Source organism: Balaenoptera physalus (assembly GCF_965194825.1).
Source record: "Balaenoptera physalus genome assembly, chromosome: 12".
Taxonomy (NCBI): domain Eukaryota; kingdom Metazoa; phylum Chordata; class Mammalia; order Artiodactyla; family Balaenopteridae; genus Balaenoptera; species Balaenoptera physalus.
In genome coordinates this window covers 20,531,851-20,592,798 of record NC_138897.1, presented here as the reverse complement: position 1 = coordinate 20,592,798, position 60,948 = coordinate 20,531,851, and the positions used below count along the sequence as shown (strand labels likewise).

General features: G+C 36.8%; 3 protein-coding genes and 1 long non-coding RNA gene across 8 annotated transcripts in view; 3 read left to right on the top strand and 1 right to left on the bottom strand.

The window, feature by feature from the left end:
* Nucleotides 1–2,063: 2,063 nt before the first annotated feature.
* Nucleotides 2,064–19,284, bottom strand: STARD6 (StAR related lipid transfer domain containing 6). 3 transcript variants are annotated; one of them, XM_082416671.1, is made up of 4 exons: nt 18,635–19,284; nt 11,623–11,749; nt 8,972–9,063; nt 2,064–5,247 (listed from the first exon to the last, which is right to left on the bottom strand). In XM_082416671.1, exons 1-4 carry the CDS (start codon nt 18,664–18,666, stop codon nt 5,046–5,048), a joined length of 453 nt encoding a protein of 150 aa, XP_082272797.1. In that variant the 5' UTR covers nt 18,667–19,284; the 3' UTR covers nt 2,064–5,045. The 3 variants fall into 3 exon arrangements, with proteins under 3 accessions (XP_082272797.1, XP_082272798.1, XP_082272799.1); XM_082416672.1 differs by having other exon boundaries at nt 11,641–11,749; XM_082416673.1 differs by lacking the exon at nt 2,064–5,247 and adding an exon at nt 8,168–8,686 and having other exon boundaries at nt 11,641–11,749.
* On the top strand, nt 8,059–18,626 carry LOC309639446. Its single transcript, XR_014251652.1, has 3 exons — nt 8,059–8,171; nt 11,223–11,434; nt 15,823–18,626. It is a non-coding gene; the product is annotated as an uncharacterized lncRNA (long non-coding RNA).
* A 211-nt stretch (nt 19,285–19,495) lies between the features above and the next one.
* On the top strand, nt 19,496–43,103 carry LOC309639405 (lung adenoma susceptibility protein 2). Of its 3 annotated transcripts, none has more exons than XM_082416613.1 (9): nt 19,496–19,715; nt 20,292–20,388; nt 22,071–22,399; nt 23,117–23,899; nt 24,232–24,382; nt 27,633–27,735; nt 34,072–34,203; nt 35,898–35,968; nt 41,214–43,103. In XM_082416613.1, exons 3-9 carry the CDS (start codon nt 22,117–22,119, stop codon nt 41,284–41,286), a joined length of 1,596 nt encoding a protein of 531 aa, XP_082272739.1. In that variant the 5' UTR covers nt 19,496–19,715; nt 20,292–20,388; nt 22,071–22,116; the 3' UTR covers nt 41,287–43,103. The 3 variants fall into 3 exon arrangements, with proteins under 3 accessions (XP_082272739.1, XP_082272740.1, XP_082272741.1); XM_082416614.1 differs by lacking the exon at nt 41,214–43,103 and adding an exon at nt 36,670–41,201 and having other exon boundaries at nt 19,503–19,715; XM_082416615.1 differs by lacking the exons at nt 35,898–35,968; nt 41,214–43,103 and adding an exon at nt 30,137–30,171 and having other exon boundaries at nt 19,503–19,715; nt 34,072–34,205.
* Nucleotides 43,104–54,556: 11,453 nt separating this feature from the next.
* Nucleotides 54,557–60,948, top strand: part of LOC309640323 (uncharacterized protein) — a 19,555-nt gene continuing 13,163 nt past the window's right edge. The window contains 1 exon segment of the mRNA XM_082418781.1: nt 54,557–58,748. Coding sequence (XP_082274907.1) covers nt 58,659–58,748 — 90 coding nt within the window. The 5' untranslated portion in view covers nt 54,557–58,658.

Here is a 60,948-nt window from a genome sequence, read left to right as displayed (position 1 = left end):
CCAGTGGGATATCAGAATTGTTATGAACCAGTGACTCTATGCTTCCCATTCTTCCTCCTTTCCAATGGGACTATTCACTGTGGTTATCCTGTTCCTTTTTTATTATTGTATATTGGCTGCATGTGTGTTGAGGCAGAGGGCTAGGAAACTTGTCTTTTTATTTCATAGGTCTTTGGACCAAGAGAAGCTGCATCTGGACCTGATATATATCACAAAGTTCTAGACTTGAAGTCTGATACTGTAATTGTATGAGACCTCTGGGGGTCTTGGGAATGAGTGAGTGTATCATGCATGTGGAAGGAATGTGATTATGACCAGAGGGTGAACTGTCATAGATCAGCTGCATTAATGGTCTCACTTCTTCACCTCTTGTATTCATACTCCTTTACCATGGGACTTTACAGTTTCACTAAAAAGGCAGATTCTATTTCTTTGCTTATATAGGATTCCGAGTTTGGCGGAGTGACTTGCTTTGCCAATGGGATGTTAGACTTGAAAAAGCACTTAGAGTTTTTCCACCTCCAGGCGAGGCTGCTGGAGGATGGAGACTCACGAAGCAGAACTAAGTCACTCCAGTTGTTCCAGCCCAGGCCATCCTTTCTCGGATGACCCACAGCCGTTTGCCAGACGTAGGATAAATAAAGTTAATTGTATGCCTCTGAGGTTTTATGGTTGTCTATTAAACATCATTACTGTGGCAACTGATAGTTATACAATAATTTACAATACTATACATAAGTCATCTTAATTTATGAAAAAGATAAAGTATGTGAGGAAAGTGGTAGTGAAAAAAAGTGGTAGTGAAAAACAACTTATTTTGTTCAACTAATTAAATCCCAAAACAACCTTCAACTGGAGGATAAAATTTAAAGCAACTTATTAAAATGATTACTGTAGACTGCCATTTTGCTAAAGGAATTTTAAGGTTTGCCAAAGCTATGAATCCTAAATTGAAGTTCATTTTGAAACTCATAGAACTGAAGAAACTTTTCCCAGATTTTATGTCCAAAGGAGTTAGTAATATCATTATGTGTGCCACTTGAACCTGTGTACTGAAGGGGTACAATATAGTGACTGTAGGTATAGTCTAGAAGCTGACAATACTGAGAAATTATTTTTCCCTGCACACTAATGTCAAACTTGAAATTGTAGACTTCTAAAAATTTTAAACAAAATTATAATACATATCTTTTGATAAAACTTCAGATTTATCCTTATGTCCCAGTTCATTCTATGATGGTGATAATAGGAGCTGGCCTTGATTTGGACAAATACTGATTTTAATACTCACCTATTATTTGACCAAAATGTATATTTAATTCAATGTACTTCTATTTTTACATAGTTTAAAATTATAAATTTATTCTATTGTTGTTAGATATCTTAAAACATGAAAGACATTTAGGATGAAGCTCATTTTCATTGACAGTGGATGCAATTTTATATTTCAAATAGTCTTGATAATTTTTCTAACTTCTTATGAGATCTAACTACATATATTAACTTTGTAATGTTGCGAAGATCTCAATGAAATGTCAGCTCTGCTATATTCTCGTTTTTGCTTTCATTATTTGCATTTTCAATCCTTAGTTTCTTTATAGAAATCTTTTAAATTCACTTCTCCATTTCCCAAGGATTTTTTTTTCATTAAAACTATATCAATTTAACTGTAACCCTAGAAAACCCAATTTGTCAAAATATACTGAAAGCCAACAATCACTTTCAAAACTTCCACATTGTGGAACTTATTCTTACTCCTCAGAATGTCTTTTATAATATGTCTCAGGACCCTTTCATAACTGGTGAGGTGTGACACTGGAGGCAAGGTACACAGCATATATTAGTAATTGATTTTTTGAAAAAAATGAACATAAGTAGAGGTTGTAATATTTTATTTCTGCACCCCAGTAGAACTTCCCTTTTGCTTTTTCTACTACAGATGCTAGAATACCTTCAGATGCCAGGCCTGGCCGTGTGTTCCACTCTTGGCTAATGAGATGTGAACATCTTGGATTGAACGTGGAGGTTTCCAAAAAGGCTACGTACCAGGATGAAATCAGCTAAAATGTCTTTTAGCTTTTACCCTTCTTTGTCCTGCTTGGAACCCTGGGACAGTGCCACTGGGACAGAAAGACAGAAGCTACAATCGAAGCAGAATTGAGTGATGTAAAGAGCCTCCCCGGTCCCAATTATTATTAGCTCTGTACTGCGCACTCCCAGACTTCCTGTGTGAGAGCAATAAACCTCTCAACATTTATGTTCTCTGAAAGTCCTCTTTTTTTGCAGCCAAATATTTTCTTAACTGATATAGTCATGTTGCACTGTTCTGGTTCATTAATGTTATATGTCCAACATCACAGTTAGATAAGATCCAAGATTTGAAGGTGCATAGGGAATAAACATTTCATTTGATTAAATATAAACTTTTGTTTTGGTAATTCCAGTAATGTCTGAATATCTGGAATTATTAGGAGAGTTGCATGATTAGAAAGATTATTTAAAATATTTAAAGAAAAATCTAAGTTTAGAATTAAATTATTTTTATTTTTCATATTACTTGGATGACAGTATTACCTTCAAACTTTTGCGTTATATGGGATTTTCGTTATTACAGATGACACCTTCCATAATACTTCTTCATAGGTTCTTTCCTAGAGCATACATTTTTAATTTTGATGAAGATTAATTTGCTATTTTTCCTTATATGTATCATACTTTTGGTATCCAGTGTAAGAATTCTGCCCAGCTGTAGGTTCTGAAGATTTTCCTCCTAGAAGTTTTGTCGTTTAATGTTTTACATTTAAGCCCATGTTCCATGTTGTTAATTTTTGTACAAAGTGCAGGATTAGGCCTTTAGATGTCAGTTACTCCAACACCATTTGCTGAAAGGCTGTCCTTCCTCCACTGAATTGCTTTTGTATCATTGTCAACCATCAAATGTGATTTAATATACTCCTGAGAACAGTATATGACATTTGACATTTTCACCTCTTTTTACCCATTCTGATGTTCTTCTTTCCTTTCCAAAGGACTCTGGATCCTATTGAACCTTCCATCTCAGCAGGCAGTCTCCTAGTTGAGGTGTAATGCGAGGACTGGTGGGTATGTACATTCAGCTCCCCACTAGGCCCTGCTCTCACCACCCTGGTGAAAGTAGAGCACTGACCGACCCTCACTGCAGATGTGAGGGGGCAGCTCAGCTCCCCTTCCTGGCAAAAAATGGGCACTGATTTGCATAGATTTGTTGCCTCCAAGCGCAAATATAAGCTCAGCTCCCCATTGGGCCCCAGTGACACCAGGGAGGGGAAGGGGAAGTGGAGTGCTGACTGACCCCATGTCCCACACCTTGTTTCACCTTGTTGATGCAAGCTAGGAGCAGAGGCCCAGATTCCCACTGAGCCCTGCCAGTGAGGGTATATTAGTTTCCTATAGCTATCCTAACAAATTATCACAAATTCGGTGGCTTAAAGGAACAGAAATTTATTCTCACAGTTCTGGAGGCCAGAAGTCTGAAATTAAAGTGTCGGCAGGGCCACACTTCCTCGGAAGGCTCTAGGGGAGAATCTTTCTTTGCCTCTTTCAGCTTCTGGCCGCTCTAGTGTTGCTTGGCTTAGGGCTGCACAACCCCAATCTCTGCCTCTGTCTTCACATGGCCTCCTCCTCTCCACATGTCTCTCCTTTGTGCATCTCTTATGAGGACACTTGTGACTGGACTTAGAGCCTGATAATCCAGGATGATCTCATCCTGAGGTCCTTAACTATTACGTCTGCCAAGATCCTTTTTCCAAATAAGGTCACATTCAAGGTTCCAGGGATTTGACAAGGATGTACCTTTTGGGGGTCACCATTCAACACACTATAGAGGGGAAAACACTGATGCCGAGTGGGGATGGAGGCTCACATCGTGCTGGGCCTTGGGGACACCAAGGATCAGGGAAGCTGACTGGTGACTAGCTCTTCCCTGACCTAGCTGGTTAAATCTTGCTGCTGCCAGGTGCGGGTGGAAGCTCACTTTGCCACTGAATCCCACTACCACCACCCCAGCAGGGATATCAAAGCACCACACCTGCCTCTGCCGGACGGAAGGTGGAAGATGAGCTCCCTGCTCAACCTTGCCGACACCGCAGGCTGGGGGTGTCCAAGCACCACCGCCTGCTTCTGCGGCGCAGAGATGAGGTGGGGTGGCAGATTCGCTCTGCTTTGCCCACACGGCGGGGTAGGCGCAGTTTTTAGGTTGGTGTTTGGCTGGTGTTCTGCTGGGCCCCCCTTTGGTTTGTGAGCAGTCTTATGGCGAGGAGGAGCAGAGAAGCAGGCTTTTTCCTAAAGCCTCCCCCCTCTTTTTTCCTCTTTCCTGTCAGCAGTCCCAGGTTGGAGGCTTCTGCAGTGCCCCGTCTGGAATATACGGATGGCAATAAGGAAACCCAGAGAACTCACTGCTAAGACATTCCTCAAGTCCCCAGGTCCTTGGCCAGTTTGCCTTCTTCTTGCCACCTATGCTGGAGTCTTCCTACGCTTGTCTGTTGTGGTAAGTGCAGGTCTTCTAGTTTTACGAGGAAGGACTTGGGAGGAACGGGCTACTACATTCTGGCCAGACCAAAAATTGATTCATGATTCAGCTGCAGATTCCAGATAGCAGTTGTCAAACATTTTAGTGGAATTCTTTTCAATTTTTAAGTTCATGTTTCCTACAGTTATCAATTTAAGCAGTAAGTGAAAGAAAAACAATTTAAAATATATTTTAATCTTTAATTAATGCTGACCTCTGACTGTATATGCGTTCTTATTGATGTTTTCTTGCAGAGCATTTTCCAGGGGAAAAAAGCAAAAGATAAAAGTGCATTAAGAACACTTGTTGTTTAACATTATTCTTATATGAGATTAAAAACTATATTTAATGCTTCTCTTGTGCAACTATGAGCTCTTATTTTCACAAAGTACCTTCAGTAGTTTGTTCAAGAATACAGTTTAGAATAGTGTAACAGTATTTATGCATATTGACTTAGAAGTAAAAGGCAGTTAACTGCCACACATGATTTTAAATGGCCTCATTTCTTCTTTAGGAACGATGAATGCCCATTATGATGACATCCACGTCCTGATGGAATCTTGTGTGTTTTTACTCCATCTTTTACATTGAGGAGGAAGCTTATTAAATTGGAAGGCATTGTTGCTTCAATTATCGATGGGGCCAATTTTCCTCTCATTTCTGTCTGGACAAACATCACTAGTTTGGAATATGCTGGGTTCCTGTAAACAAAGGAAGAGTTAAAAAATATAAAGAATTTTTAAGTTTATCTATTGAGTTTACAAGTTTATAAGGAGCAGGATTCTCATCTTATTCACCAATGACTGCCCATATAGTGCTTATGACAGCGTAAACAGTTACTGAAGGAAGGAAGGAAAAAATATGTAGAGTGATTTGCACACTCATAAATAACTATTTTACATAAAAATATTAAGTAGTCAGACTATATCTTAAAGTCTTCAGTTTTAGTTATCATTTCCTTTTTGTCATTTTATTGACTTTTTAAAATTATAAAAGTAATATATGCTTATATTTTCATAATTCCCCCTCACTCTGTTCACCAGAGATAATCACTATTTATAACTGTGACTGTACCTTTTCAGATTATTGTCTATGGATATACAAAGATAGCATGTATGTACATATATGTATATGTACCCCACATATACGCACATGTACATTCTTGTTTTTACAAAAATGAGACATATTTATTTTTCTGGAACTAGTTTCATTTTCCTCTTAGTATGATATCATGCACCTCTTTCTGTGTCAGTCTATACAGGTCAGCTTAATTGTTTTTCATGACTGCACATGGTATTTCATAGTCTATTAACCAGTCCTCTATTGACTGTCATGGGGTTGTTTCTCACTTTTTGCCACTGTAAATAAAGCTGCAATAAAGCATCTTGTAATGTATCCATCTGCACTTCTATAAATACTTACATTGAGTTTCTAGGTCAAAGTTTTTGTGCATTTAACATTTTGAAATGTTATCTCCAAATTGCCTTCCAAGAAGACTGTAGTATTTTACATTCTAACCCAGTGATCTTCAAACTAGAGTATATGAAGACTTGCCAAGGGGTATGAGAGACTGAATAACATTTAAGGGAATAAATTTTCAAATCTCTAACTTCCATGTAACTTTTCCTTAAACTGATCTGAGAATACGTTTCTGATGGAGATGTTGGCTTTTCTCTTGCCACCAGCCTGTTCACACCACCCTTCTATTATTGCTTTACAGAACCAAGGGATGCCTGTCATTCCCCCCTGAATAATACTGAATGGTACCAAGGTGCTTTACTCTGGCATATAAAAATCTTTGAGATGCTAAAGGGAAAATTCAATCTATTGGAAGTGAGTTGAGAAAGTGAATGACAGATGACTGGGTAATAAAACCTTACCAAGTCATGTCAATTCTTTGCTTTCAATAAAATGAAGGATCTAATTGAGTTGTCACTTGATAGGTCGTTAAAAACAATTTTTGATTATAGGTCACTATGTAATTCACAGTACATAACTCAGAAGAATTTCAAGGGATTGAATGACAGTGCTAGGGTTACACTCTCTCCATTTTAACTCACTCATTTATGTGAACAAAGTTTCTTATGCTTATTTTATAAAAATGCAAAGTAGAAGTAGACTTGGTATTAAATGTTGTCTCATTCTATTAGATGGGATATCTAGATCAGCGCTTTTGTCCCATGTTTTTTACAGTTAAATGAGTGTAACTGATAGAAGCATGGACTCTGAAGCCAGTCTGCATAGTTTGAAGCTGAGCTTTGCTATTACCTATGTGTAACCTTGAGAAAGTTAGTTAATCTCTCTGGGCTTCCATTTTCTTTTCTGCAAAATGGGGACAGTAATACAACCGACTTCGTGAGGTAATTGTGAGGATCAAATGATTGACTTATTTGGTATATGTAAATTGTTTGTAACAGTGTCTGGCACATAGTAAGTGCTAAGTTTTGCTAATAATATGTGTTTCCAATAACAATTTGCTTTTATATTGAACAATTATGTAATATATTTTTATTTTTATCAATGTGTAATAATAACAATTTAAACCAGTACACATATATATATTTTAACATTTAGATACTTGGGGTCATAGAAAATAAAACATATTTTAAAAATTAGGTACTTATTTTTGCTGAGGTATGATAGAAAATAGATAGATAGTGATTAATAAAAGAACCCAAAGCATAAGATGTATTCTATTAGGATAAAATTATGCAAGGGAAAAAGAGTAAAAATATGGGATCAAGGAGAAAAGAAATGACATAAACTTTCTGACTGTTAAAGGTTATATGTATTTTGAAATTGATAATGTAATGGTGGGTTTCAAGTTGTTATGGTATTTAGATTCCATTGGATGCACTTAGAAGGATGATATAACCATTTTTTTAAAATGTCAGGATTTAGAGTATGCTGGAAATTGCACCCTCTTAATATAATGCTATGAAAGATTTTAATATCAACTTAAAAATGTGCAAGGCAGTATACAGTTTTACAAAATTCTCTTGGGGGGTTTGAAGACCTCTGCTCCAACAAACCGTGAGTGTCTATATTCTTACACCCTCTCTATGCAGGGTTTAGACTATTTTTACATTGTCTCAAATGGCTGGACTCACTAGCAGTTTGTATGGTCTTAAATCTCTATTTGAGTTTACTAGGGCTTTACACACTTAACAAAGCCTTTCCAACATTTACTGTAGAGTACCTTTACTACAGATAATATGTTTTATAAGTTTACTACAGGACTTGGGCTGCATGGAAAGAGAAGGTACAAAATTACTTTTTTGTCAGTACCCTTCTCCAGCAGGATACTAGGCAGAGTTTCCACCCTAGGTGGGATATCTAAATCAGAGCTTTTGTCCTATGCTTTTTGCGGTGGAAAGGGAATGGTGACAAGGAGCAAGAAGGGGACTTTGCCTGTGAAGCACACTTTAGGTTGTGTAGCTTCCCAACCAGAGTCCCCACCAGCAGCTGATGTACCTAGCTGATCTGGAGTAATAATCCTTCCCTGTTTTGTTCTTTCTTGCTGTGGAGAATAAAGTCCTGGCCATGGATACAAAACTGATGGATGGGCAGAAAGGCCATACCGTCATCAACATCATCATCTGCATCAATGATCCTGTCCATTAATGTAAATATTTGTGAATATCTTTTAGTTCTCTAATTCAGTAGAGAAAATATTAAGGAGTACGGGGCTAAATATAATTTTATTTTGACTTCCTTCACATAAATATTTTTCTCATATTGAGTGGTTTATATCTGACCACTTTAAAGTTTTACACCTGGTTTTATGTGTCAATATCTTTTACTTAATATAAAATCATTTAACAAAAATTAAAACGTAACGAATTTGTAGAATGATATACATTGAATTAATACATATGCATTTAAAGCCTATGTGTATTGGATGTTACCATCTTATCCCTAGGCTGGCCACCTGTGGGCAGTGACTCATCTCTAATTTCTCCCTTTCTGAATTTACCTATTGGATGGCTCATTCTGCAGGTATCTGTTCTCAGTAGGTAGTCCATTGGAAAGAATTTATTCAAGGTGAAGCATTCATTGCTGATAAACGTAACTGCATTATGATTCTAGAGAATTTATTTTTAATTTGCAAAAATTCCTTAATAATTCACAGAAGTGACTCTAATGGAGAAACATAAAACATCAGGTTAAGGTTAGTAGGAGGGGGTGAGGATGTCTGTATATATGTGACTAGTGCCAGAAACCTCAAATCATACTTTATAGGGAATTATCCATTCTGATTATGCTTAAGACAAAAATACTTAAAAAATTATTTTCAAAATTGTATTTAGGGGCAATTTTTTTCCCAAGAGAATATACCGGAACATATTTCTGGTGAGTTAGTTAACAAATTACAAATTGAACTAAAAAACTGTTAAAAAATAAATATATGGCAATAACACTTACTCTTGCAGAGGTGAACATATATAGCCACAAGCATGGTTACAACCACGGATATAATTTGAAGATGAAGGATATGCTGGAAAATCCACTAGTAGCTAAGTGATTAAAAAAAAATTAAAATGAAACTTATTCCACAAAGATGAAAAATTCTGTTTCCAGTAGCATATTTTAAAAAATGTATGGCATAGCACTTGATTTAACTTAGTTATTATCAGCAGTGACATTAGTTTTATACGTATGTATGTATGTTTGCACATTTGAATGTATACACAGGCCAAAAATGAAAAAATATCAGTATGATCACTACTGTCCTCTCAAACTTTTTCATGTAGTACTTTGAAAGACGCTGTTATCTTTCACATACAGGAAAAACTGTTAAAAGTATTGTTCAATTACTGTCTGAGATTTGAAGCAGAAATCACAAAGAAAGAGACTATTCTATTAGGATAGTGGGTTTATAGACGTTTTGGTTTATAAATTTTTAAAATAAAATATTTGATGTGACACCCCCAGATAACAGCCCTCAGAGTCACAAGCAAACGTAAGTTCCTGATATGACTTCCCCAACAGCGCTTCTGATCAACTGTCTCTCCCACTTCCCAGGGCCTTCCCCTTGTGAGCCCCTTAGGTAAGATGCCCCCTGTGGAGCTTACCAAAACCCTGCTCTTCTTGGTTCCAATTGATCAATCTGGCCTTAGCCCAGGAACCCCAAAGCACTCCACCCACAGACACTAACAAAGGCATGTGCCTCAGGTCCTGCCTCTCTCTGTCTGCAACCTGCCTTGACCTCGCCACGTGGGGCCCTTGAGGTATGCTGTACACTTCCTCCAGGACCTGTGAGTAATAAACTTCTCTATTTCAATTTCTCTTATGGTCATTTGTTGAACCTGGCTCACTATTGGCACCCTGTGCTCCACTAACAAATGTTAATTTAACAAAGTCTTAACAGTCCTTCCTGGGCTGTGATTAAGGATTAACAAAGTGCTGTTGATCTCATTTGTCTAGTGCTGGTGTCATGTGTTTGACCACCACCATAACCCTAGAGCAGGAATCCCTCCCTCACCAATGGGGTGAATGAGTCAATTAAAATGCACCCCTGGAAGTGAATGCTACAAACATTCACTGGAAGGCAGACTAATTCTTCTCACAGTATCATGTGATTCAGAGTTACTGTGGTATACTGGAAAAGGCATCACATTTGGAATCAGGAAATCAGGTATAAGTCCTGGTTATACCATACATTGGCTGTGGTGACCTTGGGCAAATCACAAAATTCCTCTGAATCTGTTTTCAAGTTTTTTGATGCCAAATCTAGTATACTTTCTATTATTACAGCTGACTTGCAGCAACAGCAGAAATATCTGAAATGCTAATGAAACTGTATAATTAGTATCATACAATCATGAATGAAACAGTCCAATGTTCGGATTTTCATTTGTGATGGGCCATGTTCAAATCCCAAGAAGGTCATGGACAGGTGTTCTTTGTGGATAAGAACTTCAAGGCCTCTCTACAAGATGAAACTGCTTTACCTTTCTGGACTTTTCTACAATCTCACCCCCATCCCAGATTTCAAAATCAGTTTAATAAAAGGAGGTAAAGTTAACCTACAGAGTTCTAAATAAATGATAAGGTGATGGCAGATATGTGGGCCATTTGTTTTGATGAGTGAAATGCAGCTTGGAGACTCTAAGAACCAAAGACTCAGTGATGTGGAATTTTACAAATGCAACTGGTTAAGTTTGCATTACTCCAACATTCACATTTACCAGCTCCTTCTAATAAAGTTATTATTAGCCAAACAGTAGGACTCAATTTTTAAAAGCCGCTTATGAGGTATAATTTACATACTGTGAAGTCTAGCAGTCTTAATAAGTGTCAGACCTGTACTTTGCTGTACCAGAGTTCAGAATCGCTCACCCCACTCCTGTCTTCTTCCTGTTTCTCCATCTTTCTACCAGCTAACAGTCTTTCTCATTTCATTCATTTTTTTCTCCTCCTGAGCTTTCACTCTACCCTCATCTCACCCTGATCTTCTCTCCCCTTTTAAGCCCTATTTGCCTCTTGCATTCTGTCTGTCTTTCTCTCACCTCTATGATTTGGAATTTCTATTCCATTACCTATATTTTTCTTTTCTGTTTTTATTCTCCCTCTTCATTTCTGAGATAATGTATTTGAAAGTGTTTCTAAAACCACAATATAATGTTATTTCACACTTACTCTTTAAAAAAGTCACATGCTGTTTGTTCTTAAGTCCTTACAGTGTCTACAATGTTCCTGTTATCTAGTGTATTATGACTAAGATAAATCTACTGACTTCCCGTCAACAAGGCATGCTTAATCTTTTTATTCCACCTAATGAAGGAAGTGAATCCATGAGTTCAGTCCCCTCAATAACCGAAGGCACACATCTGCAGGAGAGCTGACCAAGTTCAGAATGTGGTATTCATTTAAAACAGAATAAAGGTAACTGGAATTGAAGTCTTGACTAATAAAGAAGGAAGTTTTAAGCTTTTTATAAAAATTTCAACTTGATTTGAATCTATAAAATACAAAGTGTCCACATAATACAGATTTAATAAACTCAAATCACTAACATAGAAAACTAAAAGTGTATTCATACAGTGAAAGTCCAATAGTAAACAGTAAATTACCGAATCAATTTTTTGTACCATGTTGTACACTTTAAATGATTTGTCCCATGTGACTCTGTTTTCAGGTTTCTGGAGGAAATCAGATAGTTTAGATGTTGATTCTGGAATTATTCCTTCAACACGATATCTATAGTTAACGAAATAAAGAAAATTCAAAATTTAATAAGTTTAGTCTAAGTTGAAAATATAATGCTATCACAGTATAAAGTACACTAATTTAGCAAATAATGTAAAGAAAACTTGAAGGTAATATCAGCAATTTAAAATACTAATATTCAATTGGAAGTAGCCAGGTTTATATAAATATGCATTGTAATAATTAATATAAATTATTTAAAAATTCATTTTTCTACACATTTTGTTTATAATGTTTCTATAGTTGTCTTTTTAAAAATTTATTTATTTATTTATTTATTTTTGGCTGTGTTGGGTCTTCGTTTCTGTGCGAGGGCTTTCTCTAGTTGCGGCAAGCGGGGGCCACTCTTCATCGCGGTGCGCAGGCCTCTCACTATCGTGGCCTCTCTTGTTGCGGAGCACAGGCTCCAGACGCGCAGGCTCAGGAGTTGTGGCTCATGGGCCTAGTTGCTCCGCGGCATGTGGGATCTTCCCAGATCAGGGCCCAAACCCGTGTCCCCTGCCTTAGCAGGCAGATTCTCAACCACTGCGCCACCAGGGAAGCCCTATAGCTGTCTTTTTAAAGGGGCTACTTTCATTTAGAATTTTTCTAAACTCTTTCTCATAAACATTTACCTACTGTATTTATCATAAGCCCACTGTAACTGATGAGAAGTTTGTGTGGTTGTGCAATATCTTGTGGCCTTAATTCTTAACTGAAGGATGTAATGTGGTCTAAAGCAGAGGTCAGCAAACTTTTCAGTAAAGGGCCAGATGGTAAATAATTTAGGCTTTGCAAGCTTCATGTTCTATGTTGCAGCTATTCAACTTTGCTAGTGTATCAGTGAAGCAGCCATAGACAATATATAATGGGCATGCTTGTGTTACAATTAAACTCCATTTATAGACACTGACTTCTGAATTTCATTTATTTTTCACATGTCAAGATTTGGAGAAGTAACTAACCTTTATGTTAATCCATCAATAGAATTGGGTTGGGCTATCACAATCAATGAAGTTAGGACAATGTGAGAAAACTGGATTAAAACCCACTATTTAGCAGTAGGTTGTTAAATGAAAATGAAATCTGAATAATATTGGCCATACTTTCTCTCTCTGTTAATCATACTTTCTAAACTAAGGAGATAGGTTTAAGTAAAATCAAAATTTTAAACCTCTAAAAAGTTAAAATTTTTGGAGGAAGTGAGGTAAAAACTAAATGCTATTATTACAGAAAATAGTTGTTATATTTATGAAGAGTTCTTCCTCTGAACCTTGTTTTTATGATTTGGTAAACAAGTAAGTCATTAGACTATTTTTTTGTATGTTAGTCTCTCTTTAAAAGCTCAGCTGGTCCCTAGTTTTCTCTGTGAGATATCCTAAAATTTTCTTAGTATGTAAGGTTTCCTTCCTTCAGATCTACAAAGTTTTTAAGAGCTTATTATTAAGCTCTATAGAAGACAGTGACAAAACAACCTGAATAATTATCAGGTCCTTTGAAAAAGAAGGCAGATATAAAACAGTTAAAATTTAAGCACAAAACTATTGTTAAGGGGTTTGTATATACCTCCCTAGATTGCTTTTTTTTATTAATCTGTTCTCTCTCTAATTATATTGTAAATTTTGAGGATAAAGAATTTTTAACCTTTTTGTATTTCTAACTAACATCGAATTAGGTGTCTTTTATTAAGCACTTACTATATATTTACTGATAATGACTACCCTTAATCTTTTAATAGCACTCTTTTATTGACTGAGTGATCAAACATTTACTATTTATTATGTTGACCCTTGAACAACGTGAAAGGTAGCGGTACTGAGCCTCATGCAGTCAAAAATCCGTGTATAACTTTAGAGTCGGATCTATGTATCTGTGGTTCCTCCATATCCACAGTTCCACATCCAAAGATTCGATCAACTGCAGACCCTGCGGTACTATAATATGTATTTATCAAGAAAAAATCCACGAAGTTAAAACCCGTGTTGTTTAAGGGTTAACTATATATATACTTCAGCCTAGCAGAGAGTCAGACATATAATCAAACAATTATTAGATGGTTTGATAAGTGTTGAAGAGATAGAAAGCAAAAAAAAAAAAAAAAATCAAGGTAAGAAGGGGAATAATGTGCTGAAGCTCTTTTTGGAAGGTTTGCCCAAACCCTTTTATAGTTATTCATGATAAAATTAGGGATGGAGAATATTGAAATGGAGGACATTTAGGCATCAGCTGCTTTGTTTCTTCTATTTTGGAGAGGAAGTTAACTTTAAGTAACAGTACATACATTACATATAATTTACAAAAGCATTTTGCTTTTTTCATTCAAAACTTTGTTTTAAAATTTTATGCATATGGTTAGCTATACTTCTTGTATAATATTATAAATGCTTAATATAGAAGTTCTCTATATTTTTAATTAAAATCCTTTATTAATTATGTATATTGCAAATATTATATCTCTGGCTACAGCCTACCTTTTCACTTATTTCTTTTGGTACAGAAGTGTTTCACTTTACCATAGTCAAACTGACCAATATTTTCCATTGTGGTTTGTGCTTTTTTATGTCTTCTACAAGATATCCTTCCCTATTTCAAGATCATTAAGCTACTTTCATACATTTTTATTCTAAAATTTTATAGTTTGTATTCACATTTAGGACTTTAATCTACCTGGAGTGGATATTTGTGTATATGGATGGTGGATAGTGTGAGGTCAGCATCTAATTTTACTTTTTACATATAAATAATCACTTATGTTAGCACAATTGATTATAAACAGTTCATCCTTTTCCATTTTTTGTAATGCCTTATCTGTTACATATCAAGTTTCCACACATGTGTAGGGCCTGAGCATACCCATATATTATTGCAGAGCCTCCCTGACATTTGAAAGAAGCTCCCTAGAAAAGACAGGAACTTATTAAAAACTCTCTTGGTTGAAGTTGGCTTGTAATAATTCTAATAATACTTTACACCTGTGTCTGCATAGTTCTTTACGCTGAGATACTTAATATTTGATTTTGCTGATGTTTCATAGTTGCTAGTACACACAGGCAATAAAATTAAAATGTTAGGAGAGTAGCATATAGAGTCAGCCCACCTGTTTTCAAATTCTAGCTCTAGTTCTTACCAGTTATCTGACCTTAGGCAGGTTACTTATTTGAAGTCTTGGGTTTCTCATATGTAGAGATAGTAATATTTACCTCATAGGGCTGTCATGAGGACTGAATAAATTAATATATTTACAGAATAGTACATGGCATGTATTAACTGTTCAATACATGTTAGCCATTATTATTTCACATATATTGATTCTTTTATGATAGTCATCCCACTCTGCCTTGTATTATAGGTATTTATGTACTTTTCTCTCTTACAAAGACTAAAAATCCTTGAGGAGCAAATTTGCTGGATAAAATAATGAAAAATTAACTTTAAGAGGTTTTTTTCTTGAGATGTCAAGATTATAAGCTTTACAAGTATATGCATTTTGTTTTGATCACCACTATACTACCAGCACCTAGAAAGTAATTAATGAATAACTGAATATAATGAACAACATCATTTTAAATAAGTGTAGATACCCTGCTGAAAAGTCATAGCTGGAAATCATGCCTTTATAAATTAAGTGTCTTGGGGAACGTCCTGTTTTGACCTCATAGTCTTCCTCACTCCATTCATTCATTCATTCATTTATTGTAGGGAAAAGTCTTAAAATACTGTGACTTTCTTTTAAGATTGTCTAATTATTAAATATTGTATTCACATTTAAGCCTGTAATTCATCTGGAATTTAGATTGGTATAGCTATGAGGTAGAGATCTAATTTCAAATGTTTACATCTTTCTGTTTATCATTCATTAGATAAATACTTAATTGAGCACTTACTATGTGCCAGGTATTGAGGCTACAGGGGTGCTGCAAGACAAAATGTTTCTTACCCTCAAGCTGCTTTGTGATAATAATAATTAGAGCTTCCATTTACTAAACACCTAATATGTGCCAGACACTGTGCTAAGAGCTTTGTGTAAAGTATTTTACCTAAACCTCACAACCCTTATCTATATAATTATTATTCTCATTTTACAGATGAGAATACAGAGACTTGGAGACATTAAGAAATGTGTTCGACCCTCCTACACTGTTGGTGAGAATGTAAATTGATGCAACCACTATGGAAAACAGCATGAACGTTCCTTGAAAAACTAAAAATAGAGTTACCATATGATCCAGCAATCCCACTCCTGGGCATATATCTGGAGAAAACCATAGTTCGAAAAGATACATGCACCCCAATGTTCATAGCAGCACTATTTACAATAGCCAAGACATGGAAGCAGCCTAAGTGTCCATTAACAGGTGAATGGATAAAGAAGATGCGGTATATATATTTATATATATACAATGGAATATTACTCGGCCATAAAAAAGAATGAACTAATGCCATTTGCAGCAACATGGATGGACCTAGAGACTTTCATACTAAGTGAAGTCAGACAGAGAAAGACAAATATGATATGACATCACCTATATGTGGAATCTAAAAAATAATACAAATGAACTTATTTACAAAACAGAAACAGACTCAACAGACATAGAAAACAAACTTATGGTTACCAAAGGGGAAAGGGGGGGGGGTGGTAGGGATAAATTAGGAGTTTGGGATTAGCAGATATAAACTACTATATATAAAATAGATAAACAAAAAGGTTTATAGCACAGGGATCTATATTCAATATTGTTTAATAAACTATAATGGAAGAGAAAAAAAATGTGTTTGAGTTCATAATAATGCATGATTGAAACTCTGACTGCTTCCCAATCCCATACTCTTTTCACTATATTATACTAATACATTGGGGGGTAGTTTACATATGTGTTTCTATGACTTGGATATGAAAATTGTTATGGGAGGAAAGAAGAGTCCCTACTATACATATAAGTTTATCAGCATTTGAGGATTTGTGATTTTTCATATCTTCTGTTTAGGATAGGGGTTGGCAAACTATGTCCCATAGGTCAAATCTAGCCTACTTCCTGCTTTTGTAAATAGCTTTACTGAGACACAGCCATACTTATTCATTCATGTATTGTCTATGTCTACTTATGTATTATGCTCTTGTGCTATCATGGCAGAGCTAAGTAGTTAGAACAGAGACCACAGGAGCTGCAAAGCCTAAAATATTTACTCTCTGCTTCTCCACTGAAAAAGTTTGCCAACTCCTGGTTTAGACTGTCTACTCAATGGCTAATTGTTCATTTTCCAGTCATTTGTAAAGGTGAGAAAAGTTTGTTATTGGTATTATATGGACTGCAAGGCAGAAATTATTTATTTTGCTGCCTATAAGATTATGAAATATAATTAAAGTTGTGTCTTGGGTAGAGGGTAGGTTACTAGTTAAAAAGTACCTTACCTTGGCCTTCCCTGGTGGTGCAGTGGTTAAGAATCCGCCTGCCAATGCAGGGGACACGGGTTCGAGCCCTGGTCTGGGAAGATCCCACATGCCGTGGAGCAACTAAGCTCGTGTGCCACAACTTCTGAGCCTGTGCTCTAGAGCCCGTGAGCCACAACTACTGAGCCTGCCTGCCACAACTACTGAAGCCTGCGCGCCTAGAGCCCGTGCTCCGCAACAAGAGAAGCCACCAAAATGAGAAGCCCGCGCACCGCAACAAAGAGTAGCCCCCGCTCGCCGCAACTAGAGAAAGCCCGTGGGCAGCAACGAAGACCCAACGCAGCCAAAAATAAACGAACCAAATTTTAAAAAATGAATAAAATATATCTTTAAAAAAAAAAAGTACCTTATCTTAATTCACTAGTTAGAGGTGTACTGGAGTTAATGGCTTTTAAAAAATATGTAAATATCATGCCTCTTTGAAAACATAAAACATCTCTATGTCTTGAATACTTGAATCTATCACTCAATGAGCAAGCAATTCAGTATCTACTGTGTTCAAGACTCTTCAGAGATATCAATTTTGTCATATTTGAATCTAAGAACTATATTTTTATATCTATTGATCATTAAAATGAATGGTTCTTTGTATATTTTACTAAGATCTATAATAAAGCTTCATGCTCATTATGAATAAAGTGACCAAGTCAAATTAAAAATATTTTAATTATTCTCTCGTCTCTCACAGTTTCTGACAAGCAAGCTTTAGATGGTATGTGGGATAATGGATACATGAAATTATGTTTCTTACAGATCATCATTTCATGAAGCAATGAACACCTTTTAGTAAATGTGCATTTGTTTCAACATGCTAATTTGAACATGCGTCTCTAAATCATTTTATAGCCTTTTATGGCTTCTGTGAATGAGTACTGCTGAACAGTAAACTAGGAGGATAAGGGAGGAAAAAACAGTGGAAAGTGCCTGTTTTTGCATATTAGAAATTATAAACCTGGGGAAGCACCTGTAAGATGATAGGTTTTTTAGTGATCTTATTTTTGGCATTTCCTATGTGATAATTAGAGTTGGGAGTGGGACTTCCAGAGTAAGGATACTTAGGTGGAATGTGGATAAAAATGTCTAAGTTTTTAAGGTCACGCCATTAACAATCCTTGGCTGGTCCCTGACCTGGGCTTGTCCCAGCATATATAACACGGTTCTTTATTTCCTACCAGCAACATACTTGATACTGAAAAATCAAGAAATTGCAGATTTTTGGAACATACCACTAGCATGTAAACTTCCTGCAGGGACTTTGTCTTACTCATTTTCAAATCACTAGCACTACTTACTGCCACAATAAACATGTGTTTAATTGAACCACTCAACTAAATTTTGTAGCTTCTGGACTTTTTCATTTGCTAAGAAAAAAAGGGAAGGTTAAGCTTAGTGGGCTAGAGAGGGTGAAGAGAAGAAAAGAGCAAACAGCAAGACTACAGTTGTATTACCTGGTGATGTAACATCGGATGAGCTGGAACATATTCAGATGCAGTAATGGTCAAGGATATCTTCACCCATAGAGTCAGCGGAAAATAAACACAAACCAACACTGATATGGCATCTTTTTCTGATACACCACTCGGTTGAAACTGGATTCTTCGCACCTCATATCCCGTCCCAGCCTTGTAGACAGGTTCACACATGTTGTTAAGTGGGTCTTTACATCTGTTTGCATAATCTCCTCTTTCTGGGCTGCCTGACTGGGTCCCCAATCCGTGCTGGGTCACTGCCATTCTTCCCTGGGAATCAAGGTCCCCAAGGAGTTTGTTAAGTCCCATCCCTGGCCAAACTCCCTCCTCCAATCCCGCGTCTGCTTTGAGGGTGAGGGGCCGGCTGGAAACGCAGGAAGGCCGGGCTCAGGGATGGGAAGGGGAAGGCGCTGAAGAGGAGGGAAAAAAGTGGTCGGGGGATCTGCCACCCCGGACGAGTCGGTGTCTTATCCGGGGAGGGGGTGCTCTGAAAGCGGGGAGGCCGAGCGTGTTGGAAGGACTGTGGCCGCAGGGCTGGCTCTCAGCGACCGAAACGGCAGCCGCCAGGGCCCCAGGTCCCCATCCCCACCCCGTCCCATCTCGAAGCCCCAGGAAACTGGCCGAAGGAAGCTCAGCCTGGCATATGCGCAGACCGGCCGCGCAGAGCCGTGACCGAGGTGGGGAGGGCACGCGGGGTAGCGACGCGGAGGTAGTCGAGAGCCTCCCCGCCCAAGAAAGACCAGGAGGGAGAAACTACACTTCCCAGCAGGGAGAGCGACCTAACGCCCCGCCCCGCCCCCTGCCCCTCGCCCTGCTAGCCCCAGCGCCCGAGCGCCACGCATGCGCACCGCAAGCCAGCGCCATGTTGGGTCAGTTTGAAAGGGAGCGCGGGCGGCGCGCTCGGCTGTGACGGCGGAGGAACGTGCGAGCTAGCGGAGCCTGAGGCTGGGCGGCGTCCGGGTCGGGGTGCTTTGTCGCGTCTCCCGTCGGGTGGCAGGCCAGGGCTTTGGGTGGAGAGTTGAGGACGTGTGCACTTTTCTCTCTTTTCGGGCCTTTGTCGGTGAGTTCGGCCGGAAAAGGGCGTGTATTTTTGAAAGGCGTCCCATACTTTGACAGCCCGAGGGGAGGGGAGGGCTGTCTCCCGAGGGAGGGGGCGGGATGAGAGTCCCGGTGGAAAGCGGGCAACTTTAGGGGGGAGGGTCGCGGAACTGGACGGAGAGGACCTGACCTGGACCTCGAGGCGCTGTCGGCGATAGAAGCGGGCGGGGAGGCAGGGTCTTGGGCTTTAGGGGCCGTCACCTTGGCAAAACTGTCCGCTCGCTCTTGTTGTCTGATGAATGGTTTGTGAGAAGCCTGTGTCTGGGACTGCGGTGGGGTGGGTGGGTGCTGGAATCCCCGAGGGAGGTGTTTCCTAGTTAAGGGCGGAAGCTTTGAAGCCGAAGATGCTCCGCTGCGGGGGCGCCAGCGATCTTCTCTTTCCAGGGTCATTAATTCTTGTCTTTTTGCTGCAGAACAAACACATGTTTATTTTCATAACATAAATCACAGAGCTGTTATCTCTAAGAGTTGCTCTTCGTTTCCTGTGAGCTATTCTCATTGGCAATTTAACGCTCTACGTTCTGTTTTTGAATGAAAGGTAGTAGAAATCTCTGGCCACTCGTGATAACGTTCTATTCGTCGGAATGATGGATTTCCTTTTGGAGATACACCCGGAAGTGTTAACGGAAGAAATGGTAAGATGCAGGGAATTTGCTTCCAAATAATTCTGTGGCGGAAGTGAGGAGAAGTGGGTGGATAGAGTTTCGTTGTGTTGGTAGTTGAAGCAGGATGATGGGTGCATAGGAGTTGATTCAACTTTTCTTTCTTCTTTGGTGTACTTTTGGAAACTTTGCACAATAAAAATTCGGTTGTGGATTTTCTTTTTGCCTCCTGTGAATTAAGATAAATGTTATTACCCACTTACTGAGAACTATAATCCAACAGCTTTCCCTTTTAGGGTTTTGTTTTCGTTTTCAAGGTTTTGTAAAATAAATGATAAAATCGGTAACCTGTCCTGTGTTGGAATAAGGGAGGAAACGTTTGGTCAAGTTTGTTATCCAAACAATATTTACTTGAGAAAAGTTAAAATCATTAGTGAGAGGGGTGAAGAAAGGCAGAGCTGACTTGGCCTAGCCATTCTTTAGAAGTATACCAATAGTATCACAGCATTCAGGGAAATCAGAGGCTAAATAACCATTATCTTATGTTCTGCTGCTGCTTGCACTGACTAGTGTCAGCTCTGACCTTTACTCTTTTCTTCTTAAACGGAAAACTTTCTCAATATTTTAAAGTCAAATTTTACAGTTATTAAGATTACATTAAAAGTTGTTAAAACTTAAACATGCCAAAAATTATAGCCAAAAACTAAACATATTAATTTTATAACATCATAGCATGTGTTAAGTCCTAGACATTAAGCTTTTATTTTTACTTCAGAAAACCCATTGATTTAATTCTAAAAGAATGTCATATTATTTACTGAAGTAGTGCCTGTTCATTCTGTTATTTCTTAGGTTTTCAAATATAGATCCTATTGGTGCTATATTAAGGTAGACTGGAATTCTCTCAATTTTAATAATGGAGAAACAGATGAATACATTAAGGCAATTTCCAAACTATTAAGTCTGCTCTGAAAGAGAGGTGGGCTGAATCCATTTTACATAAGAATTGAAAATAGTGAGGATAGTATCAAAAATGAATGTCAGAAAACGATTATTAACAGTTTATTTTAGGAAAAGAGCATTTTGCTAGCTCATTATATGGTAAGACTTGCAGTTTATTTCTTTATAGATGAATATTGTAAATTATTTTGTTTTCTTAAGTCTTGGGGGAAGGGGTTGGCTAAAGTTACATATTGACATTTAAAATGTTGAAGGTGGGTATTCTCCATTGTTCCTTCTTGTTTCAGCTACGTCATTTGATGCCTTTTAAAAATTTATCAGGCACCTACTATGTGCAGCAAATGGTGGTAGGCTTAAGAATTGAAAAATATTTTGTATAGGGGAATGTTAGGTATTGTGATGTCATAGACTATATCAGCATAAGAAAAGACTGTACATCAGTAGTTTTTAGGACTTTAAAAAAAAAGTGCGTATTCTTCCCTTGGTACTTTCTATACATAGTCGTAGATGATTTTTGTGTACATAATTCCAGGCACATAGTAGGTGATCAATAAATGTTTTCTAAATTGATGATGAAGGAATTCACAATAATTAAAACAGATAATCTATAATGTGCATTACCTAAAAATAATTTATAGATAATGGATTTTATTTTTTAAAGAAAGTTATAAAACGTTTACAGATTTAGTAATTTCTCTGTGTATAGCTATTATTCCTTTTAATTGGAACTTTAACCTCTTGTTTTTGTATTACAGTTGTTTCTAAGAGAAATGGGTAGAAATAACCCATTTTGAGGAAGCCATGGCAAAATTAAATACAAAGCGCAGAGTTTGTTCTCGGGAATCTTCAGTATCTTCTCTGTTAGCAAGCTGCAACCTGAGTGGTAGTAATTCCTCTAACTCTGATGGCTTTTTTCAGTATAAGGATAGACTGTATAGTTCTGCATCTCAGGCTCTACAGGCCTATATTGATGATTTTGATCTAAGCCAAATGTATCTTGGTGCAAGCACTGGAAAGATTAACATCGAAAAATGTTCTGCTAATATGCCAGAATTCTCCAACTATGTTTATAAACCAAACAATGGTATGCTTTATTCTTTGTTTTCTTTTTGCCTACCAATTTAAAGCATTTTGAGAGATGTATTGTAGCCTTGGAAAACTAAATGCTTTTTTTGGTTCTTTTGGGGTAAAAATGACTTGTAATATTGAGATCTGGATATATTTCTTAAATGATTCTGTAATTTTCTGGTTCTCAGGAGTTTTCAGGTAAGATCCCCTTTTGACCTTGGAGGAGAAGATCATGAAATGTAACTAATAATAGTAGATGGCTGATCCTAAACCCTTAAGCCATTCTATTATAGCATAATGGAAATAGCGTTGACTTGGTGGTTCTAGCTTTCATTAACTAGCTTAATGACTTTAAACAAATCTCAGCCTTTCAGAATTTATACTTGATCAATTCCAATTGATGGGATAGGGCTATATTAGTCTTCCTGATCTGTATTCTGTGGGACAGTAATATTCACAAGATGTTAAGGGTCTTTCCTTGGTAAGGTTTCCATGAATACAAGTTTGGAAAATGCATCTGTTGATAATCCAGTTAACACTTTACTAAGCACTTACAGAATGGCCCCTAGTGTGGAAAAAGTTTACATTCTACTCTTAGAAGTGGGTAATATATTCCAGAAGGGAAAATGGCAAACATGATTCTTAATTCTTAATTTTCATTTACTGTTGAATATTATGAAGTATTTTTATATGTGATACAGGAAGATAAACAGAACTATGCTTTGGTTTTCAGCTTTTGAAAATCTTGATGACAAAAAAGATTTGTCCTTATCCTGTAGAGGACAGACTATTAATGACATGGACTCCGTTAGCCTAACAACTGATGATCTATTAAAACTGCCAGCAGATGGATCATTTTCTTTCACTTATGTTGGAGCAGGTCACGGAATTAGCAAGAAAAGCAAGAAACGTACTGGAAGACTGAGTTCATCCAACAGGGAAAAGAATCAAAATATTCAAGAACCAGCCTCTCTCCTGGGCAAGGATAACTTAGTTACCCCAGTTGTATACACAAATGTAAAAGGAAAGCAATGTGGTAGGCTGAAAAACCCAAAACTTGTGAAAAAGGCTAATAAATGTGTTTCTGTACCATCTTTATCTTTTAACAAGAAATCATCTTTTAGGGACAGTTCAGAACACAATCTTGAAAAGAATTACCCAAGATGGCTCACTAGCCAGAAGTCTGACCTTAATGTTTCAGGGATAACGAGTATACCGGATTTCAAATACCCAGTCTGGCTCTACAATCAAGACTTGCTGCCCGATACACATAGTCAAAGGATTTATCAAATATTTAAAGAAGATCACTGTTGCCCTAGGCATAGTTACCAGGCACAAAGAACTTCTCGGCGAATGAATAAATTAGATTGTTTTGAATATTCTTCTGAATCTTCAAACAATTCACATTCCTTGAGTGATGATAAAGGATTAGTTAATGAATATAAATGTGATTCTGAACATAGCCAATGTCAGTGTGACAATCCACTTCTCCCAGGATCCGAAAAGCCATTCAGTGGTAATTGATTTGTTTTGTTGTTTTTAAGAACCAAAGAAAGTGCTGTGAATTTGACCTCACATCTAGGAGTTTTTATGTCATATTCTTGATGTAACCATCAAGTGATATATCTGTTTTGAACTCTTATGGTCTTCATTTATGTAGCATTTTGTGACTGGAAAATGTCTTTTCTTTTTTGTGTGTGTCACAACAAATGTCACATTTTAACATAGCTTGCTATTACAGATATGTGTATATTCCAAATTATCTGAAGTCTTGTTGCCTTTGTGAGGTTTTGCTGTGCTTTGCATTTATTTCTTTTCTTAAAGAATTAATGTGATCTTTTAAATTAGGTGACAGAATTGAATTGCTTATCCTGAAGGCCAAGAGAAATCTAGAGCATTGTACTGAAGAATTACCAAAGTCTATGAAAAAGGATGACAGTCCTTGTTCATTAGATAAACTTGAAGCAGAAAGATCATGGGAAAATATTCCTGTTACTTTGTAAGTAAGTTACAGTAGAAAAACTATTCAGTTTTCCAAATGAAGAATGTCATGTGAACATCTGATTTATCTTTTACGTAACAATGATAATTAACAGTGGTAATAACATGGTAATTCTGTAGAGCATAGCTTTCAGTGTTGCTTGCTTTAAATTGCATTTTTCATTTGTTACCACAAGATGGCGTAATATTTCATAACCTTAGGTACATTATATAATGTTTGTCTTTGTTACATGGTCCTTTTGTTGCACTGTAAAATATTGATATATATTAAATATGAGGAATTAGAACCAAAAGCAGCTATTTTGCAAATGGAGAAGGCTATGAAATTCTTGTTACTTTTTTTATTTTAAGTTTTTTCTTCCTCTATATTCTCTCCATGTGTTAGAGTTATTCATTTCATTTACAGTTTATTTTCTTAGTCATTATTTTCTGTAAATAATGGTACATTTTCTTGTATGGTAAATGTTTGAAGTTTCTAAGATTGTTTTCATTTGTGTACTTAACCTTTCTATGCCATAGTTTCTCAGAATAATTTAAAAAGTGTTTACCTAGATACCTGTGAATGTGAGTATAGAGGAAGAATCGAGAGCTTAGGTAGGAAAGTTTCTTTTTAGTTTCTTTTATTACATGTATATTCATAAGAAATGCATTCTTGGTAATCCTGTATCCTGCCTTAGGCTCTGATAATTTATTATCTTCAGTTTTCTAAGCCTTCATTCTGTTATAGACAGAGTCTGTTAATTCCTGAATCCTTTTTTTGATTACTTCTCAGTTGAGCATCTTATTTCTTTGTAAGTGGACACTGACTAATTCTAGTTTGGAATCTTGGCTCTGTCACTTCCTTGCTGAGACTCTGTACAAATTACTTCTACTTTGGGGTTGTGAGGATTCAGTTGATTAGAAAATAAATATATAGCACTATTTACAATAGCCAGGACAGGGAAGCAACCTAAGTGTCCATAGACAGATGAATGGATAAAGAAGATGTGGCACATATGTACAATGGAATATTACTCAGCCATAATAAGAAGTAAAATTGAGTTATTTGTAGTGAGGTGGATGGACCTAGAATCTGTCATACAGAGTGAAGTAAGTCAGAAAGAGAAAAACAAATACTGTATGCTAGCACATATATATGGAATCTAAAAAAATATATACGGTTCTGATGAACCGAGGAGCAGGACAGGAATAAAGATGTAGAGAATGGACTTGAGGACATGGGGAGGAGGAAGGGTAAGGTGGGACGAAGTGAGACAGTAGCATTGACATATATACACTACCAAATGTAAAATAGCTAGTGGGAAGCAGCTGCATCGCACGGGGAGATCAGCTTGGTGCTTTGTGACCACCTAGAGGGGTGGGATAGAGAGGGTGGGAGGGAGACACAAGAGGGAGGGGATATGGGGGTATATGTATACATATAGCTGACTCACTTTGTTATACAGCAGAAACTAACACACCATTGTAAAGCAATTATACTCCAATAAAGATGTTAAAAAAATAAGTAAATATAAGGTACTCAGGACAGTTTCTGATTTATGATGCTCTCTTATAAATTGTAATAGTGGTGATGATCATCCAGAATATTTTTTGTTTGTTTAGCTTCATTTCACACTTGTTGGTTCATTAATATCTTTATAAAAAAAAAACTTGGGTTAATAATTAGCTCACTTAATTCTTAAACTTATCTTTCATGTTTACTAATTTCTTATTTTCTTATCAGTTGGTTGTATTTGTATTTGTACCTGTATTTGTAAAATCCTATAGCTGCAATACTTTGCTTTCAAATGGAACCAAAATGGGTGAGCAAATCATATCAGAGATGCTTAAATTAAGAGTAAAATTTTTGAATGCATCAAATGTATTTTGTAACTAGATACTATGACTTCTGACTTGTATAATTATTATTAATGGTTTGCCCTAGTACCTTATGGTACAGTAGTTGATTTTTGGAAGTTTAAAGTCATATTATTATGGTTATGTCTTACATTAAATTAATGATGGTGTGAGAAGAAGGAATAGACCTGACTTCAGTGTGATAATGACAAATTATTAATCTGTCATCAGAAACAAAATTGACTGGGAAATACTCAAAGTAGTGTACTGAGAGATAGAATAACTACAACCAGACATTTTTTTTTTTTTGGTTTAACTTTTTATAATGGAAAATTTCAAACAAATACAGAAGTATAAGAATAGTATAATGATTCCCCATGTATCCAGCACCCATCTTCTATAATCAGGTAAATGCTTTTTTGATGATAGTGGATGTACAAACTCTTTGGTAAAGAATGGGAGAAAAGACTACTTGGAAGCGAGAAAAAGTTCCTAGTAAATTACAAATCAAATGAGTCAGTAATGAAGTGCTGCCAATTATTGAGAAAAAATTAGCATTGTGACATTTAAATGTTATAAGAAGATTCTTAGATATCTGAGTACTTGAGTTAGAGACACATCTTATATTGGTATATAAATGAAAAAGATAAAATGAGTTTCTTTATTCTCTGTAACTAATAGAATTTGGTTTGGGGAAAATTTTTACTTTTGCTGGGGATGCCCTTTCCTTCTGCTTGAACATCAAGATAGAAACTATTATTTATTGAGCTCTATTCAATGTACCAGGTATATAGAGTTAATTTATACAGTACTTCTGTGACATAAGTGGGACTACAAATGTAGAAACTGAAGTTAAAAGTTTTGTGAAGTCATATAAGTGAGTGGGACTGGTATTTGAACTCAGGAATTTTAATTTCAGAATTGATCCTTCTCCCACTTTAATCTGTCCTCTATATTAATATGTGCCAGTTCTGGGGGAGAAGTCTGTCCTATTGCTTTGACGTAGAAGAACATGTAACTGCCATCCCAGTAGAAACTGTTAATAAATTTCTGGGAGTTTTGTGTATTAATATTGACTAACAATGTTTAATTGGAAAAATGCACTGCTTATTTCAAACAAATGAGCTTTTGGAGGATACTTATATTTGAAGGCTTATTTGTTTAGTTGAAGACTAATGTCTTGAGTTTCTTTATAGTTTTTCCTTAAAGCTTTAAAGGAGGAGCAAGGAGATAGGGAGGGATGAAGGAAGAAGTTTAGGGAGAAGATGAAGGAATCACCAAGCAGCATCAATGTGAATCCTAATGGTTATTTAGTGGTGACCACTTTAATTTAAATGATAACCATCAGTTATATACTGTCTAATTTTTGTAAATTGGGAACTTATTTGCTGTCTCGTATCCTTAAATCCTAGCAAATCTCCTGTTCCGGTTAACTCTGATGATAGTCTTCAACAAACTTCAAGGGCAAAGTATGCTGACGGGTTCCTTGAAGACTTTTTAAATAATGATAATCAGGTGGGTGATGTTAAATCTTTTTAACTTATTAAAAGACTATTTATGACTAATATATATAGATATTAATTTCTAAGTTATTTAGATAGTATAAAACAAAAAATGACTCAAATCCCTTCTTCCCCAACACACATCCATAAAACCATCACTCCTAGAATTATTGATGATTTTATTTTAGTATTCTAAAGTAGAGTGACCTGGGATTGAACTCTACAGGGAGCCTAAATTGTCATTACAATGTTTTTTTTTTTTTTTTTTCTGGAAAACATATAAAACAGACCCTTATAGAGTAAATTATATTTTCCCATAGGGCTTATTGAGAGTTATGTTTCTAAGATACAGTTATACATCCCTATGATTTAAAATGGGAAATTTATTATCCAGTTTTATAAAATCAACATATGTGTATCTTGCAAGTAACCCTAAAATGAAGTGTAAATGTGTATATATACACATAAGGAATGATATATAATATGATTTAGAAATATAAGCCATGGCTGTTAAATATTGAAATACACTTTTGATATTTTAACATCTGGAAGATTTGAGAGATTGAACACTCAAAACAAAAATTAGCTAAAAATTTTAATACAATATATATCTTTTCCTTCAGTGAAATTTACTAGAGAAAATAGAGGCTGTCAGAATATGTCTGACCTTAGAGCTCTTTTTTTTTTTTTTTTTTTTTTAATGTTTATTTTGTCTGTACTGGGTCTTAGTTGTGGGATTCAGGGTTGCAGACTTCTTAGTTGTGGCATGCATGTGGGATCTAGTTTCCCAACCAGGGATTGAACCCGGGCCCCCTGCGTTGGGAGTGCAGAGTCTTACCCACTGGACCACCAGGGAAGTCCCTGACCTTAGAGCTCTGTATAAGATACTATAGCAGATGCTGATTAAGTGAAGCTTAATTATCAAATATTTATTTGCCAAATATTTGGATACCAAGCACTTTTCTAGGAACTGTATTCCTGATAGTAAATAAGAGAGAAGAATCCTTGCATCTTGGATTTTTTATTCCAAGTTGGAGAGATAAGCTATATCAAAATGTAATATATAAGGGAGTACTACAAATGTTGTGAAGAAAAATTACTTGGGATAGAGAAATTTTAACTGGAGTAGGTAGGAATGGCCTCTCTAGAGAGGTGATATTTGCGCCAAAACCTAAAATGGGTGAATAAGCCATGTATGTACCCATAGGGAAGTAACTTTACGTGTAGAGTGAATAGTAAGTGCAGACACCCCAAGGCAGAAAAGTGTTTGGCATGTTCAAGGAATATCAGAGTCCAGTCAGTGTAGCTCAATCAGAATGAACAAGGAAGAATGGTTAAGAGGTAAGATGGAGAGGTAACCAGGAGCCAGATCATGTAGCTATGTAAGCAATGGAATGAAGATTTTACGTTTTATTTCAGCGAGATGAGAAGTCACTGGAGTACTTTGGAGGAATGAAATTATCAGATCTACATTCTAAAATATAAACAGGCAGCTGTATGGAACATAGACCTTGAAAGGAGCTAGAGGAGGACAGGGAACCCAGTTAGGAGGCTTTTGCAGTCTTCCAGGATAGGGATTGTAAAGGCTTGGGTTAGGTGGGTACATTGGAGGTGGTCAGAAATATTTTGAAATTATTTTGAAGGTGACCTTGTAGGATGGAGATAGAGAGGATTCGAAGGATGAGTCCAAGATGTTTGAGCCAAGCAACTAAAGGATTGGGTGGTGCAATTTACTTGGGTAAGGAGCGCTGGTAGAGGCACAAGTTTGCATAAGTTTTTCAAAGTTTGTGATGGATGACTGTTAAATACTAACCAACTAATCCCTTTTCTTATGCCTTTACACACACAACCTCACTACCACGGTGTTTTTTTATTTTTAAATAATTTTAGATGTACAGAAAGTTGCCAAAATAATACAGGTCGTTCCTGTCACCCGTCTCCCAGCTTCCCTAATGTTAACATCTCATATCATAATGATCACATAGGCCCAGTACTGTTACCTGAACTACAGACCTTATTCTGATTTCACCAGTTTTTCTACCAATGTCTTGTTGCAGGATACAGCATTGCATTTAGTTGTCATGTCTTCTTAATTTACTTCAGTCTGACAGTTCCTCAGTCTTTCCTTGTCTGTCATGACCTTGACACTTTTGAAGAGTTACTGGTCAGTTGGTTTTTTTGTAGATAGTTCCTCAATTGGGTTTATCTGAAGTTTTCTCATGATTAGAATGAGGTTATGAATTTTTGGCAAGAATGCAACAGAAATCATGCTGTGCCCTTCTCAGTGCATCATATCAGAGGGTTCATGATATAGTGATATCATTGGTAATATTGATATGTTCTTTAGTTCAGGCTGCTGTAATAAATATGCCATAGACCAGGTGGCTTAAACAACAAACATTTATTTTTCACAGTTCTGGAGGCTGAGAAGTCCAGATGAAGGTGTCTGGTGAGATCCTGCTTCCTAGTTTGCAGATGGTCATCTTCTCCTTGTATCTTCACACAGCAGAGAGCAGAGAGGGAGAAAGCTCTCTGTTTCTCTTCTTATAAGGGCACTAATTCCACTCGTAAGAGTTCCACCTTCATGACCTAGTTACCTCACAGAAGCCTCTCCTCCAAATACTGTCACATTGAGATTAGGCTTCAACATTTGAATTGTAGAGGGACACAAACATTCAGTCTAAAGCAATATATTAATACAATAATATGTAATATATAAAATTATAATATATTAATACTTGTGATGTTAGTCTTGAGCACGTGGTGCCTACTGGTTTTCTCTTTAGTAAAATCATGGTTTCCCTGGTAATTAATAAATATCGTAGGGGAGATACTGTGAGACTATGCAAGTAGTCTCAAACTTTCATCTACTAATTTAGTATCCATTGGTGGATATTGACTTTTTGTCTGCATTATTAATTGAAATTCTTGTATAATGAAGAGCTATTCCTTCTCCCCCATTTATTTATTAAACTATTTATATTAGGACTCATAGATATTTATTTTATTCTAGGTTTAATACAATACAATATTATTACTTATTTTGTTGCTTAAATTGTTTTAGTTTAGGCCATAAAGAGTTGCTCCTGTGTCCTTTTGACACGTCCCTATGCTTTTTTGAGCACTTCTCTGAGGAGCCATGGTTCTTTTTATTGGAAAATGGTGTTTAGAAACTAAGATCTAGGCACTAGGTGTGCTTATTGCTGCTGGGTTTTTGTTTATTTTAGACTTTCTCAGCAGGCAGACTTAGGAAACATAAGTTTACTAAGCCACGCATGCACACATACATATTTGTATATCTATTTCCATATGTATATTTTATATGCAGGTATAAAATCATGAGTTCTTACTGATACTACTGATTCCAGTCCAATACCACAGGGTTTGTTTTAGCCCCTCTGTTCCTTATTTGTAACTTCTTTCTCATCTGGTGAGAATCTTTACTCTTATTATCTATAATAGGTTTACTTATTTTTTCAGTCTTAGCGTATGCATAGTTTCAGAATTGCTAACCCATACTGCTGTAAGAAACACATTTACTAATTAGATTATATTATTTGTGTATGGTTCTTTTTGTCTTTTGCCTTACAATATCCAGTCAAAATATTCTTTTCCAAAGTTACCGTGCTTAATTATTTTCTGCCCAACTCCTTTCAGTGTGGTCATGTTGTTCATTTGTAATGCTGTTAGGTGGCTCATTTTTTTATTGTGTAAATTGGGTTATTCCCACATTTTATGTGGTTTAAATAATTGTTTTTTTTTTTTTAAGTCAAACTTTTTTTTTTTTTAACTTTTTTTGGGTTTATTTATTTATTTATTTATTTATTTATTTATTTATTTATGGCTGTGTTGGGTCTTCGTTTCTGTGCGAGGGCTTTCTCTAGTTGCGGCAAGTAGGGGCCACTCTTCATCGCGGTGCGCGGGCCTCTCACTGTCGTGGCCTCTCTTGTTGTGGAGCACAGGCTCCAGACACGCAGGCTCAGTAAATTGTGGCTCACAGGCCTAGTTGCTCCGCGGCATGTGGGATCTTCCCAGACCAGGGCTCAAACCCGTGTCCTCTGCATTGGCAGGCAGATTCTCAACCACTGCGCCACCAGGGAAGGCCCAATAATTGTTTTTTGAATACGTGAAACATTACTATAGTTCTGAGAGTCAGAGCTATACTATACAAAAAGACGTACTCAGAGACATTCACTACAAGGATTTAATGAGAAGTCTCAGAACAAATTCTATCAAACATACCAACGTTTATTAAACATTCATTCATGAATGGCACAGAACAGTTCATATAATCTGTTTTGTAGTTTTCTTTTTTGGTATTCTGACCACAATTTTGCCTGAAAAGTTCACTCAAGGCAGACATAGCGAATTGCAGAGGCAAGCTTTTGTAACTTTTATGGTTGGCATTAGGCAACCTGAATTTCTTCTAAACCAGTGGCTGGATGCAGATCATTTAGAGATAATGCCTCAGGTGCTGTCTCCAAGGTTGTAGGAGTATAAGCGGAACTGGATCCTGTTTCTTTTTCTTTCTTTCTTTCTTTTTAAATTTTGGTAAAATATATAAAATATTTACTGTTTTGACCATTTTTAAGTGTATGGTTCTGTGCAATAAGTACCTTCACATTGTTGTGCAACCATCACCACTATCTATCTCTAGAACTTTTTCAGCTTTACCAACTGAAATTCTGTACCCACTAAACACTAACTCCCCATCCTCCTTTACCCCCAGCCTCTGCTAGCACCATTCTACTTTCTGTCTCTATGAATTTGATTATTCTAGGAACCATATATGTTTTAGTCTGCTGAGGCTGCCATAACAAAATACCATAGGCTGGGTGGCTTAAACAACAGATATTTGGTTCTCACAGTTTTGGAGGTGGGGGAATCTAAGATCAAGGTGCTGACTGATTCTGTTACTGGTGAAGGCTCTCTCCCTGGCTTGCATATAAGCCACCTTCCCACTTTGTCCTAACATGGCCTTTCCTTGAGCTCTTAAGTGTCTCTTTATGAGGATACTAATCCTATGGTTTCAGGGTCCCACCCTTATGACCTCACTTAACCTTGATTACCTCCTTATAACCTTATCTCTAAATACAGCCACATTCAAGGTTAGGGCTTCACCATGAATTCTGGGGCGGGGGACACAATTCAATCCATAGCATCGTATAAGAAGACTCATACTATAGCGTTCCTTTTGTTACTGGCTTATTTCACTTAGCATAATGTCTTCAAGGTTCATCCATGTTGTATCATCTGTCATAATTTCCTTCCTTTCTTAGATTGAATAATACACCATTGTGTGTATGTATCATGTTTTGTTTATCCACTTATCTGTTGATGGACACTTAGGTTGCTTCCACCTTTTGACTATTGTGAATAATGCTGCTATGAACATAGGTGTACAAATATCTGCTTGAATCTCTGCTTTCACTTCTTTTGGGTATATACTCGGGGAGTTGCAGGATCATTGTGGTAGGTCTATATTTAGTTTTTTGAGGAATTACCATACTGTTTTCCACAGGAGCTGCACCATTTTATTACGTTCCCACACCTTGTTTCTTATACCCTGTTCATATAACTGTGGAGAGTGCCTTTAAAATATTTTTGGCCACTATGCTTAACTTCGTATATATGTTATACTGTCTATGTTGAAATATTTTAAATCATAGACATCTTAAGAGGCCTATTTTCCACTTTGTGGATGATTATCAAGACACAGCAACTCATTTGAAAGATGTAAAAATAAAGGTAAGACGTTTAAAAATATCCTGTACAGGTTCTCTTAACTGACCACCTTATGTGGCTAAGTGCTGTTGCCTTCTTTGGATGCAGATAAGATCAGTGGTAATCGAGGTGTGAGTGTTTTTAAGGTAGCAAGGAATGTGTGGTCCTTAAAGAGGTGAAAAACCAGCATTCCCTGTGTGAAAACGTATTTGGAAGTGTGCAGAGAATATGATATTTGAAATTCTAGTCCTTGTTCAGCTGATAACCAGCATCATATACACACTTGAAAAGAGCATATTGACTTACCTGCTCTCTGAGGACCTTTCAGTTCTAAAAATCTATAATTTTAAATGTACTAAGTGAATGCATTGCAAATGTAAACATGTACCATTCATTTTAAAAGAACAAGGACTGGGAAGGATATGCCAAGCTGTTAATAATGATTGTCTTTAAGTGACTGGGTAAGGGGAGGCTTATGAGTTACAGCTTTGATTTGTTGGAACACTTTATTGACGTGTATTGTTTGGATTTTGCATTAATTTTATATTGTGGGGAAATAATACAAAATATAACTTTTCCCCTTCTGAATTTGGATGGTTCATCATTCATCTGTTTTAACTTTTAGAGCTGTACCCTTTCTGGAGGGAAACATCATGGTCCTGTTGAAGCCCTGAAACAAATGTTATTTAATCTTCAAGCAGTGCAAGAAAGTTTTAATCAGAATAAAACCACAGAGCCAAAAGGCGAAATTAAACAAGTAAGCACAAACTTAATTTATGAATTGAAATCTATGAAAGTGAATTGAGATCTGTGAAGGGTAAGATTTCCTCCTAGATCTTTCTTAGCTTGACCTCTAATTTTACGTTAATAAGCGTGGTATATAACACATGTCGTGGAGTTGTACTGTTGTTACTCTTTTTTTTAGAAAGTAACTTACTCAGATTTAACACTGTAAGGTTTTTGCAGTTGTGTCCCCCTGAATGGATTGTTCTATTAAGTTTATGGTTATAAATACAACATCGTATTTAGATACGATGTTATTAAAACTGTAGATGAAAGGATTGTAAGAGTTGTTTTTTAATGCCCTACAAAATTATTCTGTCTAGTCCAACTTCTTGTGTTTATATTTGAGGTGGCCTAAAGAACCTTTCAACATTAGACTTCTCCCCATAACCTTTGTCATCTGAAGTTTAATTTTGTTACCATGTGTTTATTGACTCTTAATACGGTTATGTAAAGTTTTATTTTAAAGTAGTGTGTTTTTGTGTATTTCCTAGGAATTTGGAAATCTGTTTCTGCTTTGGGCTGATATTTCATAGGGGTCGAATTTTCCTCACAGTAGTATAGTGTTTACAAACCTAGCTTATGTTCTCCCAAGCCTGATTGTGAATTCTAATTCTGCCACTTACTAGCAAGTGCAGTATTTGTACAGATCACTTAACCTCCTTAATTTCAGTTTCCTCTTCTGTAAAATGAGATTGTTGAGAAGACAAATTGAAACAAACTATAGAAAGTACTTATTATAGTGCTTGGCACCTGGTAAAAACTTAATACCTGGAAAATACTTAATACATTTTAATTGATATTGTTTATTTTGTTATTCAGTAGAGCTTTACAAAATTCAGTTTTCATTACAAGTGAGTGGACTAGATTTTAGGAACTATCACATGCTACTCACTTAAGTTGTATTTCTTAATTTTTCTCTTTACATTCTAATGATCATAACACTAACATACAGTGCAATCCATCCTTCTTTTCCTTCCCCTTTTAAACATTCTTGAGATAAAGGCTTGTTCAGTAAAGTCATAATTTCAAGCCAAGATTTGATATTTAATGAACAAACATTTAGAAGCATACTTTAGGACAGTTGCAAGATGAAAAAGTTGTAGTATTTTTAGAATAAAAAAGTATATATAGGGCTTCCCTGGTGGCGCAGTGGTTGAGAATCTGCCTGCCAATGCAGGGGACACGGGTTCGAGCCCTGGTCTGGGAAGATCCCACATGCTGCGGAGCAACTGGGCCCGTGAGCCACAATTACTGAGCCTGCGTGTCTGGAGCCTGGGCTCCGCAACGAGAGACCGTGATAGTGAAAGGCCCGCGCACCGCGATGAAGAGTGGCCCCCGCTTGCCACAATTAGAGAAAGCCCTCGCACAGAAATGAAGACCCAACACAACCATAAATAAAAATAAATCAATAGAATTAAATAGCACTTGGCAAACAAAGAGAGGGAAGAAAAATATAGTTATAAAAAAAATAAAATAAAATAAAAAATAAAAATGTATATATATATATTTAATGCTTTACTGAAAATTATTTGCTTAGAATTATTTCCTTGGGAATGCAGACAGTATTTTTAATGTTCTTATTAATCACACATATTAAATAGCATTTAAGTTTATAATTATATAATATTTTCACTGTTTTATTATATTTGGTGTCTTTAATAATAGGTTTCAGAAGATGATTTCTCTAAATTACAGTTGAAGGAAAGTATGGCTCCTATTAATAGGTCACTTCAAAAGTAAGTGTTCTCTGTTAATTTCTGAGTATGTTATGGATACAAACATCTCTGATTGAAATCAGAAGGTTACAGGATGGAATTAAAGTAGCTGGAAGAGGAGGTGTGCTAGGTATATTTAAGATTCTCGGAGCATATTGTTTAATCCTGAGATTTTCTCTTAAACTTGTGCTATTTTCTATTTAAAATGTTCTTAGGACCTAATGAGATAACTGTAGCACTTGAAGTTTTATAATAGATGTGAATGGCCTAGAGAAATTCTCTTTTCATTTCTGAGTAATACCAACAATTTGAGATCGTATTGGTGTGGATATTCTGGAAGAACAACTTGTATGTGAAATGTGTTGTCATTTATTCCCTCTAGAAGAGATAAATAATCATAAGTAAGTATATCATTGTTTGACATATCGCCACAGAAATTTAAGTGGATATAGTGTCCTGGATATAAAGATAGGTCTAAATGCCCTAAGGTGTTAATCTACTTATTTTCTTAGTTACATATCTTAAAAAGTTGGGAAGAATTTCCTATAGTCATGATATTGGTAGAAGAGATGGGTATTTATTTTATGGATTTGATTATGTGAATATGAAGTGCCCTAAAAACATGGAATACTGAGTTTAAGATTTTTCACTTTGTAACAAACACCATTTTGCTTGACTGTAAGTAGGGCTAAACAAATACGGTCTACCTTTTGTCCTTTCAGAATTTGCTTAGGATTCTCTTACCTAAGGAAGCGGTGGAAAAGTGAAACACTAGACATGTAAACTCATGACTCTAATTGTCATGATATATATGTATCATTTCTGTTTTCATACTTAAAAAAATATGTATATATGTGTGATTTTTTTTCCCCCTCTACTTATAGTATTCTGGGTAGAAATAATGCCTCTTTCTTTGTAGCTTGACATAGTCTTGGATATAGTGTTTCATATTTAGTAGGATTCAGTGAATAATGATACTAATAGCTAACATTTATTGAACATTTACCAAGTATCAATGTTCTAAGTGCTTTTGTATGTAATTCATGTGATCTTCACAACCCTATGAGGTTAAGTACTATTATTATCTTCATAATACAGATCAAGTAATAAAAATCAAGTAATAAAGTAACTTGCCCAAGGTTACATAGCTAGTAAAACAGCACTGGGATTCATACCAGACTGCCTGATTCTATAGCCTGTGTTCCTAACACTCCTCTCATTAGTGATAGTGGTGCATTATCCTTTTAGACTAGGTGCAGTGCCTCAGTTGATTATCTAGGATAAAGATCTCGTTCTGCTTTAAAATTCAAAGTAGATGACCTCAAGCTTTGATACTGAACTTGTGTCATAGACTTAAATGTGTTTTCCGAGTTAAAGTTCATACCCTGGAAGATGTTTTTCTCGGTGAAAATGAGCCCTGAGCCATAAGTAATTAAATAACCACAAAAATTGATACTCGTTATAGGTGCTTTTACCATTTTCTGTAATTTTTTTTGATAGTAGTAACTTCTTTCTAGCGTAGGCAATCAGTAGTCTTGCTACATGTAGAATGCTATTTTTAGAGAGTGAGATTCATGTTTTCTTAGACGGCTTTTAGCTTTTGATTCTCTTGGAGTAGCTGAAGCAATCTTAATTTGGCTTTTACTTTACATTTCAAAAGTATTATCAGTAAGGCATTTGTACTGTTAGGAAGTAAGTTTAGACTTACAAAAGCATGTTAGTACATTTTTCCCCATTATTTTCAGTCTTTAGATTGACTGTTTTAAGGATAATTTAAAATTAATTCAGTCTCAGAATTCCTCTTTCTAGACTGTAAAATGTTTTGTTTAGATTTATGGTCTTTTCATATTTTAAAATAAATAGACCCAACTTTTTCAGAAGTTACAGATTGTACCTTGGGTGCTTTCTTATTATGTTTCTCCCCATTCCTCAAATAACTGCTTTTGGGTTGCTGACTGGTTTTAAAATATCTTTCATTAGCCTTAGGAAACTCCAGGATCTTAGTGTGGGTTCTTTTTATTCCCTTGGAAACTCAGTTTTCTTATGTTCTCTCATTAGAAATAGCTGAGAAAGATTCATTGGATCTGAAGTATAAAATGATTGGTAGCAGCTTAAAATGTTATTTTTCCCAGAGGGATTTTGCTTTTAGTAGGAATCAAAGTTGTAATTGTTTTGTATCCCTATAACACTTAGCTTTGTCTTATGCATTTACATATTAAAATTATTATCTTTAAGCAGTGAAAAAATTGTAGTTTTTGAGCAAGGGCCTTTTCTAGAATCTTCTATTATGTCATGTAAGCTTAGGCTGGTCATAAAAAATGAGCAATTGTATATTGCTCGCATACTATAAAGGTGAGCAGTAGTAGACGATTGCAGAATCATCAGTCATCCAAAAATTTTTGGCTTCAGAATGTGTTGTTTTACATGTAATTTGGTTATGAATGTGTAAGATTTTGTAATTCTCAATACTAAAGGCCATGCTGTGAAAACCAAACTTAATGATAGCTGGAAAATTGTCTCATTTCTCAGATGTCTTTTCTTGCTCAATTTTCTGGTCTTCATTCTATACTAGGGATAGACAGAATTAGCTCTCAGACTTGGAAAACTTGACCCTAAAGCAAATATTTTTCTTTATTCTAATGCACTCATACTTTACTTAGATCTAGGAAATAGTAGGCAGTTTGTTCTGAAAAGCCTTTCATTCAGTTCTTGCTGGATACTAGGCTGAATATAGGCCAGTAAACATAGTATTTAAGAGAACAACCAGTATAGTAGTACTAGTAGAAAAACAAATGTAAGATGTCAATGAGTAAATTATAGCTAAATTGCCATCACATAATCAGTGTTACTGAGTTTCTGTGGGTTGATTAGTATTTACTTGAATGATCATCAATAGATACATTGTCACAATAAGAAATGAGTTTTTTAATTTCAGTTTTTAAGGTGAATGACTATTCAATGTTGTAATACAACCCTTAGGTTGATGTTTTCCCCATTAGCCTGCTTTTTCACTTTTTGAGAGGAGAAAATCAAGAATAATTTCCTTCTACAATTTTATCCTTCCCTTCTCCCTACACTTAACTTTGAAATACCAATCACTTTTGATAGACTCTTCTCTAAACAGATCGCTTTATTCTCAAAACGGGAGATAGAGGTTAGATGAAAGGAACTGCCAACTGATTGCGTAGCTGAGGTAGGGAGACTGAAGATTTCACACTTCTACTTAGCTTTTTTATTCCTTCCCATTATTACCCACTCCCCTTTCTACCTGACATTGTGCTTTAAAACCATAAAATAATATACTACATGGGATTAGAAAGGAAACCAGTTATAGTGAATTAACTATGAAAATATTAAAATACATTTCTAATTAGTAATATATGCTTCTCTTTATTGCATTTAAAATAAGAATACATTTAAAATACAGGTAAGTTAAAATTCATTTTGTAAAAACATGTATTAGTGTGAAGGCCTTTTGCATAACTTGAATAAAAGCATTAAACCATGGTGTGCTCTTTTACTTACCTTTCACATATTGATCAGCAAACAATTAAAGGGAATATTGGAAGGCATTGATGTCTGGGTTACCAGTGAGACTTCACTATTTGGTGGATGAACAACTAGACCTAAAGTTGTCTAATAGTTGGCCAGTTATGTCATATGAACTTTTGGACTGTAGACAGAAAGACTTAGAGGACGTATGTTTTAGCAGTGGGTTTAATAACTTGTAATTTTGTAACTATTATATAACTATTGTAATTTTGAAGTACTGATGAGTATAAAACATACTTGCAATGACTATAATGTGATATGAAAATACCTCTGATTTCTATGGCATATGAGGTCACAGATTTTGGCTGTTGCTTACATTCATAATGGAAGGAAATGCTAATTTAGAGATAGCATTTAGTGAAAATAAAGATGATTTTTTTCCCCATCCAATTTCATAGACCCTCTAAATCTAAAGGATCTGTTGACCCTCCGATTTGTAAACAATAACATCAGATTCTAGCCACTTGTCATCTTCTTTCTCTTGAATCACAGCCTGAAAAGGAAAAGGAAGATAAGCCCCAAGTATATTTACAGATTATCTTCTTCCTCATAAATATGTCTGTAGGAAGAAAATAATTCTTTAAGTAGAGAGATATTACTATAGGATGTAGAAATAATAAAGTCTAATTTTACCTCTGATTGCTTAGTAACTCTGGGTGAGTTATTGTCATTTAGTTAATGAAGATGACAATCTCAAAAATTAACAGAAGCTGCCAAAAGGATGGCAGAATTCAGATTCTTAATACATTTGAGTAAAAGTGTCTAAGAAATAGAGTACAGGGAAATAGACGTAATGCAGTAATTAACACTACTAATTTCCTCCATCTCCTTATCCTTGGTAAAGTGGAAGATGTATTTTATTTAATATACATCAGTTGAACCTGTGTTGGAGACTGTAGAATAAGGTGTTGTAGTCACCACCTTTCAGTAACTTCTCACTAATTTCTCACCTTAGAGATTACTGGTATATTATTTCTGTTTTTCTTGGTCTCTTATTTATCAGAGATCTGAAATATGGTTGATTAACTGATATTTTCTGAGTGATCCTCAAGGATCTGAAGGGTAAGGGAGAGGGAAAGCTGGAAGAATACTTTTAGAGGAAGACTGGAAACTTAAGGGCTCCTATCTTCTTGGTTTGTCTGAGGGCTGATTGAGAAAAACCAGGTTGTTGGTATAATACTACATTATTCAATGTAATTGTCATTTGTTTTCCCCCGTGCTCAATAAAAATGAGTTTTCCTCAATTGTAACTGATTCTTTAGTGCTATTTCAATTTAGCTGCCTTGAATGTACATGTTAAAAATGAATTATGTCCTTTATTTCTTAAATGTTATACACAGTATATCAGAAGGTATCATTTCATTCTGCAAAGTACTTGAAAAAGATGCTTTAAGTGTGACACAAATTATACCTATTATTGTTTCTTATTAGGCTACTTGGCACACTTTCAAAAAAAAAACCCTTAAATGTCAAACATATAATTTTTTAAAGTAAGTGTTTATATAATTTTAGATGAATTATTTTAACCCTCAGTTATTCAGATTGCAAGGTTTTATAAAGAAAAATTTTCAGTTTTGATACTAAAACTATTCCATAAACTTATCTCTCATACTAATTTTGAAGTTAAGAAACAATGTAGTCACCATTTCTTTTTGCATTACCTATTCACTCCTTAATATTGGTTTATAACGTGTTTTATACTTTTTAAATGAAGGGCTTTGGACCATTTATCTCGCCTGAGAGACCTGGTTGATGATTCCAGTGGGAAACAGTCACCGAAAATGTGAAGAGGAAAATAAAAGTCTAACCAATAAATAGTCACCACAGAACAAAAATGTATTTTTTTTCCTATTGCTTAAACTGACAAAGTAATTAGAAGCCATATATTATTCTGTGATTGGTTCAAGTATTATATATTTTTTAAAAACCAGACTTGAAAATGTCCATAGATTTTTGTGGCCTATCCTCATTTTGTGCCAAACTACCAGGAGGTGAACTAGAAGGACCCACACCGTATGTCCTAGTCTGACTTTGGTCTTCAGGCTGTCAGATGTCTAACATTCGAAGATGGATGATTTCCATTCTTGAAGCTTACATGGACTTAACCTTCTTCAGCATCCTCATCATTTTATCATCTGATTCTGGATCATTAAGAAGCTTTTCCTGGTTTCTATCCAAAATCTCTTAAATAGACTCTTTTATAAAGTTAGCGTCCACTTAAGGAGCTTGAGGAATGTCAAAATTGTTATGGTGTATCTTATCCATAGGGAAGTATGTTACTTTCAAGTTTCATAAAGCAAACATTTAAGAATATGTTATATTTGTAAGTAACATTAATTGATGCAGTGCTAAAAGGATGTTTTACATTGTGAATTCCAGGAAAACCTCATTTAATTAATGCTTTGATTCTATGTAAGATAATCTTGACAGTACTTAACAGTTTATAAAATATTTTGGGGGGGGGAATATTTGAGATTTTAATATTTTGATATTATTTCCCAGATTTAAGTTTTGAGGTTAGCTCAAACTAGTAAAAACTATATCAGTGGCCAGTTGCTTTATGAAATTTGGTAACTAAACTTAAGTGAATATGGAAAATCAGAAAGTAACTGTATTTTAAAGCTATTTTGTAAGTGCTGAACTTTCTTTAAAGCAAACTTTCTTTAGGGTTTGTCACTAGCTAGGACTGCTCTATAATTTTGCAACTTCTACCAAGTGAGCGTCTAATAAGCAGGAAGCATCTTTACCAACAAAATGAAGAAATAATTCATGAGACATGGCGAAGCATATTAAAAAAGCCTGATGAAATTAGAGAATAGGTATGTATACAAATAGTACAAATTAACACTACCCAAACTGGAGCGTTTTTGCTAATAAGTAGCTTCACTGTCAAATAGGAATTTCTAAGTACATTGGGTCAAAGAATTTTTCCCCCCCAATTTAAAGCACTATCTAAGACCTTTGTTATAGAACTTACATGCCAAAGACTGTGGAGTCAATCCTGTCTTTTTTTCCTTGCCTAGTGCGTCAGTCACTGTACTATTCTTTTTGCCCAGTTTGAGAGTCACTTGCTAATAAGTTTGTTTTGTTTACTCTGTGGAGGTGTTTTTGCCACAGACATTCTGTTTCTGATTATGGTCTTCTGCTTCACAGCAGATAGTTTGCATACAATCAAACAAGACATTACTTTGATGATTGAAATGTGGTTGGCCGTTAAAAGTGCAGATAGATTTTAAGTGGATGAACATAGATCTGAGCGGAGCATGTTCCAGCGAAATCCAGTATTCAACGACTTCTAAAGGCAGAGCAGACAAAGATATCAGATAATTACATATTATATGTTGATCAGATGTAATATGTTTAGTATACCTAGAAAGCATCTCCAAAGGGATTATTATGCTGTGTTGACTCTGAGTAGCACTGATTTGGTTAGTGCTCCCATTTGCAAGAACATATATCCAGTACTAAATAAGATAAGCCTGTTCTAAAATTTTGTTATAACTAGTATTTTAAGAAACTTGATTATACTTACCCTTTTGTATTAAATATGGAAGTTTAAGTTTTTTAGCAAAAAAGAGAACTTTATCTAAATGATTAATTCTAACCTTTCAAAAAAATATATAGGAGATTCAAACAAGAAAAAAATGTAAATGATAAATGTTCAATAAATTCTTTAAGGAATTGATTTAGTTAATTGTTAAATATTTCAGTATTTTTTATTTTGAGATTTCCAGAGGAAAAAAAGGAGACAACCGTATTGAGACTGCTGAGTTGGGAATTTAAAGCAGATGAGAACAATTAGATTTTAAAAATAGAATTGTGAATATAAAGTTTTATCAACCTTTTTCTCTCTTTTAGGTATATTGAAAAATATTAAATAGAAAAAGTGGTAAAATTTTAATAAGACATTTCAGATCTTTAATTGAGCATGAAAAAATTTAACCTAATTCCAAAAATTATTTGAGATCAAGGGATAAAAGTGTGATGCATATGTGAAGACTTGAAACTCAACTGTATTTTCTTTATTATCAGTAAGAACTCTCAGTTTTTTCTGGGACAATTCATTTCAGCTTCATAGAGATTTCTGACCAAACTGAGGAACTCTGTCTTCTTGGGTTTGTTTGGGTTATATGTCTCTCTAGTTATGTTATTTCTTGTTGAAATTTATAAATGTGGACTTTGGGGGTTATTATTTTGTATTTAATGTTTGGGATAATGTCTTGTTAAATCATATGCAGTTATACCAGAATGTTGCCTGAAGATAAATCATGACAAGATTTCTTTTTTCCCCCTTTGTTTTGAATATGTGGAATCACTCATACCTTTGAATTTGTTTCCTTTTTTCCTGTCCCACCTTTCACTGTGTCTCAAAACCTCTTTGTTTGAAGTGCTCTCAAGAAGTAAACTTGACAATAGGCAAGTAGCATGAAAGGGAACAAAATTCATCAGTGGCTAAGATCATTTTCCTTTTTTGAACAAAAAAAATTAGTTTTTTTACCCTCCCAGTTAATTCTACATTGTCCTTACCAGTAGACCAGACATGTCTGTGTAACAACTTTTTTTTACAATGTAGCAACTTCGTTACATTAACCGAGACTAGTCCATTTGCCTCCTAATATTTATTTAACCCTTAACCATTCTTCCCCTCATTTTCAGTTCATACATCCAAAGACATCCTGACTAGTGTTTACAAGATACTGTTGTACACACCACCACTGTAATCTTACTGATTTATTTCAGCAAGTTTGCTGCAGCTAAATTGCTTTACTCAGATTCTCCCAGACTTTCTATGTATATTCTCACCTTTATGCATATTATTTCCCATACTTGAAATACTCAGTTTTCTTTCATTCTGGTTATTTAAAGCTTACTCTGCCATTTCTTTAAAGCTCTGACAGAGTTTATACTTACTTTTCCAAACATTCTCACCTTCCAAACTCTGGTAGGTTGGCTCTCCATTTTCCTTCCCCATCGCTCATTTAGCTGTTATATTTCTTGTTTATGTTTTTGATATTCCTCTTGTAGCAAATTTGTATCCCTAGGGGAGAAAATGTCTCAAAAAATATTAGATGATTGATTTTGTTTTGTCTCCTTGATAGTGTCTCTTACATAATGATGTATAACCAGAAACATGTAAATTTAAAGTGTTAATTGATAATTCTAAGCCTGATTTCCTATATAAGGTTGTAAGCTCAAGATAGGAGAAACACGTCTTTTATTTATGTGATGTCCTGCAAATTCTTTTTAAAATGAGGTAAATTAAACCTATTATGGAAGAGATTTCTTTTTTGATATTGCAGTTTATCAAATAAGATTAACATTTTTGTATTTTGGATGACTTGGCTATAAGCTTTCTAACCTCTTGAGCCCTCAAAACTTTAAGATTTTTGAGTTTTTATATATTCTGCATTTCATCAGGTACATGAGCTATTTTACAGATCTAGAACTAAGTCTAGGGAAACTTTCAGTGGCTGGTTTTCGTTGTGTTGCTTCTTTGAGCCTGGCTTGATGGGAAACTATCAGTCTGGGTCCAATCTAGAAACAGAAACCACACAGTGATTGTAAACAAGAGAAGCTTAATATAAAAAAAAGTTTTAAACTGGTCAGACTCCCAGGAGTTCAGCATTTGCAGCAGCTGAAGAAGTGGTGTTTCCCTGGACCTGGCTGCCTCCCTCTCTCCCGGGTTCCACAGGGGGAAAAAAGTTTTAAATTGTGACAAAAGAGATAAGATACAAGAGAGCTCTCTATGGTACCCCAGAGATAAGGGAGAGTACTCAAGGAAGGACAACCTTATAAGAAGGAGCTAAGATTTGGGTTCAGAGCTTGTTGAAGGGGTACCTGCAGTCCACTTGATGGCACAGTTTACTGGTTTGCCCAGACCAGAGTCGGTTTTCAGTTACTAGGCAAGCAGGAAGCCATTCTCCAAGGTTCAGGGCAGCTGCAGGTGGTGTCTGGGTGTGGGCCTGGAGAGGGAGTGAGGATTCTTTCTGCGTGCTGGACAGTGCTGGCTGGACACCTGGGGCGTAAGGGGTTTGTATTGGGAAAGTTGAAGGAAGGTGATCACCAGCCTGGGCCAGGTCTGTGAGGTCGCCAAGGAGAGCCATACATTCTGGGACTGTGACTGGGGCAGAGAACTACCTGGTGTCTTTATACCCACCTTGTTTACTGATAGTGGAGCTGCCAGAAAGCAGCAGGTGAGCCCCGTCAGGGTGAATTTGGAGCTGAGAGACTATAAATTGATGACTGGCATGGAAACTCGTCAGGTTCTAGAAAGGTTTTGGTGGGAGAAAACATCATAAGGGAAATAAATGCTTCACCTGTCCAACTCTGACCTCCCTGTTTTGCAATATACTATGTAGCCTGTCCAAACCAAGAACCTGGAATAAAGGTAAAATAGCAAAAATGTCAGGTCATTTGGAAAACAGGCCCAGTAAGAAACCTTGGGCCAATATTTTCAAAATCGAATGAATCTGATAATTTTGCAAAAGAAAACGGATCTGAACTAGAAATCTGGGACTATTATAAATATTCTGGAATTATATGAATGAAGATCAGAATATCAGAGGAGTAGATTGCATTCCTTCAATTGTTTTTCATCAAGGTGCCACGTAACTTTTATTTGAGTGTTTCTGAGCGTTTCCTGCAATTGGAATGCTTTGTTTTGTAGTATATTGCTTCAATTAAGCCATGATTTTTTCTGTGTCTTCCACATATTACTCTTAATTTTGCCTTTCAAGACAATCGCACATGCACAGTTTGGTCTTCCTAATACTGAAACCAACAAAAATAATGTTACTTCCATCTTTCAGGCTGTTTCTAGTTTCTAAATTATTTTTTTGGACAAAGTTTTATGTTCATTATTGTCTCACCTTTTTTTGAATGCTGTCTAGCTTTCCCTGTGTTGTTTAAATGTCTATATTGTACAAATGATCTAGAGCCCTACTTAACAGCAAAACTCTAGAGTATGCACTTTATTTTTCGTAGTGATACATGATTGGCATTTATTAGTTTCAGGTGTACAATATAATGATTCGATATTTGATATTTGTATATAAGTCTAGTTAACATCCATCCACTGTATTTTTTTCAACATCTTTTATTTATTTATTTATTTATTTATTTATTTATTTATTTATTTATTTATGGCTCTGTTGGGTCTTCGTTTCTGTGCAAGGGCTTTCTCTAGTTGCGGCAAGCGGGGGCCCCTCTTCATCGCGATGCGCGGGCCTCATTATCGCAGCCTCTCTTGTTGCGGAGCACAGGCTCCAGACACGCAGGCTCAGTAATTGTGGCTCACGGGCCTAGTTGCTCCGCGGCACGTGGGATCTTCCCAGACCAGGGCTCGAACCCGTGTCCCCTGCATTGGCAGGCAGATTCTCAACCACTGCACCACCAGGGAAGCCCTGTATTTTTTCTTACTGCCACCCATAGCTACTTTTTTTCCAGCTTTGTTGAGGTATAATTGACAAAATTGTAGGATATTTAAAGTGTATGTCATGATGATTTGATATACACACATTGTGAAAAGATTCCTCCATCTTGTTAATACATTCATCACCTCATATTTATCTCTCTTTTTTTTGGTGAGTTGTTTTCATTTTTTAAGAAATGTGGCATCAGATGTCCAAGATGCATAGAGTAGATGCATAAAGGATCTACATATTGTTCTTTGATAATTTATTATTCCATTCAGCATTCATTTATTTTGCTCTGCGTGGCGGTGGAAGGAGGAGAGAGGAGTGTAAGGGTGGGAGAGATGATGACAAAGTATGGCTATCTTGAGGAACTCGATGGAAATACATAAATGGATACAGTTACACTACCCCAGGTAAGTATTGTTTCAGAGAAACGAAGATGGAGCAACTGCTATTAAGGCACAGGCGATGGAGCAGCTAAATGGCTGGAAGAATCAGGAATGAGTTCGCTCAGGAGGGAATGCTTGAGCTGATCTCCAAAATGAACAAATTTGCTGTCAAAGAAATTGGATGAAAGGGTGTTTGCTCTAGGCAGAGAGTAAGACGTTCAAAGGCTTGAGTCATTAAAAAGGTCTGATACAAAATTACTGACTTGGAAGGGTATGTTGTGTGTTGTAGTGGAAGAAACCAGTGCTTTAACATCGGGCAGATTTGTTTTATGATTCCACCATTTATTAGCTCTTTGTTGTAAACAAGCTCCTTGATCTTGCCTGAGGCTTTATTTAAATTTTCCCTTCCATTTGTAGTAGGTACTTGGCAGTTTTGTTTCAAGAATTAAATGGTAATGCCTCACACATGTGATTTCAGTAAACACTAGCTGCTAATAATGGTAATACACCTAGGTGGGGGGAGGCGCTAGGAATAAGACAGAAGGCTGAATTTATCCTTGTGGTTCCCCATTCTACTCTGTACATTGTAGCAAGAATTATCCTTGAAAAACGTGTCTGATGATGTTGTACCTCTTCAAACTTTCCCGTGGCTTCCCGTCTCGGAGTAATTGTGAAGTTCCTACCCTAGCCTAAAAAACCCAATAAGGTGTGCCAACACCTCTCCCTTCACCCCTGCAAGGCCTAGACCTTTCCTGTCACCCCATTTGCTCTCTGATTCAGCCACATTGGTCTTGCTGTTATCAAGTAACTACAAACATGCCTCTGCCTCCAAGCCTTTGCAGTGTTTCCTCCCATCTGGTCAGACTTTGCACAAACACCCCATGATTCCCTCCCTCACTTCAGGTGTCTGCTCAAATGCCACTTTACCAGACAGGCCTACCCTGACCCCTCCCCGCCCAGGCCCCATGCTGGTCTGCTTTTCCCCTTTACCTCCTACCTTATTTTTCTTCACTGAGTGTTGAGGGCAGGAGCTTTGCATTATTCACTGTTTACCCCTCAACAACTAGAATAGTGCCTAGGGGTAATTAAAAGTGCTACATATATAGTTCTTCTCTGAATGAATGAGGCTGAGAAAGTGGTTTGGGGGGCCATCTGAGGATGGCCCCCCAAGAATTTTGGATTTCATTCTGTAGGCAGAAGGAATGGGACCAGTGGTTTTGCTGCAGATTCAAGTGAATGTTAATCTTTGCTACTGTTGCCGTTAGTCCCTCCATTGATTTGTGGCCGCAGTCAACTTGAACTTCTTTCCAAATACCATTTTCCTTCTTTCCAGTAGTTAGTCTTTAAAGCCTGATACGGTGACATAAATGCATTACATTAGTGATTTCTTAAGGAAATAAAGCTAGAAAGTAGGCCTTATTTAGTTTTTGTTCAGAAATACAGTTTTACTGAGGTTCCTATGATATTGTAAAATAAGTCCCTAGAATATAGGTTTTATTTTTTTTATAATAATATTTAGACAGCTATTTATTTGTCTTAGTTTGCAGTACTAGATGTTATTTGATTTACTGAATGATTTATGTTGGCCTTTGGACATGAGTATAAGAAGACAACAGAAAGAAGCACAAAGAAGTCTCTTGGAGTGGAATTCAGAAGCCCTGATGACAGGAGCCCTGGAAGGACCTCAGATCATTTCGGTCTTCATTTTTTTTTTTTTTTTTTTTTGGACCTGGGGGAAATATGAAAAATTTTGTTCAGAAAGAGATTTACTTATTATTCCCAGTTAAAGCAGAATCAATATTCTATTAAAAATGAACAAAGTTTTGCAAACGTTTCCCAACTTTCTGCTGTAGTTCTCATTCTTTGTGTTTTTCTGAGTCAGATTTCGTACAAGGATTTAAAATCTAAGTGTCAGATTTTCCCCCCTTGTTAGTTGGGGTGCCTTGGGCAAGTTACAGCTGTAAGATTCAATTTATAAAGCAGAGCCAATTGGGCTGCCTCACACACTTGTAAGGATTAAGTGAGATAATGCCTGTAAAGTGTTTGCTTAGCACAGTGCCTCACCATAGAAAGTGCCCAGTGTTAGCTGTTATTGATAAACGCAATTATGTCAGCACTTGTTTTCAGAGTTTCAGCTAGTTATAATTGTTGCCATTTAGCTGCCTGTGTGTGGATATTTTGTAGAAATAGATGCTGGTCAGTGTTAGTAAGGACTGTTTAAAATTTTTCCCGCTAGAGGGCACTATTTTGGCAGCAACAAGATAAATTGTGTGATTGGCCTGCTACCCATTTATCTGGCTTTGCGCTCAGCCCCTGGCATTCATTCACCAGTTACAACTCTTGAAAACTGTGCTGGAATATGTTAAGAAATGCTCTTATCTCCCTCTCCCCACACCAAGGTATAACTATTTTGAGGAGAAAGAAACATCTCTCTCCATTCTGTAGACCAGATACATTCTTTAGACTGTAAGCATTATGATTAGGATCCCAATTCTCTTCTTCCTCTTCAGGATGCTTCAGCCCAGGGTTCCTGTTAGACCACTGATGTCCTTTGTGCTCCTTGTCTCCTAGTTACCGTCCCCACGCTCACATAATGGAAGGGTGTTTGAGCCTAGGCACATGCTTTTGCCATTGTAAAGTGGTGGCCCTTGAAAGAATATTTCGCTTTGGGTCTTCAGCAAGGTATAGGCTTGACATCATGAGTTGGGAGTGGAGGTTCAAGGGAAGCACACTTGTTACTTATCCTTTAGACCTCTTCACCGTACATATGATTAAAGCAAGTTTAGCTGGTAGACTAAGCCAGTGGCCATAGCCTCCCCAACACTCTCACTTCAAGTTGGAGAAAAGAGAAGGTGTGAGGTGGGGAACGAGTAAAAACAGAAAGGGACAACGAGTTGAAACACGAACTTTGATAGCATCACTGTATTGAACTAACAGACCCTGCTTCGGTTAGTTTTTTCATGGATTAGTAGAAGTTTCAGATTCCTAGCTGGTGACCATGCCTACAAAGTAACTTTACAGGAGATGTTATAACATCCGTATCCTGGTTTGCATGTGACTTGTTTTCTGTATACAGTAGAATGTGAAATTTGAGGGGCTCAGTTTCCATGTCAGGTCTCTACTTAGCCATGGTCACAAAGAGGAGCCCCCAAATATGAAAGGATGAGTGAGGTATAGAGGTGAGGGCTGAGGAGTAGAGGGGAGGATCTGCCAGGATGACTGGACGGCTAGGCATTCTCTATTGTCTGGTAGGGATAGAAGGGGGACTCCCCTCTGAGTCATCTTTGTAGAGTTCTGAATTGTAAAGCTAGGAGCTGATGTCTCTGTATCCCAGTTCTAGGATCTAGAAATGTCTAGATTTTATAGCACGGAGTTTTTATAGCATTCTCTATGACCCCATAGTCTCAGGTTCAAGTGGAAAAGTCCAAACTCTTAGCATTACCTGTGTAGCAGGGGCCTTTCTGGCTGTTGGAAGGCCTCACTTGGCAAGAATGACACAAATGAGGGCTTTGGTTCAGTACTTTGAACAGTACCTTGTCCAAGAACCACATATTCTGGGCTTTTCTGGTGGCGCAGTGGTTAAGAATCCGCCTGCCAATGCAGGGGACACAGGTTCGAGCCCTGGTCTGGGAAGATCCCGCATGCCGCGGAGCAACGAAGCCCGTGCGCCACAACTACTGAGCCTGTGCTCTAGAGCCCGCAAGCCACAACTACTGAGCCCATGCACCACAACTACTGAAGCCCGTGCCCCTAGAGCCCGTGCTCCACAACAAGAGAGGCCACTGCAATGAGAAGCCCGTGCGCTGCAACAAAGAATAGCCCCCTCTTGCCGCAACTAGAGAAAGCCTGCATGCAGCAACGAAGACCCAACGCAGCCATAAATAAATAAATAAATAAAATTTAAAAAAGAAAAGAACCACGTATTCTGACCTCGAATAAAAAGAGGGCAAGGTAGGAATGCTTTTAATGTTGGCAGAGTTGAGATAAGGGGTGAAATTAGAGATGACTAATTTCACTACTGACTTTAAAAGTGAGCAACCAGGGCAGGACAGGAATAAAGATGCAGACATAGAGAATGGACTTGAGGACACAGGGAGGGGGAAGGGTAAGCTAGGACGAAGTGAGAGGGTGGCACTGACATATATACACTACCAAAGGTAAAATAGATAGCTAGTGGGAAGCAGCTGCATAGCACAGGGAGATCAGCTCGGTGCTTTGTGACCACCAGAGGGGTGGGATAGGGAGGGCAGGGGGGAGATGCAAGAGGGAGGGGATATGGGGATATAAGTATACATATAGCTGATTCACTTTGTTATACAGCAGAAACTAACACAACAATGTAAAGCAATTATACTCCAATAAAGATGTTAAAAATAAAAAGTGAGCAACCATTGGTTGTACAGGAACTAGTTTATAAACAGTCTAGTAGAAGTAGTCATCCTTTTAATAAAGTAGGATCCACCCTACCTGGAAGAGAAGCTAATAAATGATGATTAACTGATTCTTTTTTTATATAATTTTAAAAATTCTTTATTTATTTTTGACTGCGTTGGGTCTTCGTTGCTGTACGCGGGCTTTCTCTAGTTGTGGCGAGAGGGGGCTATTCTTTGTTGCAGTGCCCGGGCTTCTCATTGCAGTGGCTTCTCGTTGCGGAGCACAGGCTCTAGGTGTGTGGGCTTCAGTAGTTGTGGTGGACGGCCTCAGTAGTTGTGGCTCGCGGGCTCTAGAGCGCAGGCTCAGTAGTTGTGGAGCACGGGCTTTGTTGCTTCACGGCATGCGGGATCTTCCCAGACCAGGGCTCAAACCTGTGTCCCCTGCATTGGCAGGGGGATTCTTAACCACTGAGCCACCAGGGAAGCCCAATGACTAACTGATTCTTATCACACACCTTTCTAGATAATCCTAGGTTCTGAATCTGAGAGTGGGAAGAAATTACACCTGTGTTCTAGAGCAGGGATGGGCAAACTATGGCTCATAGTTGGAATTTAGCCTCCCACTGGTTTTCTGTAGAGTCCATAAGCTAAGAATGTTTTTTATGTTTTTAAATGGTTGAAGAAAATTTAAAAGATGAATATTCTATGACACATAAAGAATACAATCTCTATCGACATTACTAGACCAAGCACTCATCACAATATTTCCAACTTGGAGAAAAGCCAATTAGGAAAAAAAAATTTTTTAATCATAACAGCAGAATTTCTTCAAAAATATAAAAAATGAAAATGAGAGTCACAGTAAGTTTAGAATGGCTTAGCCAAATAAGGAAAACTGTTTACTGATAGTGAGTTTATTAAATTCTGCTTAATTGCAACAACTGAAGGAATGTGTCCAGAGAAAATAAACTTGTTTAAGACTATTAACCTCTTGGGGAGAATAATTGACCAAAGAGTTGATGATATTGGGAGCAACATTAATAGTTAAAAATCAGGGCAAATGATTTCTTTGGTTTTTCTTGGCTCTTGAGTCCAAAAGGTGTTACTGATACTACTAAGTTGTTTTTTTATTCCAAAGGTCAAAGCTGAGTTTGAATTGACAAAAGAATTACCCTATATGAATAGTCTGCATGTTACAACTAAAAAAGGGAATAGCTCAAAGAATTTGAGAAAAATTAATCAGTAAACATGAAGTGGAATCTACTAAGATGTATTACAACTTACAGTGATAAAAATGTGTGAAGCAGAGAAAAAAGCTTAGTTGTACAAATTTACAAGTCTTATGAAAATGTAAGATGTTTGTAGCTTATTTGTGGTATTATTCATTACCAGGTGCTTTGCAGAAAATATTTGAGTCTACCCTGTGTTACTGAGCCAGTAGTGTCAATGGTGAGCTTCATTTGCTCTTGTGGACTTAACCTTTATCAATTCTGTGAATTTTTATCAGAAATAGAAGCTGAATCTTCTCTCTTGCCCTACCACACATCAGTTTGATGACTCAGCAGTGGTAAAATTTTATTGTGATTTTTTAAAATCTTAGGGCCAAAATTGAAATTTTTGTTAATGAGAAGAAAAAGTGTTCCTCTATTATGGAACACTGAATGGCATTGGAAATTAGCTTTTGAGGCAGATAAGTTTCTTAATGAATTCAACCTAAAGTTGCAAGGCAAAACATCAACTATATGCAAATTTTATATGTGATAAAGTCATTTTGATGGCAACTAATGTTGCTTGAATCTTAAGTAATGTCAAACACTTGTCATGCTTTCAAGTGTTAAAACAAGAAGCAAGATCTCTACTCCTCCACAAATTTGCAGTAGACTGATTTTAAAGCTACACAAGTTTCAGCAGCATTTTTTGGACCTCCATGCAAGTACAAAGATTTCCAATTTAAAAATCTATTTAATTGTACAATTGAAGGGCTTTTGCCTTGTCTTCAATTGGAGGTGATTAATGTATTTTATTTTTTATTTTTATTTTTTAAAATTAATTAATTATTTATTTTTGACTGCGTTGGGTCTTCGTTGCTGCACATGGGCTTTCTCTAGATGCGGCAAGCAGGGGCTACTCTTTGTTGCAGTGTGTGGGCTTCTCATTGTGGTGGCTTCTCTTGTTGCAGAGCATGGGCTCTAGGCGCCCAGGCTTCAGGAGTTGTGGCTTGCGGACTCTGGAGCGCAGGCTCAGCAATTGTGGCACACGGGCTTAGTTGCTCCGTGGCATGTGGGATCTTCCCGGACCAGGGCTCGAACCCATGTCCCCTGCATTGGCAGGCGGATTCTTAACCATTGCGCCACCAGGGAAGCCCTGTTATACTTCTTTTGCTAGCTTGATTAATTGTTGAACCTTCTTCCTTCCAGTTATATGTGACTATGTCTCAGTCCTTCCTGATTTGGGTTCAGTATCTGCTTTCCCTGGATTACCCATCTTAGTCATTGTTCTCTTCCCCAGTTTACTGCAGTATCTATATAGAAATAATATACCTGTAATTTATAAACATATATCATTTAAAATTTTTTTATTAATTCAGTTTTCTTTATTATAAGCTGCTATTGAAGTATGTGGTGAAATTTTTTTAACACGAGTCTTGCATGAGAGAAATGTGGCAAAAATCTTTGAATATACATTTTATTTAAAAATCTTTTGGAGCCACAAGCAAGATTTGGGTGGAGCCATATGTAGTGTTGCTTATGAATAAAGATATGAGTATGTATACTGTGGAATTCTCAAGGTGGGTATATCAGGATTAGCTGGGTGGTATTTCTTCCTCAACTCCATCACTGGGTTGTGATGAGGTACAACGTGTTGCAAGTGTCAGTGTCTGGAGACAAAAAGAAGTTGACAGCCTCTGTTACATTGTATCTTTTCATCCTTAAATGCTGACCAAGATATCTTCATAGTTACATATATTTCAGAAAACAAAGGTTGTGTGTGACAAGAAATGTTGGGTGTTTCTTTGTTTGTTTCCAACGGCTAAGTGGGGACTCTGGAGTCAGACCTGTCTGTGTTCGAGGCTCTACCACATGCTAGCTATATGACCCTGGTTTAGTTAACTTCTCTACACTTTGCCTTTCTCATTTGCAAAATGGGGCTAGTGATAGTACCTACATCAGAGGATTGTCATGAGCATTTAATGGGACAATAAAATAGATCATAAAGGAAGCCTCGATAAATGTTAACTATTACATTATTACTATTGTTATTAGTCACTAGGTATAATGTTTCTATGTATCTTTTGCTTTGGAGCAATAGAGTGTTGCTCATACTTAACTAACTTAAGATCATTGTTATCTCTTGTGATTTATCTGTTGTCTGCTTCTTGGAGAAGTTAACTATGCCCTTCTAAACAGATATATCACTGATATAAACCATTACAGTCAATATTTGTTGAATGAATGCACATGATCTGTAACAGAAGTTTTCTGGAGTTGGACTCAGCTGATTTTGTTGTTCATATCACCACTCAATAGCCTTCTGTTCTAAAATGCTGTTGGATTGGCACTAAAAATTACATATGAAGCACTTATATTGGGGAACAAACAAACAAAAGCTGGAATGTTGAATATCTTGAATTATTATGTCAATGAAATCTTGAAAACAATGGGAGTGTTGGAATCCAGCAGTGTTATTTCCCCAAATAATTATATCTCTAATTCAAGTGGGTAGAGCTAGACAGTCCTAAGGGTTATTTAATCTAGCCTTAATTTTATACACATGAGGAAAACTGACTTAACAAGGTTAAGGAACTTGTCCAAGATCAGATTGTCATGTAGAGCTGCGTGAATAGAATATTTTCATTTTCTTCACAAGTTCAGAGCTCCTTCCCAGCTCTTTCCCTTCTCTGACACTTATTTTAGGAGCCCATACCCACCTAACACCTGTGAGTGTTAGAGTTCTTCCTGAGAACATTCTGCAGTGGGTAATGGTGAACTATGGGATCAGTGGGAACATGTATTGAGTCTCTTCCCACAAATGTCTGAAAATTAAATGTATGGCATTGATTTTGAGGTGACAAAATATTTAAAATAAATTAAGTTTTATCTGTGGGACCAGTAAGGGGATTTCCTCATCTTGTTACCAGGGTACTATAAAACATAGTTTTTATTCTTGTTTAATTTTCCTTGTGTATTTGTTACTGGTGTGAATCATTACATTGTTGTCTTTGAGGCAACAAGGGTCTATATCTTCTCTGATACTGGTAACTGTCTCCAGTGTCTGGTCATCTGAAAGTTGGCAATAGATAAGAAACATTTGCATAATAAGAGTGTTGATCAATCTTGTTACTGGTAGACATTTCAAAGGAAGTAATCAAATAATTGCCAACTTTATCTTATCAGCTTTTTCCACCTGAATCATAGAAGGCAGATAACTTGGAGATGGGGGCGGCTGGGGAAATGTTCTTATTGAAACAAAGAAGCACTGCCTTTTCTTCTATGCCAGCATGGCATAAAGGAAGAATCCAGCTGGCTCAGGTTTTCTAACAGAAACAATATGCATATATTCTGTTTTCAGCTTAACCTTTCAACCAGTAATTTTAGCATCCACCAAGGGATCTTGCTTGAAGCAATTATTATTATGATAATCTAATGGTGATTTTCTGTTTCTTTCATTAAAAAATATATTTTTGGTGGATATCTGATGAATATCTTACATAGATATTAAGGACTCCTGCCTTCCCACCAGCACTGCCCATTTTGGAGACTAAAGTGACCATGGTTTAAATGATGTTAGATGGTGAAAGGGTGGGTTAGAAGAAGATGAAGGGGTTAAAAGATAAGAAATATATTGGCAGTAGTACTTAGGTATGGTCTAGATAGGAAGTTCACTGTAATGGCAATAAGAAAACCTGGGTTTTAGTTACAATTCTGTTATCTTAATATAAGCAGGTCTTTTACTCCGATTTTCTAATTTGCAAAATAAGGACAATTCTATAAATGATTCAAGGTAATGGGTGAGAATGTAGTAATTTGACTTACTAGGAGGGGTAATAGGTGGTTTATGAATTCAGATGTCCTTCTACCATATTAAAATCAGGGTGTTATTAAAGTAGTGAGTCTACTTGTGCTTATTAAAAAGGAAAAGGCTGACATTCATTGGGCATTTACTATGTATGGGCACTATGCTAAGTGCTTTACTTATATTAACTAGTTCAGTCCTCTCGCACCTTTATGAGGGCAACATTGTTAGCCCCATTGTAAAGATGAAGAACTTGAGGCACAGAGAGGTTAAATACCTTGCCCCAGGTCACACAGCTAATAAGTGGCAGAATTAGGATTCAAACCTTGGCGGTCTGGCTCTAGAATTTTCACTCTTAATCATACACTACAAACTTCTGTCCTGGTTATAGCCACTGGCAGGACTGATATTCATCTAGTATATACTGATGTGGCCACACCAACTACATTTCCATTGAGTCTTAGAGACCACTCATTGTAAAGCACATCCCATTTTTAGAGATGTTAAAATGTAGAATTCATTCTAACAAATGCACAAAGAAAATTTAATAGGAAAAATATGTTTTATGGTACTCTGATAGCATGATGAGAAAATCACCTTGCTGGCTCCACAGATAAATTATTTTGTATTTTATTACCTCAAAAATCAATGCCATACATTTAAATTCCAGGTCTTTGTGAGAAAAGGCTAAATTGATATGAGTCCCTGACGCGTCTTAGATTTGATGAGATATGGTAGGAAAGCCACAAAGTCACTCCCCATCACTTGAGCATAGATTAACCTTCAGCCTTGTCAGAGCTTGAGCTGCCTGACCCAGATAGAATCTATATTTTTACCACATGGTCTGTTACTAAACTACTTACAGACAAGCCAGAGATATGAAATAGAATGTAACTGACTAAGTGTGCCTACCAAGTGAAACAGTGTTGGGACTCGAAGACTTAGCTCAAAATTATGGTTGCAGAGGGGCCTTGCCTTTTCTTCCTATCTCAAACACAATTATTCTTTCCGTCCTCGCAAGATCTTGTACATACTTCTATCAGAACGCAGCACATTTTGGGGGGAAATTATTTGCTTTCTTTTCCATTTCTCCTACTAGATTATAAGGTAATAAAAGGCTTCGTAATGTGCAGAGTGGTATACAGCCTGGAATAGAGTAGGCATTCAACCATGTTTATGGAAGGAATAAAGGTAGGAAGATAGAAAGGAAAGGAGGATGGGTGACTGTTTCGTGGATTACAGTAGTAGTTTTTAGCTCACTCAGGCCACAGCTCACCACCAGGAAAGCTGATGCAGAATGAATTTTAAATGAAGATTTAACTTCCAGGTAACAGAATTATCCAATACGTAAACCACATAGAAAAATCAGTCACATTATCTAGAGGCAGGACTGATTTGGGTGATAAAAGGTTGTGCTAGACTGAGCATCCACCATCAGACTCTGCAGAGAACCACTGCCATGGAAGAATCTTTTGATAAGGGTGCTTTGCTTCTACACTAAAACTAGTTGTGTGATTTCGGGCAGGTATCGCACCTCTTCGTGCCTCAGGTTCCTAATTTACAAAATGGGAATAACCATCATAGTACCTGACAGGATTGCTGTAAGAATTAAATCCCATGATGTATGGAAAGCACTTAGTACTGTGCCTGGTACTTTGTTGAAGGGAGGAAATAAATGTTAGTTAGCTATTGTTGTTATTATCTGTGTATGTGCCATCAGTGAGCAAAGAGTTGGGGACCAAAAGAAGTGTTTTGTTGGTCTCTAATTTGGCAATGCTTTCTACGGGTTTTTTTCAACTGAGATTATTGTTTAAGAAACAACTTCCTTGTTTCATTTCCTTAACTTTCCGCTCTATATAAGCACTTCCTTCCTTAAGAATTATCATTCTTCTCCTCTCAGGGATCTCTCCATTTGCTAAAGCTACATCCCTCCCCTGTTTTTCTTTTTCAGTGAATTGCTTGCCCATCTATGCCAATGGACAACTTAGCATTTGAAATGCATGAAGATGCAAAGCAGAATATTGTGTCTGTGGGGAAGATGAATACCATGTCCAGAATGGTAAGAATGTAAATGGCGACTTACATCTTGAGATTAGTTCCCCCCATAACCTTTATGCAGAGCTCAGGAAACAGTCCCTCTTTAGACCGGCTCTCTTCAAGTGACCTTCTTCAGAAAGGTAGCATCTCCTGCTCTGGATATCTCCTGACTTGCCATCTCTCATAAACTCTTAACTCCTTTAGCTATTTAATGGCCCAGCTTTCTGTGAATTGTTGTTCACGGCATTAATGATTTGTTTATTGTTCAGTATATTACCCTTACACAATGTTAAATTGAATATGTTGGTAAATGATTATGCTATACAAAATATACCATTTAAGAATTGATAATTTTTAAAATTTTTATACAGTTTTTAAAGATTACTCTCCATTTAGTTATTACAAAATATTGGCTATATTCCCTGTACTGTACAGTACATCCTTGTAGCCTATCTTACACCCAATAGTTTGTACCTCCCACTCCCCAACCCTTACATTGCTCCTCCCCCACCTCTCCACTGATAACCACTAGTTTGTTCTCTATATCTGTGAGTCTGCTTCTTTTTTGTTATGTTGACTAGTTGGTTGTATTTTTTAGATTCTACATATAAGTGATATCATACAGTATTTGTCTTTGTCAGACTTATTTCACTTAGCAATAATGCCCTCCAAGTCCAACCATGTTGCTACAAATGGCAAAATTTTATTCCTTTTTATGGTTGAGTAGTATTCCATTGTATATATACCACCTCTTCTTTATCCATTCATGTGTTGATGGACACTTCCATATCTTGGAAATTGTAAATAATGCTGCTATGAACACTGGGGTGCATGTACCTCTTTAAATAAGTGTGTTTTTTTTTTTTATTATTATGTACCTAGGAGCAGAATTGCCAGGTCATATGGTAGTTATATCTCTAATTTTTTTGAGAAACCTCCATCCTTCCACAGTGGCTGCACCAGTTTACATTCCCACCAACAGTGTACGATGATTCCCTTTTCTCCTCACCAACATTGCACCAACATTTGTTATTTGTGTTCTTTTGAATATTTAAGATTGTTAAAGTAAGAATGTCTGTTAGAATTATTAGTGATCAAAGATTTGCTTGCTCAGAGAGAAAGACCAGGAACTCAGAGGGCAGTGGAAAAGGAGTCCTGGACATCATTGCTTATAAACGTCATTTTAGCGGTCAGAGGAGTGAGGGCAAATTGGTCCAAAGGTTAGGGTGTGTATTTTCTTGGCAGCTTTCAGTAATGTGGATTGTAACTCAGAAAGAATACTGCTGTTTATAGCATATATTTGTGATATGAAACCAGGAAATTGTAACATAGAAATACATGGAAATATTATGACTTGGAGATGGGTGGTGACTTGGAGGCTCATGTAGGTAATACACAGGAGGAAGGGAATTTAATGAAGCTATTTAATGAAGGAGGGAGAGGGAGAGAGAGACAGAGACCTGTCAGGCCCATTGATTACTGCTATGTTGCTTATTCCCATGCATGTAGCTGTACATGTAAATGCATTTGTACATTCTGGAACCAAAAAGTTCTTAGAAAAAACTACTTATAACCTCTTTGATTTTCAGGTGAAGAAACCGGTAAATAGGGGCTGACTGACTTGGAATGCATTTCATATACAAACTTAACTGGGTACTTAATTTTCTAGTATTATTCTGTGCCCCAGCTCCTTATATTTTTATTTTTATCCTTGTTTATTTGGATGTCATCTGGGTGTACGGGGTGTGTGTGAGTGTGGGGCTGTGCCCCGCAGCCTGCAGTCCTTGCACTTGCCCAGCTGCTAGACTGAAGAGAGAGCCTGAGTCAGCGGCAGAGACGTAAGTGATTCACCGGACACGGACTCTTACAAGTCAGAGGCCGAGGTCCTGGAGTGACACCCACCATGTACGGGCAGGCAGGCAGGACACGACAGCAACCTTCCCTGCACAGGGGAGGAAGAGGCTATAGGGGGCATGACATCAAAAGGGCTCCTTGGTTGCCAGGGGGACCGTGGAACACATCTGCACACAGCTCTTTGGGTTAGCAACCGTCGCAAGAGCCGTGCTTTCCTGTTGATGACTGAACGTACTGGAGCTGGTCTGGTCCCAGGGCTAGAACAGTGGTTAGCGGGGGCAGCTGGGGGCGCAGCGATCACGCAGGTGGTTACTGATTAAACTTTCCACTTAGGAGGGGAGGCAGTCATACGCATAAGTAAGCGTGAG

Coding starts and splice junctions, on each gene's coding strand:
- STARD6 (XM_082416671.1), bottom strand. CDS start 18,666: ATGTTCCAGCTCATCCGATGTTACATCACCAG. Junction 11,750..18,634: donor ATCCGATGTTACATCACCAG/GTAATACAACTG, acceptor CGTTAACTATAG/ATATCGTGTTGAAGGAATAA. Junction 9,064..11,622: donor TGGTACAAAAAATTGATTCG/GTAATTTACTGT, acceptor TTAATCACTTAG/CTACTAGTGGATTTTCCAGC.
- LOC309639405 (XM_082416613.1), top strand. CDS start 22,117: ATGGCAAAATTAAATACAAAGCGCAGAGTTTGTTCTCGGGAATCTTCA. Junction 22,400..23,116: donor TGTTTATAAACCAAACAATG/GTATGCTTTATT, acceptor TTTGGTTTTCAG/CTTTTGAAAATCTTGATGAC. Junction 34,204..35,897: donor CAAAAGGCGAAATTAAACAA/GTAAGCACAAAC, acceptor CTTTAATAATAG/GTTTCAGAAGATGATTTCTC.